Source organism: Camelina sativa, chromosome 6 (assembly GCF_030686135.1).
Source record: "Camelina sativa cultivar CO46 ecotype springtype chromosome 6, ASM3068613v1".
NCBI lineage: Eukaryota > Viridiplantae > Streptophyta > Magnoliopsida > Brassicales > Brassicaceae > Camelina > Camelina sativa.
In genome coordinates, this window is record NC_141885.1 from 200,532 (window position 1) to 261,479 (window position 60,948).

General features: G+C 37.8%; 10 protein-coding genes, 2 long non-coding RNA genes, 2 other non-coding genes and 3 pseudogenes across 24 annotated transcripts in view; 10 read left to right on the forward strand and 7 right to left on the reverse strand.

The window, feature by feature from the left end:
* Nucleotides 1–81, forward strand: part of LOC147942061 (small nucleolar RNA R71) — a 107-nt gene extending 26 nt beyond the window's left edge. The window contains exon 1 of the small nucleolar RNA XR_015560527.1: nt 1–81. This exon is cut by the window's left edge and continues 26 nt beyond it. This is a non-coding gene — a small nucleolar RNA (small nucleolar RNA R71).
* A 7,627-nt stretch (nt 82–7,708) lies between these two features.
* Nucleotides 7,709–10,219, reverse strand: LOC147942062 (myb family transcription factor PHL7-like). Of its 2 annotated transcripts, none has more exons than XM_087455572.1 (7): nt 9,927–10,219; nt 9,312–9,437; nt 9,006–9,082; nt 8,882–8,924; nt 8,715–8,772; nt 8,553–8,622; nt 7,709–8,430 (listed from the first exon to the last, which is right to left on the reverse strand). In XM_087455572.1, exons 2-7 carry the CDS (start codon nt 9,430–9,432, stop codon nt 7,936–7,938), a joined length of 864 nt encoding a protein of 287 aa, XP_087311698.1. In that variant the 5' UTR covers nt 9,433–9,437; nt 9,927–10,219; the 3' UTR covers nt 7,709–7,935. The 2 variants fall into 2 exon arrangements, with proteins under 2 accessions (XP_087311698.1, XP_087311697.1); XM_087455571.1 differs by having other exon boundaries at nt 9,312–9,441.
* Nucleotides 10,220–10,234: 15 nt separating this feature from the next.
* Nucleotides 10,235–12,762, forward strand: LOC147942063 (uncharacterized). Its single transcript, XM_087455570.1, has 5 exons — nt 10,235–10,664; nt 10,733–11,660; nt 11,765–11,860; nt 12,032–12,168; nt 12,378–12,762. The coding sequence occupies exons 1-5, from the start codon at nt 10,495–10,497 to the stop codon at nt 12,526–12,528; spliced, it is 1,482 nt and encodes a 493-aa protein (XP_087311696.1). The 5' UTR covers nt 10,235–10,494; the 3' UTR covers nt 12,529–12,762.
* Nucleotides 12,763–12,902: 140 nt separating this feature from the next.
* LOC104789870 (uncharacterized) lies at nt 12,903–14,593 on the forward strand. The gene is made up of 2 exons (XM_010515509.3): nt 12,903–13,776; nt 14,257–14,593. Exons 1-2 carry the CDS (start codon nt 13,138–13,140, stop codon nt 14,341–14,343), a joined length of 726 nt encoding a protein of 241 aa, XP_010513811.1. The 5' UTR covers nt 12,903–13,137; the 3' UTR covers nt 14,344–14,593.
* Nucleotides 14,594–16,337: 1,744 nt separating this feature from the next.
* LOC147942064 (uncharacterized) lies at nt 16,338–17,422 on the forward strand. The gene is made up of 3 exons (XR_015560194.1): nt 16,338–16,695; nt 16,823–16,960; nt 17,096–17,422. It is a non-coding gene; the product is annotated as an uncharacterized LOC147942064 (long non-coding RNA).
* Nucleotides 17,423–19,674: 2,252 nt separating this feature from the next.
* Nucleotides 19,675–21,004, forward strand: LOC104789869 (uncharacterized; annotated as a pseudogene). The gene is made up of 4 exons (XR_015560196.1): nt 19,675–19,928; nt 20,033–20,164; nt 20,261–20,625; nt 20,707–21,004. The product of XR_015560196.1 is annotated as an uncharacterized LOC104789869 (transcript).
* Nucleotides 21,005–21,931: 927 nt separating this feature from the next.
* LOC104789871 (uncharacterized) lies at nt 21,932–23,732 on the forward strand. Of its 4 annotated transcripts, none has more exons than XM_010515510.3 (3): nt 21,932–22,054; nt 22,290–22,361; nt 22,679–23,732. In XM_010515510.3, exon 3 carries the CDS (start codon nt 22,738–22,740, stop codon nt 23,431–23,433), a length of 696 nt encoding a protein of 231 aa, XP_010513812.1. In that variant the 5' UTR covers nt 21,932–22,054; nt 22,290–22,361; nt 22,679–22,737; the 3' UTR covers nt 23,434–23,732. The 4 variants fall into 4 exon arrangements, with proteins under 4 accessions (XP_010513812.1, XP_010513813.1, XP_087311703.1 ...); XM_010515511.3 differs by having other exon boundaries at nt 21,937–22,054; nt 22,713–23,732; XM_087455577.1 differs by having other exon boundaries at nt 22,033–22,196.
* LOC104773961 (sec-independent protein translocase protein TATC, chloroplastic) lies at nt 23,709–25,412 on the reverse strand. The gene is made up of 4 exons (XM_010498633.3): nt 25,068–25,412; nt 24,661–24,938; nt 24,256–24,546; nt 23,709–24,168 (listed from the first exon to the last, which is right to left on the reverse strand). Exons 1-4 carry the CDS (start codon nt 25,321–25,323, stop codon nt 23,959–23,961), a joined length of 1,035 nt encoding a protein of 344 aa, XP_010496935.1. The 5' UTR covers nt 25,324–25,412; the 3' UTR covers nt 23,709–23,958.
* Nucleotides 25,413–25,441: 29 nt separating this feature from the next.
* Nucleotides 25,442–28,541, forward strand: LOC104773964 (origin of replication complex subunit 4). Its single transcript, XM_087455575.1, has 16 exons — nt 25,442–25,734; nt 25,843–25,933; nt 26,012–26,068; nt 26,157–26,204; nt 26,287–26,337; nt 26,426–26,469; nt 26,573–26,636; nt 26,779–26,865; nt 27,028–27,119; nt 27,214–27,295; nt 27,423–27,508; nt 27,588–27,697; nt 27,769–27,861; nt 27,939–28,003; nt 28,070–28,213; nt 28,310–28,541. The coding sequence occupies exons 1-16, from the start codon at nt 25,619–25,621 to the stop codon at nt 28,337–28,339; spliced, it is 1,260 nt and encodes a 419-aa protein (XP_087311701.1). The 5' UTR covers nt 25,442–25,618; the 3' UTR covers nt 28,340–28,541.
* LOC104789873 (DExH-box ATP-dependent RNA helicase DExH5, mitochondrial) lies at nt 28,489–34,920 on the reverse strand. Of its 2 annotated transcripts, none has more exons than XM_087455574.1 (19): nt 34,539–34,920; nt 34,218–34,372; nt 34,025–34,112; nt 33,702–33,944; nt 33,500–33,595; nt 33,217–33,405; nt 32,948–33,107; nt 32,732–32,862; nt 32,370–32,537; nt 32,021–32,293; nt 31,673–31,867; nt 31,129–31,332; nt 30,926–30,995; nt 30,697–30,845; nt 30,126–30,431; nt 29,973–30,032; nt 29,733–29,885; nt 29,521–29,631; nt 28,489–29,400 (listed from the first exon to the last, which is right to left on the reverse strand). In XM_087455574.1, exons 1-19 carry the CDS (start codon nt 34,680–34,682, stop codon nt 28,939–28,941), a joined length of 3,357 nt encoding a protein of 1,118 aa, XP_087311700.1. In that variant the 5' UTR covers nt 34,683–34,920; the 3' UTR covers nt 28,489–28,938. The 2 variants fall into 2 exon arrangements, with proteins under 2 accessions (XP_087311700.1, XP_087311699.1); XM_087455573.1 differs by having other exon boundaries at nt 34,218–34,375.
* A 3-nt stretch (nt 34,921–34,923) lies between these two features.
* LOC104774836 (fructose-bisphosphate aldolase 3, chloroplastic-like) lies at nt 34,924–37,161 on the reverse strand. The gene is made up of 4 exons (XM_087455576.1): nt 36,594–37,161; nt 36,134–36,403; nt 35,900–36,009; nt 34,924–35,774 (listed from the first exon to the last, which is right to left on the reverse strand). The coding sequence occupies exons 1-4, from the start codon at nt 36,750–36,752 to the stop codon at nt 35,135–35,137; spliced, it is 1,179 nt and encodes a 392-aa protein (XP_087311702.1). The 5' UTR covers nt 36,753–37,161; the 3' UTR covers nt 34,924–35,134.
* A 644-nt stretch (nt 37,162–37,805) lies between these two features.
* LOC147942065 (uncharacterized) lies at nt 37,806–38,416 on the forward strand (annotated as a pseudogene).
* Nucleotides 38,417–48,666: 10,250 nt separating this feature from the next.
* Nucleotides 48,667–49,574, forward strand: LOC104789878 (E3 ubiquitin-protein ligase RHA2B). The gene has a single exon (XM_010515516.3). It carries the CDS (start codon nt 48,850–48,852, stop codon nt 49,306–49,308), a length of 459 nt encoding a protein of 152 aa, XP_010513818.1. The 5' UTR covers nt 48,667–48,849; the 3' UTR covers nt 49,309–49,574.
* A 621-nt stretch (nt 49,575–50,195) lies between these two features.
* Nucleotides 50,196–50,269, forward strand: TRNAN-GUU (transfer RNA asparagine (anticodon GUU)). The gene has a single exon. It is a non-coding gene; the product is annotated as a tRNA-Asn (tRNA).
* A 136-nt stretch (nt 50,270–50,405) lies between these two features.
* On the reverse strand, nt 50,406–55,413 carry LOC104789879 (amino-acid permease BAT1-like; annotated as a pseudogene). The gene is made up of 8 exons (XR_015560198.1): nt 55,141–55,413; nt 54,481–54,738; nt 54,355–54,373; nt 54,049–54,268; nt 53,758–53,939; nt 53,380–53,669; nt 53,145–53,274; nt 50,406–50,868 (listed from the first exon to the last, which is right to left on the reverse strand). The product of XR_015560198.1 is annotated as an amino-acid permease BAT1-like (transcript).
* On the reverse strand, nt 51,397–52,849 carry LOC109133460 (uncharacterized). Of its 2 annotated transcripts, none has more exons than XR_015560200.1 (3): nt 52,712–52,849; nt 51,934–52,005; nt 51,397–51,534 (listed from the first exon to the last, which is right to left on the reverse strand). It is a non-coding gene; the product is annotated as an uncharacterized LOC109133460 (long non-coding RNA). The 2 variants fall into 2 exon arrangements; XR_015560199.1 differs by having other exon boundaries at nt 51,426–51,563.
* Nucleotides 55,414–55,903: 490 nt separating the features above from the next.
* LOC104789880 (lipid phosphate phosphatase 1) lies at nt 55,904–58,033 on the reverse strand. 3 transcript variants are annotated; one of them, XM_010515521.3, is made up of 2 exons: nt 57,555–58,033; nt 55,904–57,008 (listed from the first exon to the last, which is right to left on the reverse strand). In XM_010515521.3, exons 1-2 carry the CDS (start codon nt 57,603–57,605, stop codon nt 56,076–56,078), a joined length of 984 nt encoding a protein of 327 aa, XP_010513823.1. In that variant the 5' UTR covers nt 57,606–58,033; the 3' UTR covers nt 55,904–56,075. The 3 variants fall into 3 exon arrangements, with proteins under 3 accessions (XP_010513823.1, XP_087311705.1, XP_010513825.1); XM_087455579.1 differs by lacking the exon at nt 57,555–58,033 and adding an exon at nt 57,138–57,491; XM_010515523.2 differs by lacking the exon at nt 57,555–58,033 and adding an exon at nt 57,109–57,338.
* Nucleotides 58,034–60,948: the final 2,915 nt, after the last annotated feature.

Sequence of the window (60,948 nt, forward strand, 5' to 3'; positions counted from 1 at the left end):
GAATCCTTTAAACCTCTCCCAAGCTTCACAAAAGCTCTCATTATTCCTTTGAGCAAACCCAGAAATTTCATTCCTCAACCTAGCAGTCCTTGCATTGGAGAAGAACTTGGCCAGAAAAGCTTTCTTGCATGCATCCCATGTGGTTATAGCTCCAGTAGGAAGAGTCTTCTCCCATAGATGAGCTTTGTCTCCAAGGGAAAATGGGAATAGCCTTAACTTGAACCCATCTACACTTACTCCATTTATTTTTGTGAGTCCACATATTCTGTCAAACTCATCAAGGTGATCTAGAGGATCCTCCATTGGCAACCCATGAAATTTGTTGGCTTGTATCATGGAGATCAATCCACTCTTGATTTCATAATTATTATTGGCCACAACAGGAGGCACAATACCAGCTCTTTGGTTGTGTGTGTTAGGTGCATCCCCAGCACCAATGTGTCTAGGTCTATGATCATGGTTATCTGGCTGCTCCATGACTACTTGTTCTTCTTGTTCTTGAACTATTATTCTTTGCTTATGTCTCAAACCCTTTTGTAGCCTGTGGATGTTGTCAATAGGCCTTTGAAGACTGTCTTTGCCTTTTGACCTTGTGTGCATCAACAAACTCGAGTACAGACTCGAACAGGTACACGGTCAATCGCAGGCTCGAGAGGGTGGTCGAGTCGACTGGGAAGTGATGGCTATTTGGATCCGGCTTCTGACTCGATCAAGTGCTCGATCACTGCTCGGTCGAGTGGTGGTCGAGTGGGTGGTCGAGTGGGTACCTGAAACTCAAGACAGCCAAGCAAAAGAAGATTCGAGTTCAGTAACTTCACAAGTGTATAAACGAACTTAATCTTAGACTAATAATTATCCTAAATGTCACAAAACAAACTCAAATGGGCAACGGTGCCAAATTGAAACAAGTCTTTTTGTGGGTGTGGTGATGAATGATGTATGGAATGATGACTTATGAATGAATGGATGGCAGGGTGTTTCAATTCCCCTTATGCAATTGTAGTATAAGAGGTGTCAATCCAATCTGAGTGTTTGTGATCAATCAAGATGTGCATATGAGTCTAAGTCAAGCCAGATGTAAAGGTTGTTTGTCACTAACAATCCTATGATCAAATGTAAAATGCAGAAAGTAAAACTACAAGAACTAGGAGCTAAATGCAAATGGAACAGAAATGCAACTAGAGTGAAACAGGACAAACACAAATCATAAACACAAGTTCTGGGTTGGAACTCGAGCAAGCACTCGATCGAGTGCTGATCGAGTGCAGGGTCGAGCTGGACAAATACGCAAAACAGAGCAACACAAGAAAAACAGAGCAATACCAAAACGAATCAAACAACGATCAAACAACAGGATTTAAGCTAAGAAATCATTAAACAAGGAAGGTCTTGAGGAGGGATTCATGGGCTGGACTATGATTAAGGTCATCTAACTTGGTCAACAAATCTCAAACAACTTGAGCTAATCTCTAGACATATATTTCTAAGACATGTTTAATCCACTCTCATGGCAAGAAACAATCAAACTCATACATCTCTAGACTTGTTCTCACAAAGTAAAGAATCTACACAAGCATGCATTAAGCAATATGTCAAAAATCAAACAAGACTTCTAATCTCTTAGCAAGCCTAATGATAGTCTCTAGATCTAGCCTTATCTATGCTCCTTAGACATTGGTGTGATGCTAAGAGGCTTGAAATCAGATCCTACCCTCTCAGATATAGGATCAGCATTAAGAACATCTAGCCTAGAAGAGATCTACAACAATCAAGCTTGACCAAATCAAACAAACCTCAAACACAATCCAGCCTAACCCATCCTCAAGATCCTAAGCAACTACTCACAAGAACACATGATGAACAACAAAGTCATAAACCCAGAAAATACTGAAACTTGCATCATTAGAAAGATAAATCAAAGATCTACAATAACCAAACTCAAATTCTCAATATTAAGAAAGTTATGAAACCAACAATATTGAAGAATTTAGTCTTTTTCTCCTTTAAAAGAAGTACAAGATCTAAGAAAAATAAAAGTGCAAAAGAAATAATTCTAAAAAAGGTAAAAACTAGGTTTTTTGACTCTCTAAAAAGTTGGACTCTTTTGGTGGCTGCAGGTACAAGCCCTTATATAGAAAAAAGTAGTGGAAGCCCTAAAAACGCTAAAAGACAAAATAGCCAGGCGGCTCGACCAACTCGACCCGGTGCTCGGTCGAGTTAGCTCCTCTTGTGCTCCTCCCACTCGGTCGAGTCCCTCTCAGCACACGGTCGAGTGTCTGGTCGAGTGGGCAGTCAAGTTGGACTCCGGACCTTGGTTCTTCAGCCTTAGCTCTCTTGCTTTCTCCTCATGATTGCTTCACTTCTCCTCAGCGTTGCTTCCATGCTCCTTAAGCTCCAAAATCACCTGTTTATGCATGAAAAGATACAAATGCAATGCAACTAAACTCTAATGCAAGAACAGTCCTAAAGCTATGCAATAATGGTCAAAATGGATAGCAAAAGATGCAAAAGATGCAAAAGATATGAATATATTAAGGGAAAACAGGGTAAAATATATGAACATCAATCTGAGCGAAAGGATTGTCACATTGTGGAAACAGGTCTTACTCTCATGTCAATGGCATCACTACTGAAGGTTGCCACTGTTGTTTACAAAATCAACCGGATGCCAACTCCAGTTCTTGTTATTTAGTCACCGTTTCATAAGATATTTCAACAACACCAAATTATGAGAAGCTTCAGTTATTTGGGTGTTTGTGATTTTTGTGGCTTTGTCCCTATACACAACATAAACTTTTTGATCGCTCTCAAGGGTGTGTTTTCCTTGGCTACTCAGCTACTCAAAGTGTATACTATTGCTTTCACATCCCGTCTGGCCGCATATATACTTCTTGTCATATTCAATTCGTTGAACATGTCTTCCCGTCACGTGAAATGGTATTGGACCGTCCTGTACATCCTATATTGAGTATTGGTGCACCGTCTTTTACGCTGTAAGTCACCTTGATTCGGGTGGCTCCGTTGATAGTGCAACTACCACCGTCTCAACCTTCTTCTTCACCACCATCGTCTTTGCCATTGTCTCGACCTCCTCTTCTCTACACTTATAAACGACGTGATAAAAGTGTGGGTCAAACTCAAGGCCCATCAGCAAATTCTCATGTCCAACACAAGTCCACGGCCCAACAACATCCCAATCATCATCACGACCCACTCTTTCTTTGGCTTTATCTGGTCCGTTGTCAACCCCGTCTTCTTCAACACCGATCTTCACTTGCCATCGTCACCATCATCCCGTCAGCACCCTCAGGTATCGCCTCCTCTAACTTCCTCTTCTCCTTCTACAATCTCGGAGCCCACTGCTCCTCCTAACAATGAGTCGAGACCCAAGACTAAGCCACACCCTCAATCCATTGAGCCTACTGCTCGACCACAAAATGAGTTGTGACCCAAAACTCAGACACAACCAGCACAAATCCAACCACCACACCAAGCTGTTCCCAATTGTAACGCCCGCGATCCTATACCAAGTTGTTCCCAATTGTAACGCCCGCGATCCTGAATAGGATCACGGGCCGTGACTTAGTTCGAGATGGCAGGGAGATCTCGAACAGGTGGGGAAGGAGCTACTCGGTAGCTCGGACATTGAGGGAAGCGTGCCAAGTATGGAACAACGAATCGACCAGCTAAGGACAGCTCGACCAGCTGCCGGCCAGCTAGGGTCAGCTCTGCCAGCTTCCAGTCAGCTATCACTAGCTCGACCAGCTGCCAAGAAGCTCAACCCAGCTCGACCAGCTGGACGGTAGTTGTATTGACCCTCACTACAGGGTAAAATTAAAATAAAAACCCATGACCAAAGGACCTGGAAAGGACTTGGAAAGAAGGCAAGGAAGGAAGGTAGAAGAATTGTCGAAGAAGTGTCCGAGAGAATGTGGATGGTTTGAGAGATGGCCGAGAGACCGACGATGGTACTGTACCATGTACCGTGCCACGTACCATGGACTGTACCGCATACCGCAGAGTCGTTCGTGTCGTACCGCAGAATCATCCGTGACCATACCTACCGCGCACGGTGTCACGTACCGCGTCGCGTACCGTTGACTGCACCGTGGTATCGCTAACCCGAGCATACAAGAATCTGGAAATTAAGGCTGATTTGTCTCCTTAATCTACCAATAGGATTTCATGCAAGAAAGTGGGAGACATAATTATTACTTTTCTTAAAACGTAACCGATGAGATTTCATGCAAAAAGAGATGGGAGGCATCATCATTTTTTCTTCATTAGAGATGGCCAATGAAGACTCATGCAAAGAGGAATGAGAGACAAAGGATAGGAGAGGAGATTCTCTAGCCAAGTGGTGTGCGATTTCACCAAGTATTTTCGTGGCACCAAAGGAGAACACTTGCTCAACATCCATTGGTTGGTAGAACCGCCCAAACTCACACCTTCCACTATATATAGACCCCTTAGGAAGCCATTTCGTTTCCATCCCACCCTTAGAGAAAATTAGAAAAGTTAGAAAGAAGTTAGAGTGTTACAGAGAAGTTAGAGGGTTAGAAAGAGAGTTCTTTCCTTAGAAGCTTTTCTCTTCCACAAGTAGTTAGCCGCGTCTGCTTAGGTCGTTCCGCGTTGCTAGCTAGGACTAGAAGTCTGTTAGATTCGATTCTTTTAGCCAAGTCCAGGTGAGTCTCGAAGCATGTATTATGGTACATAATAGGTTGAGTTTTTGTTGATTTTCGCTTAGGATTTTTGTGTTAAATCTAGGCATTTTTGGGTAGATTCGTTTCTTATCTTCTAGATCAAATTCTAGGTAGTTAAGTCTCGTTTATTGCTTCCTTGCATGTTATAGTGAGGTTGCGTCTAGCTCTTAGTCTCTAGATTTTATTCTAGTTACTTAAGTTGCTTGTTTTGTTGCATGTTTGCTTGAGTGCATTGCATGTTAGTATTTAACGCTTAGTCTCTAGCCTTTATTCTAGTTACTTAAGTTGCTTGTTTGTTGTTACATGTTTGCTTGAGTGCATTGCATGTTAGTACTTAGCGCTTAGTCTCTAGATTTTACTCTAGTTTCTTAAGTTGCATGTTATTGCTGGTGGTTTGCATGTTTAGTGCTTAGTCTCTAGATATTTCTCTAGTTAATTAGGCTTGCATGTTTCTTGTTTCTTGTTGCATGTTGCTTGTGTGCATTGCATGTTAGTGTAGCTGCATTTAACTTGAATTTCTTGATTGATTTTCTTGTTTAATTACACTTGCTAAGAGGTTAGTCTCGGTACTAGATCGTGCACGAGGCGAAAGGCCCATACAAAATGGTTCTAGTGCCAGAGAGGTTAAAATTGGTAAGATACTTGTAAATTTATGTGTTTTAAAAACCATATAAACTCAAGGTATCAATTGTTGAGGTCTTAATGCGTTATGTCCACGACAAATTCTAGCTAGCATATTAAGACTTGGGTATGGCTGTCTTCAGGATGAATCTATACCAGCATGCAGCCGCGTTCATTATTTCATGTTCGTGAGTTGTTGGGCCTGGCACGAAGAGCTTGGAGGTTACTAGGCTCGCTACCGTGGCCGAAGTTGTCTACGCAACGGTATAGCTTTAGGTGATATTCCGGTAGCGTACCTTTGTGGCTGCAGCGCGGGTGTTCACAAAGTTGTTGAAAAAGGAAGGAGGAAGCATACCAGGCCCATAAAATTAAAACTTATTTAAAATATTTCTTTTATTCAAGTTTATTGTTGTTATTGTTTTGATTGCTTGCTAGATTTGTTTGCTTAGCTCATTATCTTCCGCATGCTTTCTCTGATTTATTGTTTGATTGTTTGCTTGCATGTTGATAGCTTAGCCTTTCATGTTGATAGCTTAGCCTTGCATGTTGATAGCTTAGTCTTGCATGTTGATAGCTTAGCCTTGCATGTTGATAGCTTAGTCTTGCATGTTTGTTTAGCTTAGTCTTGCTTGTTTGTTTGCTTGCTTGTTGGGGTTGGGGTTGGGTTTTGGTTCTTGTTAGGTTCCTCAACTCACTGAGTGATTAGCACTCAAGACTCCATAATTTGTTTTGCAGGTAACCTTAGTGGGAAAAGCCTTAGGGGGAGCACGGGATGTTAGGCTAGCAGGTGTAGTGTTGTATTGCCTTTGCAAGTTGTTGTTTTTGTAAAACTTAAAGTTTATCGTGTTTTTGGCCTTAGGCTTGGTGCCATTTTCGTATAAATGTTTTCTGAACTTATTTATGAAATAAATAAAGTATGAAGTTGTTTTTCGTTTAGGTTGTGTGGATTCAAATGGTACTAGCCTTGTCCGGGCCAACACAACGCACCAGACCGCGAGGGTTGCAAAGCCTAAGTAGTCTCGGTTGCAGGCGGGATTGTGCTAAGGAGGACCGGTCAGGAAGCTCCTGCTTTCGTCCCTCGACTGGACCACCTCGGCGCAGTTCCCATCGTAGCGTTATGTGACTGTCCGTTGGCCTGTCTGGCCATAGGACGGATCGGGGGCGTTACAGTAGTGGACAGTGTGCAGGTCAGCTAGAGAGCTTGTGAACGGTCAGGATGGTGGGACGTGGTGACCGAACAGGTACGGTCGAACGTGCACGACCGAACGGCAGCGCCATTCATTCCAACACACCATCGAAAACGGAAAACACAACAAAAACTCGAGATAGAACGAGTATAAAATAAAGAAGAAATATTCCGAGACCGAGAGTTCGGAAGGAAGAGTGGAGGGTCAAGAGGTACGGTACAGTACCGACCTTATGGGTTCTGAGAGATGGGGTATTTGCATCTGCAGAAGTATTTATAATGCTTCGGTTGGTCCAGTTGGTCGGAGGAAAAGGGGTGCGGCTCGGAAGTGGATCGGGAACCACTAGGTTCACCGTGATATGACTGAACTGATGTGCATGCTACCTCCCTACCGATCAGCGTACCACCCGGAGTGTCCATGTGCGGACAGTATGGTTGGAGAAAAGTAAACGCGGCTCGGCGGCTGGACTGGGATCTGTACAGATACCTTGGTACACCTTCGAATTGATGCGCGGGATAACTTTCTACCAGCCAACTGCTATACTGGGCAGATATTATGACTTAGCATGCATTGCATGACATTGTATGCCTTGCACGGCCTAAGGGAATGTTATTGATGGCTACTTGGATTTCATGAAAGGAGAGTGATTGTGGAAAGGGAACTACTTAAACGCGAGACTCATGGCCGGGAAGATGAGTGGTGGTTCAGAGATATGTATATATCAATATACGAATAGGGATCTTGTAATTATTGTAACCCTAGTCTCCCTATGTACTATAAATATGTGTGTAACTCATTGTGATTAATGACCGAATATTTCAGCCTCTATACCTATATCACATTGTAATATACCACGTTTGGAGAGACCGTAACACTAGACGCCACCATAAAGAGCACAGCCCGTACAGTCACCTCATTACCATCATGGACAAGACCATTCGAGATCATCACCAGTCTTCACTATCAAGGCACCAGCAAATATGCAAAGCTTCAGAACGCTGGCATAACTGACGAGATAGTTTGTAATGCTCTGTTTTGTCCTCATCTCCTAGCTCTGTTTTGTCCTCATCTCCTAGCTTTTTTCAGCGTAGTTTACTTTTCCAGCTTTTCTTATCAAAACTATGTATACATTTTTTCGTTGCTAACATTTCAACAAACGAAAAAAATATGTATGTATAAATGCCGCATGCGTTACTGTTTTGATAAAGTAGCTTTAGAAGAATGCAGTGTGTTGGGAATAAGAGTAATGTTGTTTTGTGTTTACCAAATTACAGCACAACATAGACATATTCATTCTTCATGCTCATGACAGTACCTAGAATTAAAAACTAGTGATGACATCACTAGAGGAAACTCCTAACTAATAAGGATTAGGATAGACAACACTACATGTGGTACACTCAACAGATGCCATGTGATACAACTCAAAGATTATCTGCTGAAACCTTATCCAACTGATCTTCAGCCCCAAGCAGTGATGTAGATGGCTGGTCGAAGGCGAGAGCATGGTCTGACTGATGGTAAGAAGCGTTCAAGCCTGATTCTAGTATTGGGTGCGCCACTACAATATCAGGTGTATAACCAGCTGCACCTCTCACCAATCTGGGCTTCTTTGATGATCTCTCATCTCCTCCGCTCTCATCTGGAGACCCAATGTTACACCCTGAGTCCGGTGTTAAAGGCTCCCGGTAAGATGAGAGAGACTCGTCAACTGAGAGGCTCTTATCTGGTCCACATTCCTTGCCAGACTTGTCTTGAAGGGGAGACTCAGATGTTGGGGCAGGGGTTGCAGGATCTGATTCCCCTGTAACTGGGGCTGAGGGTTCCCCAAGTACTCCACTGAGTCGTTGTTGCTCTTCGATTATCTTCTTCAAGTACTTCCCTTGTGCCTCTATCCGTAGTTGCAGCTGCCTTTGCACCTGAAAAAAATACACATCAAAGAATGTCATATGTAATGGAAACTAAGTGCTCCACTGAAATCCTGACAAATTGTTTCGTTTTTTCCTTGTCTTTCTTAAAAAGTAAGTATGGTGAAGCATACTTCTAGTTGCTCGTGCAATCGTTTCTGAACTTCCATCTGCAACTTGAGGGCTTCAGTTATCTGCATTCCCCTGTAATCTCGAAAAGATAATGATCACATAATCTGAGGCAACAGGTAAGAGCATCACAAAAAAATCAACTCAAAGAATGAAATTTCACGTACGACGAGCCGTCCAACCCAGAGAGCATATCTCCAGATTCTTTCTTATCAGTTTTTTTCCCTGAAAATTATAAAAGATATCAGTTTTCAGGTAAAAATAGGCAACTGGTAGAATGAGAAAAAAAAAAAAAAAAGAGAGAGATGAAGGAAATCAATGTCCACCCTACTACCTTCAGAAGACGAATCTGGAAGATACTTTGCAAGTCGATATTTCTGACTCCAAAAAAACGCAAGTGCAAAAAAATCAGCACGGGTAAGTGGAAGAGAGACGAGACGAGACACATTTGAAAATACCTGTAAGTGACTCTTGACATGATATATAGTTAATCCTTGTACACCCATAACTCTAAGAACGCCTTTGGGTGTAGCTCCTTTTGGAAATCAAAAGAAGAAAAATATTTAGAAAACCTAAAAAGCAAACAGATGATGGGGCTTTCCCTCTCATGACTAGTAGTAGCATAAACCGCAATCTGATCAATCATATTGGTGTGCATACATATTATCACCACAGAATCTATTGATGAGTTACTAATTTACAATAGACTGACTTGACTATACAAAAAAGAAGGCATGCCAGAAAGAAAGAAAAAGGAAACTTACTATCAGGGCCACCAAGTTGAGCAACAGCATCAACGAAGCGTTCATGTAGCTCATGCGTCCAACGCAAACGTTGTTTGGATGCATGACTAGAATTGGTGCCTCCTCCGTTATCTGCTTCCATGAGGGCTGGCTAAGATGAAAAAATCGTTCAAGGGAAATTTATAAATGAGTTGTTGAAAAGAGATATATAGCTCGTCAGAAATATATACAGTACTGTATGAGGCAGTCATTTAATCGCAGTAAATGTAATGGCGAGAGCGAGAGAGAGAGAGAGAACTAGGAATGGAAAGAAGGATTTCTCCTAGTCCGTCATGTCTATCATATGAAGAAAAATTGATTGATTGAGAGGACTTTGTTGGTTAATTTACCGAAATAGCACGAATTTGTCGAAAACTATGTAACTTTTGGAAAAAAAAGAACAGATAGGTAGTAAAAACAGTGAAGTCAAGTTTAAAACTTGCTCCGGCAGATCGATCCACCACCACCACCAGAGGGTTTGAGAGCCGTGTAAATCAGAGACATGAACCACATGGTCACGGGTGGGTTTCGGAGGAATCTGTCACTAAGAAATTAAAATAAAAAAAAAAAAAAAATCCAAGGAATCTACGAACGAACCTGCGGGGGAGAGGGTGGGATGGATCTATACAAGAATCAGACGACGTCCCTCCATTTCCCGAACTTGCTCTTCTCCGACACACTCCCCCAATCTAATCTAAATCTGAAATAGATTTTGCTGTGTTATAGAGTAGTTTACTGAGTCCGATTGATTGGTTTATTTACTGGGCGGCGATGCAGCACAGCAGAGCAGAGTCCTCCTCAAAATCAAAAACAAAAAGTTCCAGTCGTCCCAGACTCTTCTCTTTTCTTTCCTTTTTTTTCTTTTTTTTTTTTTTTGTTTCTTATCGCTCGATCGAAAAATTCCAGGACCAGCAGTGTCATTTATTCATTGACTATTTTTTCTCTTTTTTTTTTGGTGGGCCGGAACACTCGTTATGAGCCTAAAACCATCCTAAAGCCCAAGCATTATATGTTTAAGTAGGTGGCTGGCTGGGTCCAACCAAAGTCAGCAAGGTAGACCAACTCTGCAGCTAGCTGCTGTTCTCTTCTCCCGCTTCCAGTTGATTCCCATTTCCAGGCCGAGAAATCCTCCTCCTCCTCCTCCTCCTCTTCCTTCCCCGATAATATGGAAAAACTGATCCACCTGTCTCTGCTGCTTCTTCTCTCTTTCCACTTTCAAATCGCAGGGGCCTCCACCCACATCTACCCCTCCCAGCCCTTCCACGATGTCGGTAATTCTCTTCTCCTCTACGGTGGCAGCGAGGGCATCTTCGCCTCTTCCCGATCTTTCATCAGGTTGGTAATATTTATATATCCATCCTTCAACTCTTGTGCTGTCCTCACTGGTCTGTCCTGTCGTGCAGGTTTGAGAACATCACTCTCTGGAGAACAATTACTACAACTGATAACCGCCGCCACAGCAATGGGTTAGTCCAAGCAGTGGTATTTGAAGCCTGTGATCGTAACAATATCGGTGGTTCAGCTTACGGCGGTCAAAGATCTATTTGCTGCACTCCGGATCTGGCCAAGCTTCAAGGTTGTAAGCAGGGTGAGATCATTAGGATTCCTTCTGCACATGACCCTAGATGGCCTATCCTCTTACGTGTCCGCTTCAGAGGAAGACGTTTGTCTGCTAAGATGGAAGACACTCAGATTCTGATCCGCAAGACTGGAATCTATAACCTCTTATTCATATCCTGCGATCCACAACTCAAGGGCCTCAAAATGACCGGAAAGACTGTTTGGAAAAATCCCGACGGCTATCTCCCTGGTAGGATGGCTCCCCTCATGAATTTCTATGTCTATATGTCTCTCGCATATTTGCTGCTCAGTGCTGTCTGGTTCTTCCAGTATGTGAGGTTCCGGATGGATATATTGCCGCTTCAACATTGCATAACTGCTGTCCTTGTTCTCGGATTGCTTGAGATGCTCTTTTGGTACTTGGATTATGCAAATTTTAACAACACGGGGATGAGGCCTTTAGCCCTCACTACATGGGTTGTTACCATTGGTGCTTTCAGAAAGACTTTTTCCCGCATTCTCATACTCTGTGTTTCCATGGGATTTGGGGTTGTCAAATCCACTCTTGGTGGTCTCACCTCTAAAGTCCTCCTTGTTGGAGTTACTTACTTCATAGCTTCTGAGATGCTTGATATAGCTGAGCACGTTGGCATCATTGACGACATGTCCGGAAGATCAAAACTTTTTCTTGTCCTTCCTGACGCCTTCCTGGATGCATTTCTCATTTTGTGGATATTTACCTCTCTTTCGAAAACGCTCCAACAGTTACAGGTTTCTCTTCCTTTCCAAATTAGCAACTCTGTAGTCAGACTCTGTAAGTTGTAAGGTTTTTGTTTGTGGCTAAAAAGTTTCTTTATTGTTTTTTTCTTGCGCAGATGAAGAGGACCTCGGTGAAGTTGGAAATTTACCGCAAGTTCTCAAATGCTCTTGCAGTGATGGTTGTTGTCTCTGTTGTATGGATAGTGTATGAGGTACCATCCTGTCAATCCCGATTTGTTGCTGAATTAGTAACCTCAAATCTTACTTTTAAGGAAATTTAACTGCTCAACTAAAACTGGCATAGAATTCAAGCTAGGAAAAAAGAAGCTCCTTCTTTCTTGGAATATACCCACCTTGCCTGATGATTTGTTCCCTCCCTGCAGGTGTATTTCAAAGCAACAGATCCATTCAATGAACGATGGCAGACTGCTTGGACCATAACTGCCTTCTGGGATGTTATTGCATTCTTGTTGCTATGTATTATTTGCTATCTCTGGACCCCCTCACAGAACTCCCAGAGGTATATTCCATCACTCAAAAGATTTTGATACCTGTTCAGCATACCAACCAATAAATAAGCTTGGTTTTGCGAGCTGCGAGTTACTTGCTGGAATGGAAACCACCGTTTTAGCTGAGCATCTTGTGCTAGTCTTGTGGGAAGTCTTGGTCCACTTTGTTTTCCCAGGATGTGACAGGGATGCATGCTAATATGAAACTAATGATGGACAGATATGCGTATTCGGGAGACGTGGATGAAGAAAACGAGGAAGCTCAGTCACTGACAGGGGGGAAGCAAGAAGGTGATATTAGCTTAGTTAAGCAAGAGAAGAATGCCGACTCGGACAGGGAAGAAGATGTCGAAGAAGATAAGAGAGAGTGAGGAGAGTCGGCAAAGAAACGGCTAGGCATCTGTGTTTGATCATGAGCTGAGGGAAGTAGAAATATCAGCATGAGGGTCAACTATAGCAAAAAGCAACAAAGCTACGACGTCTTAATACATAAATGTAATTGTGTGTTTGTATTTTATTTTATTTTTTCTGAAGTACAGATAAAAACTTTGCAATATTCGAGTATCAGTTTTGTGATGCAACATATGTCCTTATTGAAGAACCAACGTCTGAGTCATCTAATCCTTCGCCCGGTGTTGCTGTCATAGAATTTAGATATCGCCTCGTACACGGCCTTAGTGATAAAACTTTTGATTCTGTTTGTGGTGTAAGATGAGGAGGAGAGGGTGAGATTTGCCTAAAATAAAATGCTGTAAATTAATAGTATTTTATTGGTGGTCAAACTTGGTATTATTGTGCATTATTAATTCGTCAGTTACTGTCCGGACGCGGAAACAGGGACGCTCGCTCGCTCTCTCTCTCTCTCTCTCTCTCTTTTATTGTGCTTCTAACACACCGCCATTTACAGATTAGTAGAGATTGCAAGTGGATTGAAGTGAGAGTGGAAAGGGAGAGGGAGCTTCCTGCTTTCACTTATAATTATGCCTCCTCCTCCTCCTTCTACTTCCAGGCCAGGTATCAACGGACATGGACGTCCTCCGATCGCGGCTGAGACGGTGGTGGTTAGGCACCAGCAGCCGTATTACCGGAGCTACTCGTCGTCTTCGTCGTCGGCGTCGCTGAAGGGATGCTGCTGCTGCTTGTTTTTGTTGTTCGCGTTCCTGGCACTGCTAGTACTGGCGGTGGTGCTCATAGTAATACTGGCGGTGAAGCCGAAGAAGCCGCAGTTCGATCTACAGCAAGTGGCAGTGGTGTACATGGGAATCTCTAACCCTAGCGCTGTTCTGGATCCAACCACCGCCTCCCTCTCCCTGACCATCCGCATGCTCTTCACCGCCGGCAACCCCAACAAGGTCGGGATCAGGTACGGGGAGTCCAGCTTCACGGTGATGTACAAAGGCATGCCACTGGGGAGGGCGACGGTGCCCGGATTCTACCAGGACGCGCACAGTACGAGGAACGTGGAGGCCACCATTTCCGTCGATAGAGTCAATCTTATGCAAGCCCACGCCGCCGATCTCGTCAGAGACGCTTCCTTGAACGACCGAGTGGAGCTCACAGTCCGCGGAGACGTTGGCGCTAAGATCCGAGTCATGAATTTCGATTCACCGGGAGTTCAGGTTCTCCTTCTTCTCCCTTCTTCCCTTTCATCACACTCGGGGATCTGGCCTAGCTAAGCCTAGTGTGAACACTACTAAACTCTTCTTGACTCTTGAGAAAGAAATTACCACCCAGTCAACATACACACATTCGTGAAAACAATTGCGGGTAAAAGTAAAAAAAAAAAAAAAAAAAAAAAAAAAAAAAAAAAAGGAAAAGAAGTTGTTGTTAAGTTAAAAATAGATTCCTTACACCACTAGTCATGCTCTCTGTCCCCACTCTGCTTTGCTTTTCGCCTTTGCTTCTCCTTCACTTTTGATATTTTCTAGGATCCAGCGTACGTATGCGTATGCGTATGCCACCACCTAAATAAAATAGCTAAATAATAATCCATCTATGTATGTTGATTGAGCTGTAAATAAATAACCATCCATCGGCCATCGCCTTCCTTTGATATTGAAAAATGATATTGATGTGATAAAACGACCGATGCATTGCAGGTATCGGTCAATTGCGGGATAGGCATTAGTCCCAGAAAGCAAGCTCTCATTTACAAACAATGTGGCTTTGATGGCCTCAGCGTCTAATTCCAAACTGTAACATATATATATATATATATATATATATATTTTATATTTCTTCCACTGACCACACTCCCAGCCTGCGAGGAGTTGCAAAAAGATTAAAAGATCCCAGCCAAAACTGGTAAGTAAAGAAATTGGAACGAGTTCAATCCTTCCCCTGCTTCTTTGGGAAATTTTTGTTTGTACAAGCTCAATTCAAAAGCAACAATGTTTATTTACCAAAGATAAATTTACTCACCCAGTAATTTACTCACGCTGCAATCCCTTGGCCCATCTAAGGAACATTCGTTTCTATTTATCTATTAAAGAGATGCGCTCTCATCATCCGCTTGCTACATATCAAATATATTGAGTGATTTTTGTGAGGTTTGCTCTGACATACGCTTTCTCCTGTGTTGGATATGGGCTACGCCCAATATGCCACTCGGCCCAACAAGATTCATTAATTACAATTTCGGACCGACAAAATTGGGAGCAAGTCCACTAATTCTCGCAAAGGGCAATCTCGGGAATTCACGACGAAAACCCTAGACATCCCTAGGTCAACAGTCCCCGTATTGGGATCACCATCCTGACCTGCGGACAATACCTACAGAGCAATACTTTGCATCGAAAACTGTTATTGTCTTTCGTATAATTCATTCCTATTTTCAGTTCGTCACTTTAAGCTTGCTAGTTCGCTTGTGCACTAACAAGCTCTATCCCGACTTGTTTTAAGTGAAGATCTCACGTTTTCCCCGATTAATAAAAGAACTTGCTTGCTCTTTCCCACAAAATCTTTATTTGTTTAAGTTGTGCAATCCCCGTTACAAACATCTTGTTTGGTTGAATTCGACGAGATGCAAATACTCGTGCATCACACGCTGCTAAGTTGAAGTAAACTGCTCCAGAATTGACAGGTGTTAATAGATAGCTTTCAATATTGATTTTCTTGATTCGGTTACAATGCGAGACTGGAGGGTCTGCCATTCATTTGATTTGATGGTACCGCAATGTGCAAAGCAGTCTCAGAATCAGTGTTCAAGAAAGCGGTCTAGGCGGACGCCTAGGCGCCGTCTAGGCGCTAGGCGCTCAGGAGACGCCTAGATGACCGACTAAACCGCTTAAATTACTTAAATTTTATTTTTATTTTTATTTTGATTTATAAATTACATATATTTAAATTATTTTGTTTTATATCTATATATGTAATTATAAACATTTATATGTTGTTAATATAACTTAAATAAAAAAATTTATCTTACTTTTGTGTATAATTTATAATTTTTTTATTTTTATAACATATATTTTATATAATTTTTTATATATAATGTTTTATGTGGTAAACGCCTAAACCGCCTTAAAACCGTCTAGACGTCGACTAAGCGTTTTAGGCGGTAGGTGTTGGGTCACCCCGCCCAGATACCGCCTAGCGCTTTGTTGAACACTGCTAAGAATAATTAAATTACCTGGTCAATATGCGACTGAAATGACCCAAGACTGTTCTTTTCGGATTACATATCTAAAGATAATGATCAGTTCCACCAACCTCTCAATCTGACTATCTTGGTAGCAATCCATCGCAAGTGTCTAAATCTTGTGGAAAGTGAGTTTCTAATCAAGCCTCCACCTCCTTAACTATTCCCGTTGTAACTTGCATGTTATTATCTTATCCTTGACAAGTATCTAAAAGCATGTGATAGAGAGAATAAGGAGTCTAAAGCTTGTGAAAGTGATTTTCTAATTAAGCCTCCACCTCCTTATTCGCTTTTTTAACTTGTTATTATTATCGGTAGTATTTATAGCAGCCTCCACCTCCTTGTTGTCATTCTTTTTGCTTGGCTTTTAGACTAGAGTCTTATATCTTTCTCCTTTACAACCTTTATCAGTAAAGCTTTCTATATCCTGGTATGTCTTATTGTCCTTCGAGAGCGTCCTCCTTAAAAGGGGCTTCCGTCAGTTTACCTTGTAATATACATCGGAAACCTTCTCACAAGTCACTCAACAATATTGAACAGCTTACACACTCAAGCACTAAGGCGACTTTGCGGGCTCAATCAAAGGTTGTTAGTATGCAAAGCCCAGCTATGAAGCGAATAAAAGAGCAGTTTTCACTCCCGGCGGGTAGTTACACACTCGAGTTCTTTAAACAAGCTCCCCACATCAATTGTGAATTGACGGTGCAATGCTACTTTTCTGCCGAAGATCGAAGAAGAAACATTAGTGAAGGAGTTTTTTCGTTAGCACCCAAGTGGAAAAGAATCACTTAAAATCCAGAAGGTGTTAAGAGAGTTTTGTTTGGAGCTGGCTTGTGCAGCACACAAGTCACAAACGAATCAAGAGAAATGGTACATACAACCTCTTGGGATTTGAAATGTTAGCATCTTTCTGACTTTCATTTTCGGCCTTGTAAACCGTTACCATACCTTTTCGACACTATCTATGGACTGTGGGCTTAAGGATGCTGGACATTGACGGGCTACATGAAATTTTAATGTTACAGGCCCTTATTATTACCCCGTTCTGGAAGTGAAACGGCAACTAGACGTACAAGTCTGTCTAGAAGAAGACGATGAAATTGGGGGATATCGAATCGAATTGAAACATTTAGGGTTCATCACATCGTTCGGCTATCCTCGAGGTATTGTCAATTATGTATCTACTTTTCATCTTGTTATTTGAGCTTACAATTTATCAACCTGTATAGTATATAAAACAAACTAACCCTAAGCTACGTTCACATCAATTTTTGATGTTTTTTTCTCTCACATTTCAGCTCAAACTTTCTTTCCAATTTAACATCAACTGTTGACTTCTACTCTCTTATACGCTCTAGACATGAGTTACCGGATAAGATTGTATTCCGTCTTCATTGGTGATCCCTTCTAGATCATCAACAAAAGGTAGTTAGTCCCATTCGGATTGATTTTTAGCTGTTTGATTGAAAGAGCCTTTGCAATGAATCTGTATGATGGAATGCTTTTACCCTAATACTAGAATCGGACTCGCTACAGCGCAAAGGACTGTTCATTAATATATATATATACAATCTTAATAGATTAGAATATGCTATATTTTCATTTTTGCAGTTGGTTACATTAAATCATATATTTGGGGTAATGAGTTTGGATAAAAGAATAGTAGAGAAAAAAAAAAGAGTAAATGGTAATAAAATGAGTTTTGATAAAATAAATATTAAAAAGTTTAAAAAAATACTAACAACACAAAAAATAAATAATTCAATTTGATCATTTTAGTAGTAGAAAATAGGAATCTACATAAAATATTATAAAAATATTCCGCTTGTAAAGTTACACTAATATGTATGATGTGATGAACCATAAGAACAATTTATCATTTACCCAAAAATTTTAATCTAATTTATCATTTACTCAAATTTAGCAAAACAATTTATCATTTACTCAAATTTATCTAAATTGAAATTTAGCAAAACACTAAAGCCAATATTTTATCATTGATTATTTTTAAAAATATCAAAATCATATTTCTTGAACTGAAAACAAATTAAATAAATAAAATCCTATACTACTAATCTCACTATTTTCACTACATCATACTTATCTATTATTTTGTATTGTTAGAATTTTCTAACTTTGGTTTTATTTTTTTATGTTGATGAGTTTTGCTTAGGATAAATCTTTACATGGTTCTTCTTTAGATTCTCCTGAGTTTCCAGCAAGGGTAAAAAATAAAAGTAAAAATATAGTTCATATATTAAGTTAAATTATTCACAAAAATGTAAAATAGTTCATATATTAAGTCAAATTATGTATATACCTGATTCACATAACAATTTTAGTAATTTGATAACTATTGTAATGCTTCATATGTCCTGAATACAATAAAAATTATTAATCATTCATAATTGATTTGATAGTCGTAATCAGCATCATAATTAAAAAATATTAAATGAAATTTTGTACATACCCGTATCACATAAGAATATATCAGTTTGATAGATATACAATGTTTTTGATGTTCCTGTAAAATAAAAATTAAAAAAAATAATATATATCATATTGGGTAAAATAACATGAATATAGTAAACAAAATCATAAATAAATAAAAACATCACAAAAACATAGAAAATGTGGAATGAAACAATTGATGTTTTGTTCGTATGACTTTATATAGTGAGGAATGGGTGTCTATTTTTGGGGTTAGTAAATTGAAGTCTTCTAGATAAAATCATTTTTGGCTTGTAGAGAAATTTAAGTGATTTTCTAATAATTATATAAATATATTTAGAATATTAGTAGTAATTTCGGATTTTAAGTTAATTACTTAAACTAACTGATTGAATATTTGGTATTACATATTGAAATCTAATCATATATGGTTGTTAAATTATGCTTATGTTTTCCATTTGTTTAGGTAATTCAAAATTGATAGAGATATGTGAAAATCTTTGAAATCTAATCATATATGGTTGTTAAACTGTATTTATTGGTTGTTTCCAAATTGAATAATAATTTTGCATAAGTTATGCTAATGTTACAACGTTTTCGTTTGGAATTTCTCAGAACATCTTTCCATATCTTCTTTTAATTATCATTAGTATTTTTATTATACATATTAGGAATGATAACAAAATTGATAGAAATAATTTGAATGTAATTATAAACATCTCAGTAATTCTCATTAGTGTTTTCTTTTTTTTTTTGTATATATAGTTATATAATTGAAAATTTATTTTTCAGATTTTTAAAATTGTTTAACTATATTATCATTATTTATGAATTATATTAAAATGGATTTTATTTCCGGAAGTATATACTAATATATAATCAAAATTAAAGTAGTTTACATATATAAAAGATTGAGATCTTACTGATTTGTGCAATCAATTATCTTGTTATTCAGTTTAATTTTTTTTTAGAAATGTTTCTGGTAGAATTTTATATTGGAAGATATAGTTTTCCTATTTATGTTATACAGTTTGATATACATTAATTATGTATGTTTGTTAGTTTTCTAAATTGTAGGAAAATATATATTATCTTAATTATTATGATTTATTTCTGAGGGAATTTATTATATTTTTGATTTATTTTTTAGAAAACCCGATAACCCATTTATAACGCAGCGGGTAATTTTCACCCGAATCCAACCCTTTAATATCGGGTTATTTTTGCAAAATTGACCCGATCCAGAAACACTTTTGTACTTCTCTTTTATTTATATATAGGGATATTAATAGCAACAACTGCAATTTAGGGTAAGTTTTTTTTTTTATTCCTTGTGTATTATTATTAACAAACATCATAGTTATTCTCTGTGCTTTGGCTCTATTCTTGAACCGTTTGATTGACGAGCTAACATTGTTTTAGGAAAGACGATATAGCGTATACGGTTTAAACCGATTTGGGTCTTGAATCCTTATTTCTTCGGTACAGTAAAACTCAAACCAAGTAATTGGAGAAATACACTATACAGATTTAAGTGTTCGACGAATTGCCCCATCGAGGCTTGCTTATGGAGGAAAAAGACTGGGAAGCTTCCTCTTCGAGCGAAAACGAAGCTGGTTTTTCAAACGATGATGACGAAGAGTTTCATTCTGGTGGTTCAGTGCCCAAGTTACAGTTCAGGTGAATAAAAATCCGCCACTTATTTTTCGTTTTATTAGCCCTCATCCATCATCAACAGTTCATACACTCAGTTTCTCTTTTATATTGGTGCTTGCAACATGTAGAGTAGGATCTTCGAAGGCTCGTTGGATTGCCGAATTAGGAATGGCTGAAGTTGAGGTTAAAAGGGGGAAACTTTGGACAACTACTGGAATCATTCGTAGTGGGAAGACATATTGCTTCATAGAAGAGGCTTTGTATGTGGCAAACTAAAGTTTTATGGATCTTTGATTTCTGAAATATTCATATTATGAAGTCTGTTCCTTTTTAGGATTCTCTTCTTCTCGTGGCAGGTATTTGAGTGAAATAGGAGAGTTGCAGATCTTAGGTAGTGAAGATGATGTTGTGATCCCATTGAAGGACTTGTATGAGAAAGTTGCAGAGGAAAAAAGCGGTTGCTGTTGGGAAAACTACGAGGTTTATAGATACTTAAAGGGTCTTGGTTACATCCTAGGCAGGCATGGGTTTTCTTGGACGTCAAAGGATGCTGCATTTACAGTTTGTTCCGGTGAATGTCCTCAAGACAAGGATACTGTAGCTAAACTCTTGGGAGTATGCAGATCTGTGATGGGAAAGCGGTGTATGACGTGTATTTGCCGAATAGCCGGTTCAAGAAGTCTTCTCCTGGTGAACAGAGCTTTGTGGCTTGCTTCTCGGGGTAAGGGCTTTCGTTTGTTGGAACTATGGAAGCAAGTTTTGCATTACACATCTTACTCAATATGTTCATCCTCTTTTACAGGGACTCTCCACCAAGCAGAGAAGATATTAAAGTGCTGCCAAAACGCATAGCTGTACCATTAATGTTTTGTCATATCGCTCAGGGCCGTGCCAGTTTCTTTTCCTTCAGTTCCATAGACCTCCGTGTCTTACCATAAAATGTTGCAAAAGACTGAATAATCTTGTATTCTTTCGACAAATTCACAATACAAAGTAACTTTGATGTACGTATATATCTACGACTCTTATGTATTTTTACTAAGGGGAGAATCTTGTAAAAGGATTCAGACAAAAAAATGGAAAGACAAAAGCTTCTTTGAGTGAGATTGCTTGTATCCCCCTTAGATCATCTAAGGACTGCAGAGGTTTCTCAGGTCCCTTGACTTGGCAAACCACTTGGGTGTTACAGATTAGGATACAAGTCCTTGTATGTTCCTTTTATCGTTTTTTTTTTCTGCAATTCCAGTGAATTTTATATGACTTGCAACTCATAAACTTTCAGTATGTTAGAGAAAGAGAGACAGCTAGCTTGCTATAGTCTGTATAAAGACTGTTTTCGGTTTCAAGAAAAGGAAATGTGTCATTGCAGCCCCAAGTACACCGATCATCACATTGCTTGGATTCAAACATCTATAGATCTTTGCCAGCTCCGTTGTTTTATCCGGTCTGAAAACCTCGACAACGAATCCAATTTCCTCAGCTTGTTCCACCAAAAGACTCTCATTCAGTATCTCCCTCGATCCGTTTCTCGACAGAATCACTAGTTTTGGTTTCTTGAACCCGTCTTCTCCTTTACCATTCAGTATCTCCTTTACCATTCATTATCTCCACCAAAAGACTCTCATTCAGTATCTCCTTTACCAGTCTTGTGCACTGACTCGAGTTTTTCCTCTTGAATCAGTCCACGGATGCGAGGCCAGTAAGCTCGATCTAACACATTTCTGAAATCAAGAATCGTTTTATTCTCAAACAGCAACGATGGAGTAGGAGTCTATATGGAGTAGCATTTAAAATGACCAAATCTCCAATGTTTTCATTAGGAGAGGTTGCTCCTTAATGGTATCCTGTTTCCCAGTGCAAGCAAACTGCAAAACAAGGCGCGACACCGACACACAAGCCCAGGGGACATAAAAAACGGCACGCAGTGCTTTGATCTTGTCCATAAACGTCACGTAGTTCTTTGGTCTTGTACATAAAACGGCACGCAAACCATATGTGTACCCGTATATAAATAAATATATTTATTATTTAGAGGCGCAAGAGAGAAAATAGCGAGACGAACCCGAACCCGAACCCGAACCGTCGTCTTTTGTTCTCAAAAAGAAGCGAAGCCCTAGCTAGCGTCTCCGTCTTCCCCTATCTTCCTTAAGGTAAGCTCTCTCTCAGATTTCAGATTCTCCTAGTTTAAATCAAGATCTGACTTTGCCAATCACGGATCATCATCGATCTTTGAGATCTGTGTTCCGATTTCTCCGATCCACTAAATCCGTTGATTTGTTTTCTCGTCTCTAGGTCGCTTATTTTATCGTATACTTTCTGATGTTTGGATGATTCTAGTGATATATATTATGCCCCTAAATATGATGTGTTGCCCCTCTTTTGCAGATTCGTAATCTGTTTGTTGTGGGATTGCCTCTCTCCTCTTTGGCTTATCATAACCTCTCTCACTCGCATCAGGTAAGAAGTTTGGTTCAGATTTAGTGAGGCTTATCGCTTTAGTTTCAAAGCTTATCAGCTCGCCATTAGCAACAATTGTAGTTCTAGATCATCAACAAAACATAGTTAGTCCCTTTTGGACTGATTTCAATCTGTTTGATTGAAGAGTCTTTATGTATGATGGAATGCTTTTACCCTAATATAATAGCAACAACTGCTATTTAGCGTAAAGTGCTTTGAATTATAGTTATTCTCTGTGTTTTGGCTTCTATTTATTGGGCTCATGAACCGCTCGTTTGATGGAAGAGCTAACATTGTTTTTTCTTCTCTTTTGTGAGATGCACTTTTGGTTATCTTCATACCAAAATGCAGATTTTCAGTTGCATTTTCAATCCAAATGGACTGCAAGAAGTTCATCCAGATGGTCGAGGAGAAGAAACGAAGAGTTCTAGAGAAGCAAGAAGCTCCTTTGAAATGGGAGCAGAAGCTAGAGGCAGCTGCCAATGCTAAAGCTGACTCGGACACCAAAGTAAAGAAGTCAAAGTTCAGTAAGAGAAAACAAAGAGGTGCGTCTGAATCTAGCTCAGAAAGTGATAGTAGCTCTGAGGTGAGAAGAAAGTCTAGAAGATCTCACCATAAGCACCGGAGACATGCACACTCTGATTCAGATGACAGTGATAGGAGGAAAGAGAAGAAATCCAGGAGGCTGAAACGAAGGTCCTTGAATCCAAGCGATGATAGCAGTGATGTGAATAAAAACGGGTCAGATGATGAGCTGAGGATGAAGATGAAGCACCATCGGAGGCACAAGTGGCATAGCTCAAGAAAGACTTGGGATGACGACAATACCGAAGATGTAAACAGAAGACATTTAAAGCATCACAGGCGCAGTGAGGTGGTCACTTCAAGTGATGGTGAGGAAGACAGTGGAAGAAGAAGGCGAGGCAAATATAACAGGCACATCAGAGGTTCAGCTTCGTCGAGTGGCTCGGAAGATAGTGGGAAAAGTAGGAAGAGAAGACATCGTTGGGCAGAGTCTTCAAGTGAGGACGATGGAGCAATAAGAAGGAGAAGGCATAAAAAACATGACTGAGATTCAGCATCCGAGTCTGATGGAAGAAGGATATCAGATGAGAAAGGCGAGCACAACTTGGACAAATGAAAATGGGAATTGTATTTGTTTCAAATTCACGTCATAAGATCTGGATGTTGTGGTAACTAAACGAGCACATGATTTCTACTCAGATGTTGGGACCCAAAGATGATGAATATTCTGTTGAATTACAATTGTTGTAGCGCTCTGTCTCTGTTCTTAGATTTTCGTTTCACATTTGTCGCAAGAATGGTTTTTGGTTTGATTGTTCCTCATGTTGCAAATTATCTTTGATCAAATTGGCTTGTCTTATACTCGGGAATGATGCAAATATTTTTTTGAACTTCCCTCTGCAGGTATTCATCCAGAATTTGAATTATATATCCCCTTAACCTTGTTGCTCTTTTAGGTCTATGAATTTGTACATCCAAAGAAGGTAAACACTTTGGGCACCAGACTGTGGTCTAATGCATGGAAAGTGTAATAATATACTCTACAAGATACATGAGTGAACAACCAAGTTTCTCACCGACCTGTGAGCTTGACCATCCATGCACCACCCAAGTAGAGCCCTAGAAGCGGTGTAGCTAGGAGCATTTGAGTGACAGGGTCTGTCGAGGGTGTGACTACAGCTGCTGCAACCACCGCACCTACCACCACATATCTCCAAATTGAAAGCATTTGATCTCCTGACACCACCCCTACTTGTCCCAGGAGTAACTGAATGACTGGAACCTGTAAACCAACAGGAAAATTCCAGGTGAAGATGGCTGAAGCAATGTTTGAGAACCAAGTATATATATATTATCATCGGCCACATACCTGGAAAGACAGGCCCGTGCTGAACATAAGCACTAATACAAACTCGAAGTACTGGTCGATAGACCACAGAGATTCAACCACACCTTCAGCGTAATTGACAAAGAAATTCAAGGCTGCAGGGGTTAAAACCCAGTAGGAGAAGGCAAGTCCAGCATAGAAGAGCAAGGAGGAACCAAAGACAATTGGCCCCAGAAACCTTCTCTCAGCCTTGGTCAGGCCGGGAAGGACGAAAGCTATAATCTCATACAGGATCACTGGGCTCCCTAGTAGAAGCCCGCAATAACCCGAGACCTGCACCGCAAAACAACAACAACAACAACAAAAAAAATCATCTTTCTTGTTCATTTGATGCCTCTATCTATCTGTCTATCTGATAATTAAAATTAGCTAGTTGAAGAAGAAGACCTTTAAAGTTGTGAAGAAAAATTCGCCTGGAGCAAGCTGCAGAAACCGCACACCCTGAGTTTTGACGGGAGCTTCAAGAAAGACAATAAGATCTTTGGAGAAGGCGAAGCATCCCAAGATTGCAGCTCCCACAGCCAAAACCGAGACAAATATCCTCTCCCGGAGCTCCTCGAGATGATCGAATATAGTCATTTCTTTGTCATCAGGGAGCTCCTCTTTACGGGGATAGAGAAACTCATAGACCGGACTTGCTCTATCTTCTTGCTCAAAGGACACAGCTGTGTATGTATGTAATCCATCAATCAACCCGGGAAGCTCTACTTAAAAGAGGGTGACCTCTTGACACCAACACATATGATTTTTAAAAAAGCAATCAAAGAAAGGTAGTAGAGTTTCTCTCGTATTACCTGGTGGTCTGTCTTCTACAGCAGAGCCAGCGCCGGGGGTGGACTCCGTTGGTGAATCGTCAGAACTATCATCCAGAGCTGACAAGCGGCCTAAGCCTTTGCTCCGGCGTTGCGTCACAGCGTATCGGAGTCCAGCTTCCCTCCACGAACTGCAGAAATTTACAGCGTGAGGACGCTTTGTAGGCGAATCCAAGTTGCGAGTGGTGAGGCGGAAATGGTGGACTAGAGCAGAGCTGGTGGTGCTTGTGCTGCCCATCTCTAGAATCCAAGAGCTTCACAGAAGGAACGATTGGTTCCGGTCGAGTTTCGTTGCCCACATCTGATATTTCCAAAACCCAATCCTTTATTTTCCTTTTTTTCTGTTGAACACTTCCGTCACAAAACTTGCTAACACCGTGTAAAACGACCTCGTTTAGAGAGAATACCACCATGGCCCTTGATTGTCGGAAATAGCCCATTAAGGCCCATACAGTTCTCATTCACCCCTTCGTGATTGAGTGAGTGAGTGAGGGGGCTGGCCTGCGTAATTTTCCCGCCAAGTTGGGTTCCCGATGGGCAAAGAGATTATTCCGGCGGCGGAGAAATCCCTAAATCTGATTCGCGGGAGACTCTGCGATCCTAGTTATGTCTTCAGACCTCTTTCCGCTTCGTCAGACAGCAACTACAGGTCTGATTGCTTCACCACTTTGGTAACGAATTCGATTATATATATTATTATTATATACGGGCCCTAGGTGTGCCTAATACACAAATTTGTCTTGTCTATAACACACAGTAAGTTGAAGTTCATTGTATCAACCTCTATCACGGAGGGATGCAACAATTCCATCTTGCTTCTCGGCCCTCGCGGCTCTGGAAAAGCTGCTGTATGGCTCCCTCCTCAAACCATCTTCTACTCTCTCCCTTCTTGGATTTTTTTTTTCTTCTAAATGGGTTGATTTCAGGTCTTGGATCTCGTTGTTGGTGATTTATTGGAGGAGTTCCCTGATTCAGTATCACTGGTATGTGTGATTTTTTTTAGCGCATTTTCTTTTTAATCTCATCCCATCTTATCGTATCTTACACTACCCATCTCAAATTGTGATGCAGATCAGACTGAATGGTCTCTTGCATAGTGATGATAACTGTGCTTTTAAGGTCTGATCCCTTAGCATTCTCAATCCCTTAAGGAAGGGTACACCTTTATTATATATTCACCGACTTACACTGATTTTTTCAGGAAATTGCCAGACAGTTGTGCATGGAACACCACCTGCTCTTCTCCAAAATGGTATGCCTTTGTTCTCTCCAAATGTTCTTTTTCTTCTTCTCCTCTTAGCTTGGTTTAGCCGATGCCTCAATTGGCCTGATTCTCCCAGGCATCATTGGATGAGAATTCACAGTTCATAGTAGCCATGTTGCGGTGAGTTTATTATTTACCTTGACATAAATGAGCCTTTTTTTCTTTCTTTTTTTTGCTATGTTGATATTTAACGCAGACGAAACTGATAGAGGTGGTATTTCAGGGAATGTGGACTAGCACATAAGACGATCATCTTTGTGCTTGATGAATTTGACATGTTTGCACAGGCAAGAATTCCTGATTTTCTTATAGCTTGCTAATTGTATTCGTACTCGTTTTCCCTATGATCTTTGTCTTGATATACAAAGGAATTGGACACTGGTGTTTTCTATCCACTCACCCTATTTATTACCTGGTTATAATATCTAGGGAAAGCAGCGGTTGCTATACAGTTTGCTGGATGCTATGCAATCTGTAACATCACAAGCTGTTGTCATCGGTCTCAGTTCTCGATTGGTATGAGCATGCCTATATAGATATACATGTTTTGGGTTTTACAAATTGTTTCTTTTTAATTTATCATTCTACAACTGTATATTGTTTATGTTTGATGACAGCTGACTTTGGTTGTTGTTAACTGTACTCTGGTTCAAAATCTTATAATATCTCTCACCACAGGACGCTGACCAACTTCTGGAGAAAAGAGTGAGATCTCGCTTTTCACACAGAAAAATATTGTTTCTTCCTCCATCCAGGGAAGAATTTGACGGGTAATAAGCAGCCAGCTTCTTTTCTGTTATTACTTATTAGCAGTCAGCTATTTTTCCAATGAACTTATTTAATTAATAGAAACTATATATCTAGTTTGTTGGAACACCTGCTGTCTCTACCAGCAGACTCAAGCTTCCCCAACGGATATGTTTCTCGGTTCAATGAAAAGATTAAGGTTCTAATCCACTCCCAATTAGTACTGTGACATGCTTAGCTTTCCTGTGATGTTAATTCTTTCTTCTGAAGAACTGATACTTGTACCAATTTCAAAAAAAATAAAAATAAAAACACCTTCTGTGCAGAATATAACATCAGACACGAGATTTAAAGACATACTCAGGACATTATTTAATGCCAATTCTACCGTGAACAGTTTGCTGAAGTTTATGTAAGTTCTTCGGTTACAATAGTGAGATGTTTCCTTAAGATGTCATTTCCTCTGTGTTGAGTCTATCTCTTGATGTTAGATTCCGCGCTGTTTCTTTAATGAATTTGGAATCTGGCCTCCTCTCTCTTGAGAACTTCAAAGCAGCACTTTCAAGTATGCAAAGGCAACCAAAGTTGGAAGCCGTTAGAGGTATGATAAGCTGCGGTGTTGCTTCTACATTTTCCTAGGGAACATCAATTGACATTATCTTTGTTGAGCAGATTGTTCCATACTGGAGCTTTATCTCCTGGTTTGTATGAGGAGACTAGAAGTGAAGGAGCAAAGCTCATACAAAATCATTAGTGTGATGAAAGGTAATCTGTAAGTTTGGCTTAAGAGAAAATGCAGGTTGCACTACTATGAAAATGATTTGAGATTTCATGTGTTCCAGAGTATAAGACGATACACGATTCTTTTCAAACCTCGGACTACTACGCACAAAATGTCTGCCTACGGGTATGTTTACAGCTCTCATGAGATGCCATGGTTTATATGTGGTGGTCTAAATGGTTGACATGACAGGCATTTGAGCACCTAAGAGAGCGACAAGTTATATGCTACACAGAGAATAGAGGACAGTCTCAGACAGGTGAGTACCGTCCCATGAAGCTTTTGATATCAGCCTCTGAGCTTCATCAAGGAATGAGATCTCATGCGTGTTGCCCCGTAAGCCTTCTTTTTCATCTATACCCTCCTTTTCTTCCCTTTACTTTTGTAAACTGATTTCAACTTCGTGATAATTTTTTCCCTCCGCTGGAACAGGCCATCCTTCTCAAGTTATTGGACCATTGATCTCTGTATTTTTGTCCCTTGGGAATAAGACAGTCTCTGAAAGTCCTGTGATATGTAATGTTACTTCATGGGAAAAGCTACTTGGTTCAAAAACAGTATCTTTAGTTTTGCTTTTGCTTTGTGTTTTCATGTAAAGGGAGAGACCGAGAGAGCATGTCAAAACAATACTTGCTCAGTTTCTGATTACCAATCTTTACACAAACAAGACTTCAAGTAGGCAACTTTCTCTAATACATACACCCAAACCCATTCGATCTCATCATTAAACCCTTCTACTCATACAATTACACCTCATGCTAACAATTAAAACCCATACAAATTGAACATCTTAATTCACAATATCCAGATCAACTCTATCTCTCTCCCTTTCTGTTGTTGCACCAACGAAGTTTGCTCCCCAGCTCCACCCTTACTGTCATTATAGTATTTATCTCCCTTCCACCCGGTTTGATTACACAGAATTGCTCCGAGTCTATTCTCTTTCTTCTCACTTGTGCTTCCAGGCTGGCCCAGAAAAATTATGGACTCCATAGAAACGGCTTTTTCATTTCGCCTTCTAGCCTTCGACAAGGCAAATGGTCTCAGGCTCTGAGAAGCAATCAGAGGTGATCCTTCTTGCTTTTCTTCAGCAGCTTTGACATATGGTTCACCTGCTCATGACTTTCCTTAGCCCCGCCCCTCAGCCATTGAATAGCCTCAGCTGCCGCATCTTTCTCAGCACTCTTCTTGTTGCTGCAAGGTTGTCCTATGATCTGTGTCTCATTAAATTCTACTGTTGTTTGGAACTTGTTGTTCATCAATTGCTTAGTCTTATAAATTGGTGCTGCATAACCAGCCCTAGTGAGTACTGTCTGGAGCTGACTCTTGGAATTGTCACCCCCCGGCCCACTTTCGGTCCTTGAAAGCAATGTCGGTTTTGTTGACAAAGCCGATGTTTCTAAAGGCCTACGTACTTGGCGACCAAACACAAATCTCCCATCACATCCATCCCCAGAGACTAACAACCGTATAGCTGATAAGAGTTCACGGTGTGCTTGCATGTCCATTTTAGGATTAAGTAGCTGGAATGTTTTTTAAAAGTATCATAACTCAGATATGGATTCCCTAACCAGATCTGTTATCACAGTAGAAATACCTGACAGAATAAAGCAAGAACACTATTGAGATTTTATGAAACTCACTTTGTTCTGTATCAGATCGTCAAGCTCTTTCTTCAAGATTTGGCATATCTCTGCAACAGCAGGTTTCATGAAAAACTCCAAGTATCCTCCCAACATTTTCAGGTGGCCATCCTGCCAAAAATCCCAAAAACAAGAAGTTGGGAATGAAATTGCTGTCAATTCTGACAACAAAAACATGAGAACAAGAAAGACCGATAGAGTAAAAAGCTCACAATGTCTCCTTTGGAGATGCTACCGCCAAAGAGGATAAGAGTAGAGTCAGAGACAGCTGTCGAATCCCTCAAGAAAACAGAGTTCACTTTTATCTTCTCGTTGAACACCAACCACGGATATGGTATTTTTGTTTCCCGTGCATTTACAGAATTCTATGAAAAAAAAAACAACAAAAACTGAATGTTATAAATTTCCAACCAAAGTATACTATCATTAATTTTTACTGGACGGATACGTACTGAATAAAGAAGAACTTGGCCATCCTCCATCGTCTTCAGGGAAATTGATCTCTCATTATGCTGCATGTGTCATATATATAGATGCTCAATAAAGCAAACTGCTGAATAGGGAGAGGCCACTGCAGGGCAACTAAATTCACGAGAAGTACTCACCACAACTGAGCAGATTCCTGGATACATGCCATAACAAATAACGGCTCTGGTAAGATTCGCATCATTCCCCTCTGAATTGCAGATCGATTTGTTTCCATCTATGAGTCCAGTATCCTTAAGTAATGAGAAGAACTCTTTTCGGAGAGAATCAATAGCTCTCAGCGACTGTATTGACAGAAAGTTTTTCCAGCAGTAATCATATACAGCAGACTCTTCCTCAGCGTTTCTCCACCCCTCATATGCCCGAACAAGTGCAAGATGATCACTGTGATCCCGTGAAAACTGGAATTTTGCAGCTTCTGCGAGCTGGGAAAGTTACAAACGAAACATCACATATTCTATGGTCTTTCAGAGGACACAAGAATTCTCAACACTACGTCCAAAGAGAAGATTTTTACCGTAATTAACTCAAGGTCAAGTCACCTTGACTAACAGAGAGACAGAAAACGATAAATGCTAATGAAGAGCTTTACTGTAACTAACTCAAGGTAAAAACATAAACTAAGATTCACATCTTTTCCAGCCAGATAAATGGTATAACTATACAGTACAACGTGGGAGAAGGACTTACATCTTTCTTGTCCTGAGGTGTCAAGAAAGGATCTCTTACACTCAGGCCAGCGACAACAGTCAATATGGGATCAAGGCAACCAAGAATAGCTCCTAGTATGAGCATTTTTCCAAGCTTTGGCTCCATGGGAAGCTTGGACAAATAACGACCTGCAAAGAATTTCAAAAACATGAGATAAATTTCAGTCCTGCTGCTCAAAACTGTCATGATTCAGCATATTTCCGCTTACCTAGAGTTGTGAGGTATTCATTCTCATCTAATGCGCCTATTATCTTCAGATATTCTATGGCCTTTTGAACCTGCGGGAAAATTTGAAGAAACAAAATTACTGTCTCGTTGATTATTATAAGTTTGGTTCAAATCAAACACCTTCACTTGAGTAAAGTTTTAAATCAGAAAATCTTACCAAAGAATTAAACAAATAAGACGTACCGCTAGTGATTCGGGAGATTGCAGCGCCCTTGACAAGAACTCGGATATGCTCCCGAGATTTAAGCTTTTGATTTGCAGACACAGTGACTGTAAAGGCGTCCTCAAAATTTCAGGCAACTGATATTCTGTAAAAGCTTCATATACACACTTTGGGTAAAGATGATAACACTGCCCAGGTCGAACACGACCGGCTCGTCCTCTTCGCTGCAATCACAAACAGAGCATGAGAATCAACAAAAAAAAAATATCACTAAATGTAAGCCTACGGAGCTGTCAGAGAATTAAACTTGTTGGCAATGAATAGTCATACTCAATTTTAGTGGTCCAGTGTATTTGAAATGCAACTCCGCATAAGACAAACAAAGAACATCTAATAGCTGATAAATTTACGTCTACTAATCCCTCTCTTTGTTCCTGTCGATAAAATTGACTAATGGCCATTCCTACTATGAATCTACAGTATGGCTCTGTAGTCTCATTTAATAGTGTTACTACAGTTTGATTCTCAAAAGGTATCAACTCAACTCTAACAAACTAAAAATACCTGCTGAGCTGAAACCTTGGAAATCCAAGAAGGAAGCAAACAGGGAGTATTGTTTAATGCATCATAGGAGGTCTCTTTTGCCTTTCCACAGTCGATGACAAAAGCAACATCATTAATCGTGATGCTCGTTTCTGCGATATTGGTGGCCAGAATTATCTTTCTTACTCCACTTGCAGGTTCTTCAAATATTAACCTCTGCATTTACTCAAAAATAAAGTAAAATGGTTAATGATAAATATGTTTACTTTCAAATACATGTTCCAGATGCACAGAATTGGTAATAGCTCTGCAACGGATGAACACTAGCATATGATACGGGTTGACATCAGGAGAAAAGGTATAAATCACCTGCTCAAAACTTGCCATAGAACCATGGCAGGCAAGCAACATAACCCGATCTGGGTTGCCAAAGATTGGATGAATCTGCAGTTTTTCTTTCAGAGAGCTGATATCATCCCACCCAGTCATAAAAATTAAAATACCACCAGGACCCTCATTCTCACATATATCGCAAAGGAGAAATTCTATGAGATTAAAACCAATGCAATCAGGATTCCAACAAGATAAAGACTCTTGAGTCTCAGGGCTAAACTCCTTGAAGTCAGCAGCTCTCAGTGCGTCCTGTTTACATAAGGGAAAAAGAAATGAGGAGGACCTATCATGTAGAATTGAGCTACTGATATTCTTATTCAAATACCTCAACGACAAAGGCAATTTGGCTCTTGCGTTTTTTTGGGATCTGTTTGTTCATCTTCCACATTCTGTCTTGACCATAATCATCAATTTGATTGTATGGAGTCAATCTATACCTGGTCATCTCCAGAATATTCTCTAGGAAATGACTGCGGACTGGATATGTAAATCCCTATAGTGAGGAAGACAAAATATTAGTAGGCATTACTGAGGTTAATCAGAGCATATTGATCCAAGGAATATCGAATCAGCCAACATTTAAAATATTTGAAAATATTCTAGTGAGGATAAACAAAAATATTCATCCCATGAAGATTGAATAGTTCCAGACAACCTCCTCACTAGTATATTCTGTATCTTACTTACTGGAATGTGAATGACACCTGCCCCACCAAAGTATGATGAAAAAAGCTCAGCATCTAAAGTTGCACTCATCAGAACCAGCTTAAGCTCTGGGCGACGAGATAGCAGCTCCTTAAGAATGATAAGAAGGAAATCTGAAACACAAAAGTAATATAGTAAGACACCAAAATTAGGTTAAGCGCCTACAAATGAGGAGCTGCGTGATAAGCACAACTTTACCTTCATTCATTCCACGCTCATGAATTTCATCCACGATAACATGAGTAACACCTCTTAAATTTCTATCTACCAACAACCGTCTCAACAAAATGCCTGTGGTACAGAAGAGTAGGCGGGTATCTCTTCCTCTAACACCTTCCAATCGAACTTTATATCCAACCTTCACCAAAAAATCTAGAGAGCTTAATTATGTAGAAAATAAGTGAGGAATTCCAAGTATAAGGCTCCAAAGCCAACTACATATAGAAGCATGCAGAGTTAAAACTTACGGATTCACCCAACTGCTCTCCTCTCTCGTAAGCAACCCTCTCCGATACAGACATAGCAGATATTCTCCTTGGCTGAGTACATATGATACTGCAAAAAGCTCCACGGTTTGCTTCAATCTCGGATTCTAATATAAACTGCGGAATTTGTGTGGTCTTGCCACAACCTGTTTCTCCAGAGATAACAATAACCTGTAAGACGAACATTTATGTGGGTAATCGTCGAAACTAATACAAAACAAAGAAGATTGTCAAATTGAGCACAAGCGTTCTCTTCTTTGCAGACCTGATTTTGTGAAATTGCTGTCAATACTGAATCCCTTTGCTTGGAAGCAGGGAGACTTCTCCGAGATTTCACCATTCTTCGGCCTTCTACTGAAGCCTAATCAATGGAACACGTCAAAAATAAAATGGATGCTGAGGGAGAATAGTAAGTTTGGTATCAAGGACCTAATATAATAAATATTAGAAAGGAGAGTACACAGAACCTCCCAATATTCTTGTCGATCACGCAGCTGTAAACTCCTTCGCCAAAGAATTTTGTCCAGCGTAGTTTTGCTGGCAGGCATGGGCTCTGGTTGCTCAAAAAGCCATTCATCGGGACTGCTTATGCTACTAGTTCTTGCTAAGGAATTGGCAGGGAATCTATCTACTACGCTCTTTGATTTTTTACTGAGGTATACTCTGAGGTAAGCTTCGACTCTTTGAAGGAAGTCAGTATGCAAATTCACCTGTCAAATTTGTTGTATATTTGCTCTTTAAATAGGATGCAAGAATAATAAGAAGAGAGCGAGGGAGCAGCAGATAATACCTCCCTCTGTGGCTTCTTGTCATCTAGATCAAACCTATAGTTGGGGAGTGGGATCTTACTGAACACAACAACCTTAGCATATGCATGACTGCAAAAGAAAAAAGAAAGTAATATACATAAAGAAACTGTACTTTTGAGAGAGAAAAAAAAGGAGCATAAGAGTGTGATTGATGTTAGAGGGGAGGGGGTACACCTATACAATCCCAGGGTTGTAGCCAGTGCAGCAAGTTTATCAAAATCCCTTCTATCCTTTTTCTCCCTGGAAACAACTTCTTGCTTTACAGAATCTTGCAAAAGCATAGACAAGTTCCTATTCCATTCATCCAAGTTGGCACAATGAAAGGTACCCTGCTGCAAAGCAAAATTAATATATATATATATATATATATGGTTCCAGTTCAAAAAGAATGCTGCTACTCGAAATAGCAGCAAAATCAAAACAACAGCCGCCATTGTAAGAGCATCAATAAGCTCTACAAGAAGGTATGCAAGAAAAGAAGAAGAAGAAGTTTACCGGTTCGCGATCCTCGGAGACGCGGTCGTCGTAAGCGGAGACATAGCGAACGGGAGAGAGAGGAAGAGGATGGAAGGCGTAATCGGAACGACGGCGCTGGTGAGGCGGGACGTAGAGGGAAGGAGGAAGACGATGATCTTTCATCGGAAAATCCACAAACCCTCTCTCTCTCTCTCTCTCTCTGATGATAACAAGTCAAACAAAAGAGAGAGAGAAGATCTTCTCCGCTGCTTCTCTCTCTATCTCCAAGGCACACTGTACTTGCCTGTGCCAATTTTACCTTACTACCCCTCACATAATTCGCCAGTTTGGGTTTTTTGCAGTCAAAGTAAAGTTTCAAAATGATTTGCCCAACAAAAAAAAAAAAAAAAAAAAAGTAACTAAAAGTTTAAAACTGCTGAGAGGAAATTATATAAGGATGTTTCAAGTTGCTCGCTCACATACATAATGATATGATCGTGACTTGTGGAGTCTTTCTCAGAGCCAAAAAAACAAACAAGAAAATCACAAAAGGTACAACAAATTTGGAAAAAAAATAGAAAAAAAGACAACAAGGGTCCTTCTTATTACGACGATCTCTGACAAAATGAACAATCTCAGTAGGTGTAACCTTTGACAAACATTCCTTTCTTGGCGTCCTCGTTCTCGCCCTCGGCTGAGTATTTGCCTAGCTGGGCCAGTGAGTTGGCCTTTGCCCTCACCAACAGTGCCTTCTGCGAGGCCTCGATCTTCTCCGGGTTGCCTTGCCACGTCCTGAGCACAGAGTTCTGCAGGGCACGTGCGTAGGAGAAGGACACATGCCATGGGTTTGGGCTCTGGTTCATGGCGTTCAGGTTCAGTGTGGCCTCTGCCTCCGATTGTCCTCCAGACAGAAACATGATTCCTGGGACAGCCGGAGGAACCCTCCTTTTCAGCATGGTGAGCGTGAAATCCGCAACGGTCTCGGGAGAGGCCTTGTTCTTGTGCTCAGCGCCTGGGGTGACCATGCTCGGCTTCAGCAGAATGCCCTCGAACATGACGTTGTTCTGGGCCAAGTAGAAGAAGACCTCGGACCACACTTTCTCAGCCACCTCGAGAGTCCTCTCAATCGGGTGGTCCCCGTCCAGAAGGATCTCCGGCTCCACAATGGGGACGAGACCATTCTCCTGAGAGATGGCCGCATAGCGAGCAAGGCCCCACGCAGCTTCTTTGACAGCCAGTGCTGAAGGGCCACAAGGAACACTCACAACTGTCCTCCTGGAGAAACACACACACACACACATTTTCAAAACTAGGAAGAGCAGATTCACATCAACCAAAGAAGGGAATAAAGAGAGAGAGTTATAAGAACACCACATGGTGAGATATTATGAATGACATACCACTTGGCAAAACGAGCGCCTTGCTTGTAGTACTCAGCAGAGCGTGAAGCCAATCCATCGAGGCCTTGGCACCAAGACTCGTCGTTGGAGCCGGGGAGAGGAGACAAGCCCTGTCAGGAGGCAACAGGTGGATCGTCAATTTTTGACACAGATAAATGATACAACAGATGGATGGAATTGGATAGATGTGCATCATGTAGTTGAACCCCAAAAAAACCAAAAAAAAAAAGAAACCTTGTCAACTTTGATGCCAGGGACGATGTTGGCATCGCGGAGGCAATCGACAAAGGTCTTGCCGTCCTTGGTGGACTGGTAAAGCGTCTCCTCGAAGAGAATGGCACCAGAGATGTAATCGCCGAGGCCAGGAGTGGTAAGCAAAAGTTGCCTGTAGGCCTGACGGTTGTCCTCCGTGTTATCCAAGCCGATAGAAGCGAGCCTCTTCCCACAGGTTGCGTTCGACTCATCTATAGCGAGGATACCTCTCCCGGGGGATGCCACGCTTTTCTATTACCGCAAAAAAAAAAAAAAAATCACAATACCACAAAATCTTAAAATCACAACTAACGTTTGACTTTGTTGAATCGAGTGGACAAGACGACTAATAAAAACAGTTAAGGATGATAACGAGGGAATTTAGCATGAGAGAGAGATCTAGCGCTGGAAAAAGGGACCAAAGAGATGAAAGTATACTCACGGCAGTTTTAACAAGCTCGTCGGAGTAAGCACTAGCACGGATCGCGAAGGAGACTCGAGGAGGAGGAGTAGAAGCAGAGGGGTGGGCGCGCCCAGCGGAGCGCTGGCCGATCCATGGAGAAGAGAGAGTGTTTGGCTTTACAAAGGTGGAAGACGCCATAGTAAAGCAGCGGGCTAGAACAAATGTGGTGATCGATCTCTCTCTCGGGGACTCCGCAGGGATCTGGTGTGGTGTGGAGAGAGTGTAAAAGAGAACCCAAAAAAAAAAAAATGCTTCTTTCCTCTGATTGATGCGAATATTATTATTTTATTTACTTAGTAGTATTGTATTACTACTAGTCGAGTCGTCTCCTCTACTTTGGCATCAAATCACCTACTACTCCCACCCTCCTCCAATCGCCTCCTTTTATTTACCATATTACCCTCATTGTATCGTAAATGACGCTTTTAACCTTCTCCTAGTGACGATTTGCCTAAAACTAGTACTAACAACTAAACACATTTGCTAATCCGGCCCATGACAACCCCCATCGTGCGTGATTGAGGACCCCGAGTCTCTCTGACTCTTTGGTGTAAACAATAGTACACAGTCTATTTAAAGGGCTCATACAGTATTATTTTATACTATCTTTCCCAGTTTCAACCATTTCATCCCCCATTTCGTCTACCCAAACTGCCCTTGCCTCTTAGTCTTAGTCAAATATTAGTTTCTACAACATTTTTATAATATGGTGGTGTTGTTCGTTTGGTCGCCGCAGCTGCGATTGACGCGGATAACAATGTTTGTTTGGTTGCCATAACATATAACACAAATTTTAATCGCTAATTACTGATTTTATTAAGCGTTAAAAATTTTAAGCTGTAACTGCCTGCATCATGACGCTGCGGCAGACGCAGGTAATTGCAGCTTAAAATTTTTGACGCTTAATAAAATCAGTAATTAGCGATTAAAATTTATGTTATATGTGGTAAATGATAAAATATCGTTGTTTTGTTTATTGTTTTACAAAATAACCTTCCCTAATTTGATTTGATTTCTGGAACTTAGTTCGTCTCTTGGAGAAGGAGAAAAAGAACAAAGCCGCCGACGAAGAGCAGATCGATATTGGTCATTTTTTAAAGATTGTGTTGGAGCACTTGATGGATCATGTCCCCAGTTCGTCCTCCAAGTCGACCAGCAAAAGCATATAAAGGTAGAAAGCAAGAACCTACAATGAATGTTCTTGCTATATGTAACTTCGATATGAAGTTCATATATGCATATGTCGGTGTACCTAGTAGAGCACATGATACAAAGGTTTTGACTCATTGTGTGAGGTATGAACCTTTTTTCCCACATCCGCCTAGTGGGAAGTACTATCTTGTTGATTATGGGTATCCCACAAAGACAGGGTATCTTGGTCCACATCGTGGTTTGCGATATCATCTTGGTCAATTTGCTAGAGGAGGACCACCAATAAGTGCACGAGAGTTGTTCAACAGAAAGCATTCAGGTCTACGATCTGTGATTGACATGACATTTGGAGTGTGGAAAGCAAAATGGAGGATTTTGGATCGTAACCATCCAAAATATGGTCTCACTAAGTGGATTAAACTCGTAATAACAACAATGGCACTACACAACTTCATACGGGATTCATATATGGAAGATCATGATTTGTATATTGGCAAAGTACATAAGGATATCATGGTGATGAAGGAGAAGAAGAAGGAGAAGGAGAAGAAGAAAAACATATTGCATATGAGCCAACGGGTGATAGAGCGATGGAAGCTTTGCGTGACAACATCACAAATGAATATGGTCAAGGTGGCTTACCTTATTAGATATTTTTACTTATATCTTTTTATAACTTTGTTTATTATTTTAGTTAATGACTTCGTTAATCTTTTTTTTTATGACTTCGTTTATTATTTAGTTATGAAGACTTCGTCTAGTTTTTTATTTATAACTTTTTATATTACTTTTAGTCCAATGTTTTAGTTTATTATTTTTGTTTAATTAAGCTCATGATTTATCACAAAATATGTTGTTATAATTATATATTTAACTGAAAATTATTACAAGATAAAACAAAAATATTTTCTGGTTGTAAAAAAATTAAATTACATTTTTTATTTATAATATACTTATACAACATTATAAAAATAAAATAAGAATTGAGTGTAAAATTGCCGCATCGTCAGCAAAACAAAGACAAAATCTGCGGTTGTGGTAGCGGTAACGGCAACGTTAACAAAACGAACAGAATACATGCGGCAGCGGCAGAGGTTGCAGCGACGAAACGAACAATAACCTGTGGTAATGTTTGATGTTGCCGCTGCTGCTGCGGCTACCGCCTGCGACAACCAAACGCTTCTATAACATTTCTTCCTCCAACCAACAGACAGATGATGCTATAAGATTTTTCTTAAATTTATCAATACTTACAAGCCCTAACCGCCACTCTATAGGAGTGTGAAAATTTAGAGGTTGGATATGCCGTTGGGGCACAATATGCCTAAAACAAAACAACGTGAAATCCTCTCTTTTACAGTTTGGCCCGGTAATGATGGGGCTTAGTTTCAGTTAAACAAAATGAGCCCACGCCAAAGGCTGCCATGCTATAGATAGATACGTCCAAATATTGGTGTTTCTCGTAATAAGCGAGGAAGTTGTAAAAAAAAGGGATGGATAATTGTAGGTGCTAAATACCATAATCTAATTAACTGGTTGATTAAGAAATGTCTGGGGGCCGGCTTTCAATAAAAATCGATAAGAACAATGAAGAAACGACGAACTGGATTAGTATTGATATTTTTGTCGGTAAAGTTACAATTGCTCACTACGTATTGTCTCGAGTCGAAGGAGATCGCGGATGAATGGAGAGATATCGTCGGAGTAAATTCAGGGGTTCTCGTTGTAGTTTTCCGATTTAAATATCTTTCCCGAGATTCCCTCGACCGTTTGACTCAGCGCTATATTTTCTAGGTCCGTCTAAAATCTATCGAAAGACCCACATAGCCTATTACTTAATGGGCCTAACACACGGACCTTAGATCAACGAAATCCAACACCAAATAATAATGCAAGTTCTGAAGACCGTTTTGCGAAAACTTTATTCTTCTACAGTTTTACCTTATTAACGTACATGCACGTGGTTTTTCTTTTTTTACATACTAGGTAATATCCCGCGCAAATGCACGGATTGTTGTTCAAAAATACATATATAACAAATAAATTTCCTAAATGTCAATAATACACTTTATTTATTCAAATCATACAATATCAAAATATACCAGCTATTTTAAAAATATTGTTAATGATAAAAATAGAAATTTACTATGATATTCAAAAATTACCTAAAAAATTAATAATTAAATTGCATAATTATTTTTTAAACTATCAATTAAATGTATTTCCTATAAAATTATATGAAATGCAATAAAAATCCCAAAGATTAATTTAATTTTTAATCTTTTTTATATTCACCTTAATTTAAGCTATATTGCTAGGTTAAATTCTAATGATTTCCTCTATGTAGTAAAATTTTGGAAATATAATATCAATTTTTTTTTATATAGAAAATCATTAAATTACAAATTTTTGAATTTAATAATCATTATAATGATCTTTGTATAAGTATATTTTGGGTCACAAAAATTAAGTATAATGATGAGTATACCAAAAAAATGTACTACAAAGTTTTTTGGAGGTAAGAGAGAGTTAAAAAATTTGATTTGATAATTTTATAATAGTTTATTTTGTTAAAATAAAATAAATATACATGAATGAAGATGATTTCTTTAGCTTGATTTTCTCATTGGGCTTTGATCGAAATTAGTGTTGTTGAATCTGCATCGATAAATTTTCTTACAGCCACCAAAATTTTATTATATATATGTAATTGAAAATTGAAAATAATAAGAAAACATAGAAGGAAGGAAAAAATACATGAAAACAAAGAAACAAAATTGAACAAGATATAAAATAAATCTAACAAAATATATAATCACACTCTTACCATGAGTTTTGAACCCATACAAGAACATAAACAAAAAAAATAAAATATTTAGAATGTGAGATATGGTGGATGACGATGTGAGAATAGTTATTTATAGGATTTCAAGGGATGAAAGTTACATTTCTAAAATTATTTAAATAGAAGAGTTAATTATAATTTATAGTGTGTTTGAATGAAAATGAATGGAAAATAGTCAATTCATAATTTATGTAATTTCGGTTACAATTTAGTAGTAAAGTGTGGATTTAAAGTATAGATTAATGTACATTATTATATTTTATTTAATTAAAAATAAATATGATTCTTTTAGAAATTAAATGCTAAATGAACCAATAAGGAGAGGGTGTGTATATATATATAAACATATTATGCAAACTTTAAAACTAAAATTTAGAATTACGTGTTTACAATGATATTTGAATTAATTTTTTTTAACCCATACAACAACAATAACCAAAAAACACAAAAAAAAAAAAAAAAAATAAAAAAAAAAAAAAAAATTGAGATATAGTAGAAAAGGATGTAAGAATGAGAGGATGAGTATTTATATGAAGAGAAGCGATAAAAAAAATATATTTAGAAAATTAGAGTTTCAATTTTAATTTATTATTTGTTTTAATACAATTGAGTGTATGAATATACTTAATGCATAATGTATATGATTTCAATTTTATATTAATATGTGAGTGAAATGTCAAGATTAAATGTTTTTTAATTTGTGATTTAATATAAATAAATATTTTAATTTGTTTTGACTTAAGGAAAAGGAATACTAAGAGGCTCAAAATTTTAACTTACAGATGATTTGGTTGTTTTGTTGATATAAACTCAACAATCAGACATAATTTTCAAATTTAAAATATTACTTTTGAAGTGTCAAACTAAATTAGTTTTTTTATAAAATTTTATGAACTTCAATCCAAATATTTTTTTAAACCCCAAGGAGATTTTCTATCTTTTTAGTTTTGTTTTTTTGTTTCACTCATCAATTTAATTTATAGTGCTAGATTTCATAATAATGGTTTCATCTTTGGAGAATTTAGTTAAATGGTGTTAAATTATATTGTTTTTCTATATTTCATTTCCAGTGAAATATGATTTCTTTTTGGGATAATTTTTTCATTTTTCTTAAATCACAAATACCAATTTTTTTTAATTGAAGTTCTTTTTGTTTTCAAAAACCTCAAATTTTAAATAAAATAAATATTATATTGATCATTACATATTTATCTATATCTATTGGATCACAAAACAAAATAGACTTTATAAATGGATAATTGTATTGATCTTTAAATATTATTATATTGATCTTTACAAATTAAATTATTAAAAATGATACATGAATATGTGAGATAATCAAAGTACATAATAGAGAATTATAGATGAATCTTTTCAACTTCATGACTTATTGTGTGGTGAATATTGTAGAAGAGTATGAAAAATAATAACTTATTAGATGTTAATCTAATATAGACAATGGAGATACACCTTTTAAAACATTAAAGTAAACCATGTAAGATATACATATCATACAAACTCAATGATATTTGAATTGATTTTTTTAACTCATACAACAACAATAACAAAAAAAAACACAAAAAAAAAATAAAAAGAGATATAGTGGAAAAGGATGAGAGAATGAAAGAATGAGAGACTAATAGAATAAGAGAATGAATATTTATAGGAAGAGAAGTGATAGAAAATTATATTTAGAACAATGGGAGTTACAATTCTCATTTATTATTTGTTTAAATACAATGAAGTGGAAAAATAAAGTTATTGCATAATTTATATTATTTCAGTTTTGTATGAAAATGTGAGTTAAATGTGAAGATTAAATGTGTTTTAATTTGTGATTTAATATAATTTTTTTTTGTTAAAGTTGAATTGACCAATAAGGAGAGAGTGAAACCTTACTTTTATATGTATGATTGCTAGGTTTAGTTATAATTTTTAATCCTTGTAATAAAAGCTAGATAGAAAATAAAAAAAATCAATTTTTCTTTTATATAGAAAAATCTTTAAAGGACATATTTGAATTAAATTAAAAATAGTGATTTTTATATCATTATATGTTGAATCACAAACTGAATATAATGATTATTATTCTAAAATAAATGTATTACAATTTTGTTGGATGTTAGTGAGAGTTAAGAAAAATTGATTTGATAATTATTTTACAATTTTTTATATTCCCCTTAATTTAAGTTATATTGCTAGGCTTAGTTTTAATTTTTCATCCTTGTAGTAAAAGCTAGAAAGAAAATAATTATCAAATTGCTTTTTTATATAGCAAAACCCTTAAAGTACATTTTTGAATCAAATTTTAGAAGAATGATTTTTATATAATTATATGCTGAATCACAAACTAAATATAATGATGAGTATTCTAAAACATATTTATTACAATTTTGTTGGAGGTAAGAGAGAGGTAAGAAAAAATGATTTGATAAGTATATTACAAAAATTTCTTTCATGAGAACATTTGAAAATTTAAGAATAAAATAAATATACATGAATTTGTAAGAACTAATCAAACATCTAAAGTTAATAATTAAGATGTTTTCTTTAGCTTGATTCCCTTATTATGAGATGGTTATAACCAAAATATTATTATGGTCATCAAAATTTTATCATACATATTATAATACAGATGTATTTGAAATCAAAATAATATAAGTAAACAAAGAAGAAAAGAAGAAGTACATAAAACAAAGATAATAAAATTCAAAACAATGTAAAATATATAGTAAACAAAAAATATAATCAAACTCTTAATTAGGTTTTTAACCTATGCAGGAACATTATAAAAACACAAAGAAAATATTTAGGATTTGGGATATGGTGGAGGAGGATGTGAGAATGGTTATTTATAGGATAAAAAGTGATGGAAGTTAAATTTCTAAAATAATTAAATTAGAAGAGTTACAATTAGAATTAATAGTGTATTTAAAATGAAAATGAATGGAGGAGAAAAAGTCTATTCACAATTTATGAATTTAAAGTATACATTAATGTGTATGAATAAATGTGTTGTTTAGTTAAAAATAAATATTAAATTTTTAAAATTAAATGTCATATGGACCAATAAGCAGAGAGTAAAACCTTAATTTTATGTATATGATTTTTTCCAAATCTGTCTATTATTAGGAACAGCTGTTACACTAAATTTTTTAAGTACACTATTTCATTTATTAGAAGTTTTCTAAAACTACAGCCTACATGCCATAATTTACATGCACATGTAAAATTTAAATTTACAACAACAACAAAATTCAAGACTATATATGTTCAGGTGCTTCAATTATATTCGATCGATTATAAACGCCCATTGTCACTCATTTTCTCTAGTCCCTAGTCTTTTGTTGTGTGTTGTAAGGGCATCTCCAACAATGCCTTCATTTTAAAGGGAGTTCATCTTCAAAATAAAGGTTTGAATGTGATTTACTCCAATGGTACATCCTCAAATTTATTTTTAAAAATTTTTCTATTTACATTATAGTCCACAATCTTACTAATAATTTGTTATAATCACAAAACTTTCATAGATAAATATAAAATACACAATGAAAAAATATATCAAACAATATTAATAAAATACAATACCTTCTATGATAAAACAACATATAATATATATATATATAAAATATAAAATAAAACTACATGTAAAATATAAAGTTATTCAATATAATTATTTCCATAGATATATTCAAATAATAAATTTATATAGATATATTTCAAATAATAGAATGTATATAGATATAAATCAAACAATTGAATTTATATAGATAGATTTCAAACAATTAAACTTATTTAGAAATATTTGTAAGATAGAAAAGTTATAAAGACTAAAATGAAATATACATAAAATTTTAAGGGGTTGAATAGTGCACCCTCAAATTTGAAGGTTCACTATTCAAACCCTTACAAATTAAAGGTTTAAGGGTCTGTTGGAACTAAAAACCTTCAAATTTTGAGGGTTTAAGGGTCTGTTGGAGTTGCTCTAACGCACATTAGAATACGGTTTTAAGAGATGAACATTAAAAATTTAGGATATGGTACAACGTCCAATAAATTAACGAAAAATACTTGAATATGTACCTTCTAATTAGGATATGGTTTTTCTCTCTTTATTCACTTTTGTTGCTCGTTTTCTCCCTTTTCTAATTGCATGGGCAAAAAAAACAAAACCAAAACAAAATATGTGTTTTAAGGGTTTTGGTGGAGAAAAAAATTATTATTAAAAATGTCAATCTTAGTTGTAAAAGGAGTATCTAAGAACTCGTGTATTTTTCATATTTTAAGACAAATTTGAAACTTTTTTTTTCAAACATGCCTAAAGTTCCAAATTCCAATCCATTGCCTGATCTCATATGCTCATTAGCTACTCATCATAATTCACCTACTTCTTCTAGACAATTCTATACACTGCCCCTGCGTCTTATAGTATATATATACATATCTAAGCTGTTGGTGAAGATCTTTGAATAACACTTTGGTCATGCATATGAAATCTAATGATTTTTAAACGATAAACTCCAAACGCGTCTTGATACAGTTCACATGCACATGTCACCCAGAAGAAAGGATTGACTCTCATCAGATCTTTCTCGGTGTTTGTGTTCACACTTCGCCACGCTCCATAATGTAACAACGATTAAAATATAGAAACAAGGTAGTTAGTGTTTCTCGGCAAAAATAATAATAATAATAATAATAAGACTTGAGTTATATGTTTGTCTTGTAATGGAACCTATTGAGTATTGTTGACTGCCTGACTAGTTTGGTGCGTGGGGATAGCAAAAGGTGATAGGACCACGTACGCTTGTTGTTTAGTTTGGCAATTCTTACTTGTGCTTTATCCATCTTCTCTTTATTTGACTTTTTCATTGTTTGTACACAAATTTACATCGATGTTAATTATCTACAACAACATGCGTACGTGGACGGTGGATAAACAATAATGAAACTGGGTTTGGTTTCTTGGTTATGTGAAAAGCATAGCATAAATCATTTTAAAACTTTGATCGATCATCCCGTCTAAAATTTAAATGGATGTAGTATAGTTCCTCCTTAAGATTATAGTTCTTGGCTCCTTAAAGAAAAAGAAAAAAACAAGTTGAAATTGTATTTAACAATTATAAGAAAAACAACGACACAGACAAATTGTCTCGCTAGGTGACGAGAGATGGTAAGTGGGTAAGATTTAGTGCTTATTATGAATTTATGATGTAGATTAAGTGGAGAGAGGGTCAAATAATTAGGTCAAAGAGAGTCGATGTGGTTGTTGCTGGTTGGCTAATCTCCATTTCCACAAACTTTTGGACGGCGGGACACCTACCTTCACTTTCTATTTTAATTTTAATTTTGTTTTCTCTGGACAAAATAATAGTAGTAATTATATTTTTTTTTTTTTAAAGAAGCTTATGATCGATCATTCAAGCAGGAAGTGAACGAATACTAGAATTTTGCGTCAATAGGACTAATCAAGATCAAACATATGTAATTAAGTGGATTAGTATTAGAGAAAAATATACAAGTAGCTAGCTAAGATATGCGTCACAGGGGAGACAAGAAGCGAGGCGAGGATCATGCTAAAATCTTCGGCAAGTAACCAGAAATGAATAGAGCTATCTAATTTAATGCTAATGCTAATCTATATATAAAATTAGTTGGTTCCCTGTCAGTTGTTGATTAAGAATAATCCACAAACCGCCCACTTCCTTTTTATATTCCTGAAATGCTTCTTCTCCAATGTTCTACACTTGAGTAAATCAATATCTATAAACAAGACGTAGATGGATGAATTATTGTTAAATGAAGCCGTTTTTAAAAAATAGTAATTGAAACATGCTACTTAATTAATTAAATTAGCTGAGGTTTTGTAGTGTGTCAAACAAAATAGTAATAAATAATACCATAATGATGAAGGTCGACATAATTGGATACTATTTCATGCAATTTGGGCAATTCAAAACAAAAAGTTAGAAAAAGTCGAGAGAGAGCGTCGCGTGGATCTCACTCGCGGTGATTTCTCTTTCAAAATTCCTCCTTTTCTGAGCACGACTTCTTGCACCGATGGTGGAGTTCTCCGTCGATTCCGGCGACGACGAGAACTCCGAAGCTCATGATTCTTCATCCGTGGTATGTGGTATCATCTCGGCGAAACAATCTGATCAAAATCAAGGGAGCTATGGCGAGGAGAAGCATCTGCGAGACACCGACGGTAAGAGCTCTACCGGCAGTGTAGCTACGCGGAGTGGAAGAAGGAGGTTTCCCGGCAAGGAACGAGAGAGGAAGGTGGTTAGGTCGGGCGATTGGAGATTCTGGAGGTTTCATGGGACTGTTGTACGATGGGGGAGGTAGTCTGCGGTCTGGTGAGGCTAAGCCACCGTCAAAGGTCTCCCGATCTACTCCCTACTGCTTTGCTCTCTCACGACTGCGCAAGGAATTCCTCGACAAAAACAAGATCGGTTTTCTTCTTCCTTCTCAAAATGGCTCTACGGTGGCGGGATGGCAACGGATCCTGGATTACCATCTCCGTTCAACTCGCGCCGTCCAGGCTCACCGGAAGTCCCACTTCAGCGAGTATCTGTAGTCTATGGTCGGCGGCTGCAACTGTGTCTTTCAGTTATAGATTAGAGTTTCATGTCGTCCAGTTTAGTTCGGTTCGTGAACCCAGGTCGGTTTTGTATTAGATGGTTTAGTTCGGTTTGATGTTTGTGGATTGGGCCTTTTGGGATTTTGTATGGGCTTAAATCCGGAAATAGTCCATTTGGACACTAATTTATAAAATTGCATTCCCTTTAACTAAAAAAAATTTGGGCATTCTGAGAAATTTAATCTATGAGCATTAATTTTGTAGTGCGTTGGAGAAGGAATATCTTTGACAGGGAAATCAAAACATCTTTTTCCTTACTAAAGTATTGTTATTGGATTTATGATTAAAAAATGTAAAACTAAACTAGTAAGTGGTGGCATTGTCATGTAATAATACTCCACGAACAGTGTAGTAACTCGTAAGAGGTACAGAACAGTTAGAGTGTCTTGTTGGTTGGGGTTAATAATGCGACGAATGAGAAAAGAACATGTAGTGTTTGTTGGATGTTGGTACTTTATTGTTACCATGATTGATGATTTTCCACGCAACACAATTACACAAGGAACCGCGACACAATAGAATAGGAGATGCCCATCATCATTTTATTTTTCCAGTTTTTTTTTTTTGTTGGCTTCTCTGTTTTGTCTAAAGGTTCCAAAACTCGATGATTGAAATTGAAGGCCCTTATTAATTTTGTTTGGTCTTTTGGGATCCGGAGGAGCTAGGCGGACTAAAATCTCTTTTGCCCTTTCTCCTCTAATTTCATCATATTTAGCTCCGAATGGTAAAAAAACAATATTACCTTTAATAAAAGTTATTACGTTAAATATAATTAAATCAATATGTATTCAACGAAAAATACAGTAGTTCAATAGTTGTGAGTTCTATGCATACGCGCGTGCGCTTAGGATTCGAATCCCATTATGCGAGATACAACTAAAGTATAACTAAGATGCAACTAGTATAACTAGGGACATGTGGAGTACAACTAGATGTTCAATTTTCTTTTAAAAATTGTTAAAAGAGCAGTTTTGTTTTTTCATTAAAAAAGGGTAACAAAAATAAGTGGGAGTAATGGAGAATAAAATTGGAGGAGAAGGGGCCATAGAGATTTTAATTGGAGGTAGGCTAGACTTTATAGATAGATAGATAGATAGATAGATATACAGTCATCAATCATCCTCGTCCGTGTGAATTCAACAACACAAGCATCATTTACTTTTGACTCTTCTAATTGAGTCTGTAATTAATTATTCTCTCTCACTTCTCTGATCTCTCCTTCCAATAAAACCGAAAGAAATTTGAGGGAGAAAGGAGGGGAGAAATGAAAAAGTAAAATGTTCTGGGGCATGTTTGTCAAACAAACAAGATAGCGGGGAGGAAAGTATGAAAACAGAAGAAAAAAATGAAAAGGACTGAAAGCGAAAGGGGCTTAACAAAAAGCAAAAACAGAGGGTCCCATAACACGTGGCCTGTGTCATATTTGTCTCTGTCTCTTCTCTCTGCTCTCATCTTCTTCTCTTCTCGTCTTCGTCCACACTAATCCATATAAAGAAGAAGAGGAAGAAAGAAAGAAGAGCATATATGCAACAAAACCAAACATAAAAGAAAAAAATAAATCAATTATAATAAAGAAGCAAAAAAAAAGAGTGGAAATGGGACTACAAGGTCAGCTCTCCGACGTATCCTCCGATTCGATCCCTCTGATGCTGGTCGCTCTCCTCGCCACTTTCTTCAGGCACGTCCGCTCTCTTCTCCTCCTCCCTTCCGCCCCCGTTGTTACCTCTGGACTCTCAAACATCAGCGCCCTCGCCGACCAGCTCAACCTTAACCGCCTCTTCTCCTACCGCTACGCCGATAACGCATCCTCCGACTGTATCGTGTGCCTGTCCACACTCAAGACCGGAGAAGAAGTGAGGAAGCTCGATTGCAGACACGTCTTCCATAAGCAGTGTTTGGAGGGCTGGCTCCAACATCTCAACTTCAATTGCCCGCTTTGCAGATCTCCATTGCTGCTACCTCGTCCATGTCGTGGAAGTACTGATGATACGGCGGCGGCGATCTCACCCTTCCATCTTGGCTCAACCACCACTACTCCATCATCTCATATGTGAACAGTAGTTCAAAGAAATTAAAGAAGAAGATGGAGGCAGCCCCCGAGGATGTTTTTTTATCTCGCCGCCCTTTCTCCTCTTTCTTCGTCACTTAAAGAAGATTCTTCAAAGTCTCCCCTTCTCTCTCTCGTTTTTTTTTTTTTTTTTTTTTTTTTTTAGGAATCCCCTCAGATCGGAGAGGTCCTTTCTTCTTCAGGTTTCATGTAAATTTTTAGTATTAAATTTAGTCTTATTGTTTTTAGATGAATCGAATCTTTTTTTATTAATTTCTTTATTTTTTTGGGTTGAAACTTGAAATAGAGTAGTAGTAATCCAAGCTTGCAATATGCTAAATATTTTCGCAGAAGATTGACAACTAGTAGTAATTCATTTTGCGTACTTCTCTCTCTCTCTATCTGTTATCCATTAGGAGAGTTTAGACAAGAATTGTTACCATTTTGACAATTAGTGAGTTAAGGGATCCCTTTAGGGTTGTTTTGACATCTACATAAGAGAATGAAAAGAGGACTTTTTTAGTTAAGCTGTTGAGATTTCCGATCCGAGCCATTTGTCTTTCATGTCTCCTCTCCTCTCTTTCTTGCCTACTATCACATCTAGTCTTGCTGACATCTTAGTTTCTGGTTGTATTTGGTTTTTGGATATGCCTCCGTCCTGGGAAACATCAACAACAACATACTGGGCTTGAATCTTGCGGACTTTGTTCTCGTTTCCTCACTCCGCATTTATTGCTATTCAAGTGAATGGTAGGAGAATATTTATTATGATTTCTCCAAGAAAATATGAGAGCACCTCATTTTGTAACACAATACGCTGGCATTCGTTTTCTTGAATAGTTTATAGTTTTATTAAGAGTTGATAATATTCAAACTAACTCAAATAATAAGAATGCTGGAATAGCTCAGTTGGTTAGAGTGTGTGGCTGTTAACCACATGGTCGGAGGTTCAACCCCTTCTTACAGCGACTTTTTTCCCCTTTAGGTCGTCTTGTCAGGCCTTAGTTTTCTTTGATGGGCTTCCCCGAGGCCCGTACACAAACAACACTTTTGTGTTAGTTATTTTTAGTAAGTACTTCATTTGTTTAAAGTTTAGAGCAGTAGTGATTAAATAGGGAAAATGCGAGATTACTGAGATGTTGTTGCTTGTGTGTTGTACATAAAAAAAACAAAAAAGAGTCAGTTTGAATGGCTTTACTATAACGATTGAAATGTTGTTTCAGCTAAGAATATTGGAGACAGGACCCGTAAACCAGTGCCGGGCGCTGAGAAGCCAATATGAGAGGGTTATGGCCACCAAACCAGCAACCGCTACTGGAGTGTAGTTGAGTGTCTCCGCTGTTATTGGATATGCTACAGGCAATGAGAAGAGGACGGAGATGGTTGCAACCCAAACGACTGCCACCCACCCGACTAGCATTCCGTACCTCCCCAGGCTGAATGGTCCAGGCACAAAGGTGTTGCGTGCAAGCGTCACTCTCAAAATGATCGGGATTGCGTACGCTATGTATAGTCCAATCGTTGCTATCGACACCATTGCTTGGAACGCCACTATGCTCCCTAGGGACTGCCAGTTTCATCTCGTTAATCAAACAGTAATCCCAACACAGAGAGAGACTTAGACTATCCTCATTAGTGTGTTTCTTAGTTGTTTCTTAAGACAATTTTTAATAATAAAAAGGGGAGAAGAAACTTTGTTAAGAGAAAAAGAAAATTTTGTTGATTATTGGTAGAACGAAGTTTAGGTGTTTCTTAGTAATAAATATAGTAAAATAATAATAAATAACTTAAATATTTGAAATTATTTTATATATCATAGAAACATATTTTAATAATAAAAACATAAAATAACATACAACATTTAAAATTAAAACACAAAACATTAAAAAAACAAAAACATAACACACAACATGAAATAAAACATAGAAACATATTTAATTAAACATGAAACATATTTGAAAAATAATCATCAACCCTTTTCCAGAAGGTTCTGCCCTTCTGATCATTGCCTTTCACATCATCCTTGCTGGTGTTTAACCACCCGTTAATGAGAATCCGATCATCAGAAGGTGTCCATTTCCTTCTTTCCCTACGATTTGCAGTTGTGTCTTCACTTGGGGAAGCTGCGGAACTGACTTGGGAACTAAAGAGAAGAACTGGGGACGAAAGAGTAGGTATATTTGGGTAGAGGGAATCAAAAGAAATGGTTTGAGGATAGCCACTCCCCTGCTGACTATTCATAAGTCCCACAAAATTTGTGGACTGATTTAGATCATGGTCAGACTCCATAGTAGCAAATGGGATTTAGAAGAATATGGAAAGAAAAGAAAAACGGTATGCTTGGAAAATATTTGGGTTTGTGGTTTAAAGATCAAGAAAAGCTTAGTTTATAAGGTGAAGTATATTGGAGTTACAATTAATTTTCGACACCAAAGACACAATGAATACACTACCTAGTCACTTCCATTAATGACAGAACAACCACCAATTAATACTAATGACAACCTAGTCACAAAGAAGTACACATAGGAGCACAAATAAACAGTCATGCTATAACTCACTACCCCAAAATAGATACTACCAAACAAACAAAGCAATCAATTGGTTTCTAACCAGTTAGGTGTATATTTACCTCTTTCGGTTGGTTGAAATGTTGTTTCCTTGTCGCCTTAACTGTGACTTGCTTGAGCTCAACTAAAAGAAACTCACAAAATAAGAAACAAGAAATGGTTAGAATGAAACTAACTGTGTAATGAAACTAACTGTGTAAAGACATCCATTAAAGCATAAATACAAGTACATGAGTCTTAATACCAATTGTGTAAAGACATCCATTAAAGACACAACAACCAACAACCAACTACTAACTCAATCCGACTATGAAAAAACAATTTACAGTTTGCTTATGAACCACATAGGCTGGTAATGAACCACAGAGGCTGGTTTACAGAGTTTGAATACATATCAAAACAATGAAACTATAACTCATAATATCAAAACAATGAACCACAAAGTCCGATACATATCAAAACAATGAAACTATAACTCATAATACTCATAAAGCACTCGGACTATTACATAGATCAACTCATAACACTCATAAAACAAACACAAAAACTCAGAATCAACCAACCATCTAACCAAATACAGAGTTCTACACTCTTGACTAATCGGATCATATGCATCATTTCTCACTTTTTCAATTACTTCCAAGCAGACTTATATGGACTCAAAACCCATGGAATTTAAACAAAAACGAATCCTATATCCATGATTTATAAACATACAAAACAAACAATTGATGAAACTCTTCTAACTCGCAAATGAAACTCTTCTAACTCACAAATAAAACTCTTCTAACTCGCAAATAACGCGCAAATACATAAATAAATTAAGATTGAGTCAATTACCTAACGCAATCGAAGTGCTTGAATCTTCCCCAAATATTAGGGTTTCGACAGATCGATCTTCACCGGAATCAAATCCGTCTGCTTCACCGGAACCAAATCGACGCCGAATCCATGGAGAATCAGACGTGGGAATCAATTGGAAGAGAAGAAAAAAATCTATTGGAAGAGAAGAAAAAATTCAATGTGAATCGCCTTTGCCTTCGACAGAGCGAGAGAGAGAAGAGAGAACACACGAAAAAGAAAGAGAAATGCCAAATAAAATTTACCAAATTAATCTCATCGCGCCACCTGTCCACCAAGAAACGTTTCTTTTGATCCTAAAATAAGAATCGTTTCTTTCAATCTTTAAGCTTTTGTTTCATTAACAATTAAAAACTATACCTAAGAAATTTACTAAAAAACATCTAAGGACTACCAATGAGGATAGTCTTACGGTGAGGGCCATACAGAATGATATGAGGACAGAGAGCCAAACTGCATTAATGAGGACCTCTTTGCTGTTCACTTTGTGCCATAACAGCGACAATGGCATTGCTCCGTCTCTCGAAAACGCCTAAGCCATTCTGATTAACCCAAACATGAATGCAAATGATCAAACCCGGTAAATGCAGAAAACGCAGTATAATAATTAAGCAAAGATGAATATATATATATATATATATATATACCTGGAATTGCTGGTGACAGAGCTCATGCCGCAGAAAAACACAGCAACGGCTACAATGCCTAAGCACACGATTCCACCAGTACCGCTCCCAAACCTATTTTTGAAAGCTAAGTAGAAGATCTCAGCAATGGCGTACCCACCAGAGTTGTTGGTGTCACTCAGAAGGGAAGGTATGTCTGTGACGGCATAGCTTATGCCCAAAATATAACCCCATCCAAAGATAATCGATATCCCAATTGCACTGATTATTCCTCTTGGCCCGTTCTTGTCTGCGTAGACCATCTCCTCTGTCTGCAATTTTGCAATTTTTTTTTTTGGTTCCATCATGACGACGTATAGACAAAATAAAAAATATGACTTGTTAAGTGTGGAGACTGACCATGTGGGCAGAGGCATCATACCCTGTAATGGTGTACTGGCTCATGAGGAGCCCCAGAACGAATATGTAAGCGTAGCTGGTGATGCCGAGGTCATTATCAGTGTTGAAATTGGTGAAGACAAACTTAGTGGTGGCTCTTTCCGTAGAAACCAAAGGAATCAGAATCATGAGCACCAAAACCCCTGGTGGTGGGATATATCACTGTTGTTACTTGTGTTGATAAGAGAGCAGGGTATGGTATGAAACTTACACACTAAGTTACAAAAGAGAAAGAAAGAGACGGGTGGGTACCGAGGAGATTCCAGAGAGCAGCAAGCTGTCCAATGAAAGACAAGACGGAGATGGGGAGACTGTTGAGAAGAGCATGGATGAAGAGGATTCCGCCATGGATGCCAATCACAACGTAGTCGGAACCTTCATATCCGCCGCCGTTTCTACCGCCGGTGGAGAGAAGCACGATCACCTGGATCAGCTGTGCCAGAGAGAAGTCAACGCTCGCCGTAACAGCCCACTGCATATTAAAACAAACCGTACTTTTAGCCTAAACAGTGATCTAATAAAATAAAAAAGTGAAGCCTTGCCTGATAGTAGGATCACCTGACCAACGATGTTGAACCTGAAAATTATTTTGAAAAGCAACAACATCGAATATCAATCAGAGAGTGACTGATTCCATTTCAAAAATTCAAATTACAATTACAACAAATTCGATATTTTCCGTACCAGCCGGTCATCCAAGAGGCAAGTGGAGCCCATCGAGGGCCGGCGAGCATAGCACTCCAGTAGTAGAGACCCCCGGAGGTTGGGTAAGAGGAGCAGATCTCGGCCATCGATAAGCCAACACACATTGTGAAGGAGCCAGCCACGAACCATCCGTAGACAAGAGTGACGGTGCCGCCGAACCTCAAGCCCGTGTTGTAGGTGGTGATCCCCGTGAGCACCGATATGATGGAGAAGGAGATGGTGAAATTGGAGAAGACCCTGAGAATAATATCTAACCATTGTTTAAAAAAAAAAAAAAAAAAAAAAACTTACAGAAATTGAAATCTACAAGCAGGCCAGTCCAGTGAAATTTATAGCCAATACAAAACAATTATTTTTTAATAGATTTTATAGATAAAAAAATAAAATTGAAACTAAATTTTAAAATTTCGGAAAATGAAATTTATTTTTACAATAAAAAAGTAGATAAATTTAAAACTTGAGATCAAATCTATAACTTTCATAAAATTGAGACTTATTTTGTAGTAAAAATATTTTTTGAGGCCTATTTTTGTTATTAAAAATCTCAAAAAATATGGAGACCCAACACCCATATATCATAAGAATGGGTGAAGAGGCGGACCTGTCTACAAGAAGAAGAAATCAAGAGCGGAGACAGACGAGAGATCACGCTTAAGCTCTTGCTTGTAGCCGAGCTCCTTGAGGCGGACTTGACCGGAATCCATGGCGGGATGATAATCGCCAGAGTTTCCGCCCATAATCCTCGGAGTCCACACTTGTTAGTTTGTCTGATTCTTCCGGATGAGATATTTTTTCTGCTCCAAAGTTTATTTTATTTCTTTTACCTTTTTTATAGATTTTAAGACAAAATATTTTATTTGTAAAACTCGAGTCATAAAAAACCGTTAAGAGTCTTTGACCATCCTACTCTAGTTGACAAATTTTCTTGGTCCTCATACCACACCATTACCATTCCATATTGTGAATTTGTGACAAACAAAACTATTGCAGTAGACATTATTAGTTTATTACAAAATAAAAAAAAAAAGGTTATTCATCCTATACAATGTGATCTATATCATTTTTAACGGTAGTTTATTTTGTTAAAGATGACTTTCTTTCAAAAATTAATTCGACCACGACATGTAAATGCCGTGTTCAATAGAATAGAGCCGTGTGGGCTCAGCCTTCATTCGGATGGCTCTCAGTTACGAGAGGATCAACTTCTCTTCAGTTTTCAACGGTGGAAATTGCTCCCTTATCGTCCACTTAGATCCAGCACATACTATCATGAACATAATCCCCCTAACTCTCAACCTTTACGCATTGTGAAAGCCCAACTCAAACTATATTTTAGAATTTTATCAAAATAAATTTGTCTCTCTACTTAAAAAAAAAAAAAAAAAAAAAAAAAAGGTCGAAAAGCCAAAAATGAGAGAGTACATTTACAAATGCAAGGGTTTTAAGTAGAGGGTTGAATACACATACATACATACATACGTAAACGTAGCTATACCGTACCATCCACAATCTCACAAACAACCAAAATGAAAAAACCAAATAATGAATCAAATAATGGAATAGAAGAAGGATCATCATCTGGGAGCAGTTGAAGTGCCAGATTCCATGTTTTCTAGAGAAGTTGAATCCATCTGCAGAGACATTGTCCTCAAGGCATCTCCGTTTTGGGAGGTCATAGGGACTCCTCGTTCTTGAGCTGCCTTGAAATATGCGTAGGGACCCCATCCTTCTTCATGGTAAGGGTTAGGGTAGAACTGACGGTAGCAGAAGGCGGCTACAAGGGATCCGATGAGAGCTCCGGCGAAGACGTCTTGCCAGTGGTGCCAGTAGTCATCCACACGAGATATCCCAACAAGGCAAGCGGCGAGCAGAGGGAAGATCACGAGGCAGAGCTTAGCCACGTGTCCTTCTCCGTTGAAGGCCTTGATTTTGCCAGAGAGGTAGAGGGAGAGGAAGGTGAGCCCCGCAAAGGACCAGGAGGTGTGTCCGCTCGGGAAGCTCTTGTGGCCTTCCTTGACCTCACCTGATTTGCCGTGGCAGATCACACCACCCAAGGCATCATACAGCTCTTTGCCGTCGGGGAAGCAGCGCCAGTAGAAGTTAGGACGAGGGCGTCCGGTGGCGACCTTGATGGAGTCGGTGATGACACCAGTAATCAGAACAGAGAAGAGCAGACCGAGGATGCTGTGGTGCAGATCGTACACACATGTCCTTTTCAGGTAGAAGCAGACGAAGACTAGGATGGGAAGAAGCACGGCGTAGACGGGGACAGACCAGACGGGGACGGTGTTGTCCTTGAAAGGGTACTTGAGGTCAGTCATCATGTCCTTTCCGACGTAACGGTAGAAAGGAGAGATGAGGTTGAGGCCGATCTCGATGGCAATCAAGATGACGAGTATGATCCAATCGTGCTTGTGTTTAGAGGCGACACGCCCTCCATGGCTCTTGATAGTGTGAACACCAAGATCAATCTCTTGCATCCTCCCTCTCTGTGGCTCCTGCTGCTCCTGCCCAAAAAGAAAAACAGAAAGTACGATCACAATCAAACCACAACCTAATTTAGTTTTTGTTGGATCCAAACAACAAACTAAGAAATGTATGTAATACTTGGGGATGAGGAGGGTTTGAATTGAAACCTCCGGTTTGGGTGATAGTAATAAGGGAATGCAATTCATCATCTCTCTCTCTCTCTCTCGGATGAACAAAATAAATTTGTAAAAAAAGGCAGAAAGAAGTGTTTAACAGAAAAAAAAAAAAAAAAAAAAAAGGAACTTTGTCAAAGGCACGACGACATCAATTGGATCCAGCAAGTTTTTGTCTGTCCGATTCGTTGTGCTAAGCACAGTGTTGTAGTCAGGGGAGGGGTATTTCATTAACAATGTTTTCGTTGACTTTATTTTAAAACTTGCAACGAGTTGGGGTTTTTTTTTTCTTTATAAAGAAAACTTTAATTTTTTTCAATTTATAATGATTAATAAATTTAAAAAAAAAAAAAACGAGAGGATAATTTTGAAGGAAGTAGGGAACAGAGAAGAGTCGCTTTGAGGGTTTACCTGAGAAGTGCCCCAGAACTTGAGAGAAGAGAAAAACGATCCAATTGTCATCGGGAAAGTGAAGATCTCACGATTAAGCTTCTCCAAATGATAGACCAGTAGAGATAGGGAGAGAGAGAGAGAGAGAGAGAGAGACTTCAGACTTGGGATTCAAATTAAAAAAAAAAAAAAAGGAATGTGGATCGAAACTTATTATTAGGAGTTAAAAAAAAGAAGAGACGACGCAGACGAAATAAATCTGATTTGGTGCGATGACTGTGTGTTATAAGAACTTGAAAAGAGGAGCGAAGAAGAAGAAGAAGAAGAAGAAGAAGAAGAAGAAGAAGAAGAAGACGCGTTTTGTGTTTTCGTTAAATTTTCAAAATATCTCTTCTTTTTTTTCTTTTCTATCTTCAAAAGGTATATTTGTTTCCCTTCCACCTGACGGGCGACGGTTGAAGAAAGAAAGAAAGAAACTCGTATCGTATGTTTGACTTTTCAGTTAATCGTCGGTCTAATCTGGCCTTCTTCTCAGCCGCGTGATGTGGTGGGTCCCCCCGTAATGTTTTAGGAAGTTTCGGAAATCAGAACATGGGCCTTCCTTCATTTGGGCCTTCTTCAGTACTGCTCTCCTTTCTTTTTTACATCTTTTAAATTTTTATTTTACGAGTGATGATTGTGAGTCATATCCATTTTCCAAACTTTGATACCCGGCCCATATATCATTTTGGAAGCCCAGCCATCCCCTCCCTCTATACAAGTCACAAACTCAACTCTTGTCTGCATAATACATACATGGCAACTTGACTCGGACGTGACGTCGATGGACTTTCAAACAAATCTATGGCTGAACTAATAAATAATTCGAACATGAGTTTGTGGAGCACGTAATCGGACCCGAGAACAGCCTCGTATTTTCCTTTGCAGCTAGCTATCTTTTTAGTTTTTACCAACCAATTTTATATTTGTAGTCTGTGTGTGATATTAATAATTGTTGTGTAAGGAGGGACTGATATAGAAGGAATACTACTGAGTTTGATAGTATCAGATAAGAGTGATATTTTTTTGATAAATTTAGCCTTCTTATTTATTTTTATTTTTATTCGTTTTTTGCTTGTTTTTATAACGTATTGTTTATTGCATTAGGGTAGAAATAACTACAGAAAACCAAAAACGAATTATTATTATGATTTTAAGAAAAGAAAAGAGTACGGCTAGTTGGAGACTTGGAGTAATACGTTACAGAGTGGGTCCAGTAGGTGGTCTGGCCTTTTTTTTGTTTTTTGCCAACAAGCATTCCATTATATAAAATTGAAGGATTACAATCTTTTTTTTAGAGGGAACCAAGCACACCAAACTTACACACGAGGAAAAATAAAATAAACTACGACCATTGTCCATAAAGCAAGCATACAACAAACAAGTTTTAAAACTTGACTTATAACCATAATGGTGAGAAGATAAACAAGGTGGGGTGGCCTTTTTAAACTGGATGCATCTCTTTTTTTTTTAATCCTCAACTTTTTACATGTTTACGACACTACAGAAACATATTTAATCTCATGTATGTGCAATGCTGCACGCTATAAATTTTATTTGATGAGGAATAAAGACAGTCAAGATTATTGCTATTGTAGCCTCTGCAAATACTTTCACTGGATAAATAAATATTGTCATTTTTATTTAGGACGGTTTTTTAAAGTTAGTTTAAAAAAAAAATTAAGGTTATAAGTAAGCTTATTATATAAAGTTTGATGTCAAAGTTACTCATTAACAAGATTATGACACGTGTTATTTTTATAGATAAGATGCTGACATGAGTCAATTCTAAATTTACTAAAACATTACAAAAAAAACTAAAAATTTACAAGTAAAAGTTATAAACCTATTGTAAAAAGGAAATCTACTAAGTATCAATATTTGTTTATTCTTTATTTTTCTATTTTAATTTAATTATGTTGTAGTAATTTTAGATTTTAGTTATATTATCTATTTAAATTTGATTTCTTATTACAAATTTGTAATGATTTTAAAATATCTATTTATATTATTTTGAATTTTTATATTTAGTTTAGGATATGTAAGATCAATATTTATTTTTTCTTAACTTTTTTTAATGTTGTAGTATTTTAAATTGTTTATTTAGTTTATATTTTATATCTCTAAATTATATAAGACTCATATATCATCGTGCTTCTAATTTTTAATTTTATAATGTCAAATTAACTATTTTTCAATTTCTCAAATTTTGTTGGGTTGGTCATAAACTCATTGCAATCGCGTAGATATTTTCTTTTTTTACCCACAATAGTTTTTGAGTAAACAATTTTAAAGAAATATTGTAGTGGTTATAAAAACTGTCACAAACAAATTTTAGTGGTTATAAAAACTGTCACAAACAAATTTTAGTGGTTAAAAGAAACTATGTCAAATTGAAAGTAAATGAACAAAGATTGGTTTAATTTGTTCACAAAGTCACTTTATAAGTGGTGATAAAGAACAAACTTTAACAATAAAATATTTTTGGATGTAAAAAAAAAATTTTAGTGGTAAAACATATTGTAAAATTATATGTGGATGTTAATAAGATGACGTTTTGTTGAGTTAACTCCATGTAAAATATGAATAAGTTGCGGAACGTTTTTTAATTTGACAGTTTTGGTGACTGATAATATAGTTTTAGATTATTGTAATAATCGTAATAATAATTTTAAAATATAAAAGTCTAAATTAGTGTATTAAAGTAAAAACTTATCTCTAAGTAAGAATATATATATATATATATATATTTCTGAAAAATATATTTTATTTACAAAAAATAATATATTCTTTTAAAATTTTTATTTAATATATATTTTTATAAGTCGCACATCTAGCGGATCCTAATTTAATTTTTTATAAAGAAAATATACTAAGAAAAAAAAAAAGGCAAACGGAGAGATAGAGAGGTCAATCCGAAGGTGTTTGACGACATCTCGGAAAAAAAAAATACTACCAAAAAACAACTGTAATAAAACGAATTTAATATTTACTATATAAGTATTAAAAAAAAGGGAAGATGTTCGTTTGTTTGTTCAGGTAAGCCAGCTGCAAAAAAAGCATCCTTGGCTGAGCTGTTCGTTTGTTTGTTCCACCTCTGAGTTGGTTGGACCCAATCTTCTCTTTTTTCTTATAGTTTCATCCTTAATTTTTTTTTTAGTTTCCTTCACTTTTTTTATTTATTTTTTTCAATACATAATCCTCTTTCAATTATCACACCCACCAACTATGCAATATACACATCCCTTATGGTCTATTTGCAGATTATTATTAATCGAGAAAAAAAGAAGAGAAGAAAAACAAGTCAAATATACGTGACATTAAGGCTTACACAAAAGAATCAGGCGTGTACTCTGTTAATGCCAAGATAGGTCAC

What these genes read in the sequence shown, in the direction of transcription:
- LOC147942062 (XM_087455572.1), bottom strand. Translation starts at nt 9,432, where the DNA reads ATGGAAGCAGATAACGGAGGAGGCACCAATTCTAGTCATGCATCCAAA. An exon ending in ATGTCAAGAGTCACTTACAG is followed by an intron (nt 8,925 to 9,005) that starts GTATTTTCAAAT and finishes TTTTGGAGTCAG; the next exon opens with AAATATCGACTTGCAAAGTA. An exon ending in GATTGCACGAGCAACTAGAA is followed by an intron (nt 8,431 to 8,552) that starts GTATGCTTCACC and finishes TATTTTTTTCAG; the next exon opens with GTGCAAAGGCAGCTGCAACT.
- LOC147942063 (XM_087455570.1), top strand. Translation starts at nt 10,495, where the DNA reads ATGGAAAAACTGATCCACCTGTCTCTGCTGCTTCTTCTCTCTTTCCAC. An exon ending in TTGTATGGATAGTGTATGAG is followed by an intron (nt 11,861 to 12,031) that starts GTACCATCCTGT and finishes CCCTCCCTGCAG; the next exon opens with GTGTATTTCAAAGCAACAGA. An exon ending in CCCTCACAGAACTCCCAGAG is followed by an intron (nt 12,169 to 12,377) that starts GTATATTCCATC and finishes AATGATGGACAG; the next exon opens with ATATGCGTATTCGGGAGACG.
- LOC104789870 (XM_010515509.3), top strand. Translation starts at nt 13,138, where the DNA reads ATGCCTCCTCCTCCTCCTTCTACTTCCAGGCCAGGTATCAACGGACAT. An exon ending in TCGATTCACCGGGAGTTCAG is followed by an intron (nt 13,777 to 14,256) that starts GTTCTCCTTCTT and finishes GATGCATTGCAG; the next exon opens with GTATCGGTCAATTGCGGGAT.
- LOC104789871 (XM_010515510.3), top strand. Translation starts at nt 22,738, where the DNA reads ATGGACTGCAAGAAGTTCATCCAGATGGTCGAGGAGAAGAAACGAAGA.
- LOC104773961 (XM_010498633.3), bottom strand. Translation starts at nt 25,323, where the DNA reads ATGGGCAGCACAAGCACCACCAGCTCTGCTCTAGTCCACCATTTCCGC. An exon ending in TTTTCTTCACAACTTTAAAG is followed by an intron (nt 24,547 to 24,660) that starts GTCTTCTTCTTC and finishes TTTGCGGTGCAG; the next exon opens with GTCTCGGGTTATTGCGGGCT. An exon ending in GCACGGGCCTGTCTTTCCAG is followed by an intron (nt 24,169 to 24,255) that starts GTATGTGGCCGA and finishes GTTGGTTTACAG; the next exon opens with GTTCCAGTCATTCAGTTACT.
- LOC104773964 (XM_087455575.1), top strand. Translation starts at nt 25,619, where the DNA reads ATGGGCAAAGAGATTATTCCGGCGGCGGAGAAATCCCTAAATCTGATT. An exon ending in TCCCTGATTCAGTATCACTG is followed by an intron (nt 26,069 to 26,156) that starts GTATGTGTGATT and finishes ATTGTGATGCAG; the next exon opens with ATCAGACTGAATGGTCTCTT. An exon ending in AAAGTTGGAAGCCGTTAGAG is followed by an intron (nt 27,698 to 27,768) that starts GTATGATAAGCT and finishes TTTGTTGAGCAG; the next exon opens with ATTGTTCCATACTGGAGCTT.
- LOC104789873 (XM_087455573.1), bottom strand. Translation starts at nt 34,682, where the DNA reads ATGAAAGATCATCGTCTTCCTCCTTCCCTCTACGTCCCGCCTCACCAG. An exon ending in ACAAGAAGCCACAGAGGGAG is followed by an intron (nt 33,945 to 34,024) that starts GTATTATCTGCT and finishes CAAATTTGACAG; the next exon opens with GTGAATTTGCATACTGACTT. An exon ending in GAGAGCAGTTGGGTGAATCC is followed by an intron (nt 33,108 to 33,216) that starts GTAAGTTTTAAC and finishes TTTTTGGTGAAG; the next exon opens with GTTGGATATAAAGTTCGATT.
- LOC104774836 (XM_087455576.1), bottom strand. Translation starts at nt 36,752, where the DNA reads ATGGCGTCTTCCACCTTTGTAAAGCCAAACACTCTCTCTTCTCCATGG. An exon ending in ACGAGCTTGTTAAAACTGCC is followed by an intron (nt 36,404 to 36,593) that starts GTGAGTATACTT and finishes TTGCGGTAATAG; the next exon opens with AAAAGCGTGGCATCCCCCGG. An exon ending in CTGGCATCAAAGTTGACAAG is followed by an intron (nt 36,010 to 36,133) that starts GTTTCTTTTTTT and finishes GCCTCCTGACAG; the next exon opens with GGCTTGTCTCCTCTCCCCGG.
- LOC104789878 (XM_010515516.3), top strand. Translation starts at nt 48,850, where the DNA reads ATGGGACTACAAGGTCAGCTCTCCGACGTATCCTCCGATTCGATCCCT.
- LOC104789880 (XM_010515521.3), bottom strand. Translation starts at nt 57,605, where the DNA reads ATGACAATTGGATCGTTTTTCTCTTCTCTCAAGTTCTGGGGCACTTCT. An exon ending in AGTTCTGGGGCACTTCTCAG is followed by an intron (nt 57,009 to 57,554) that starts GTAAACCCTCAA and finishes CTTTTTGGGCAG; the next exon opens with GAGCAGCAGGAGCCACAGAG.